Source organism: Juglans microcarpa x Juglans regia, unplaced genomic scaffold (assembly GCF_004785595.1).
Source record: "Juglans microcarpa x Juglans regia isolate MS1-56 unplaced genomic scaffold, Jm3101_v1.0 JmScfU0001, whole genome shotgun sequence".
In the NCBI taxonomy this organism is placed as follows: domain Eukaryota; kingdom Viridiplantae; phylum Streptophyta; class Magnoliopsida; order Fagales; family Juglandaceae; genus Juglans; species Juglans microcarpa x Juglans regia.
The window spans coordinates 849,386-921,474 of NW_024475745.1; the positions used below are offsets into that span (position 1 = coordinate 849,386).

The window sequence follows — 72,089 nt, forward strand, 5'->3', positions numbered from 1 at the left end:
GGAAATAGCCTCAGTTATTTGTTTGTCATTACTCATTGAACTCTGATGAAAGAGAAAGCATTTCTGTCATGACTGGTGTATACATGAGCTTATTTTTGACATTCTATTTCTGATTTATGCAAAAAGAGCGAATATAAAAATTTGTGCATAAATGTTGTAAATATGCTTTGGATCTGTTTTGATTATGAAGATAATATGATTTTGTTCAGTACTTTGTTTGGATAAGATGTGATTTCTGAAAACCATTGGCATGATGACTCTTTGATTCTGAATTTGATTATGTTTCCATTCTGTTCAGTTACGGCCCTGCCACGGGCTATAATAGTGGATACGGCCCAACCACGGGTAATAATAGTGGATACGGCCCAATTATGGGTTACAATAGCGAATACGACCCAACCACGGGTAATAATAGTGGATACGGCCCAACCCCGGGTTATAATAGTGGATACGACCCTGCCATAAGTTATAGTAGCGGTCTCTGTTTAGAGTGCACACCTTGGTGACAGAGTGATTTATGTTCTGCTTGGCTATCCACAGATGCACAACCCAACCACGGGGGTTATACATGGCTTCTGTTATGATATGATGTTCTAATGATGATAATGATCATTTATGCTATGCCAAAGGATATTTTTGAATGAAATTATTTCTAAATCTTCGCCCTGATATTTTGATAACATGTTTTGCTTCCGCACTCTGAAAATGAAAATGTTTTGTTTTGCATTCTGATATCTGTAATTGCTCATGTTTACACACTGCTATATGTTCTCTGCTTACTGAGTTGTTGATAACTCACCCCTTATCTCCAATAATTTTTCAGATAATCTTGATAGTTCTACTGGAGAGCAAGAGTAGGCAATATTATAGAGGTTTGATGTTTGCTAAGGAATAAGTACCCGAGGGTACAAGTTTTTATTTGAGAGTCTTAGTTAGTAATTTGGTTATTTTCAGTTACTTTGATTTGACGAGTTAAAGATATTTTTGAGTCTTTTGGAGAGTTTCAATTTATTTTATTAAGAATTTATGTATTGTCCTTATAAAGGAACATAGATATTTGGTTTGAGTTAATGAATATTTTTATGGAGTTTCTGGATTGTTTATAGTTGTGATTTTAAGTTGATATTTAGGTTACAAGAGCTAGAGGACACCATGCATGATCAACCTAGGGACTTTCTTTACCTATGTTAGTAAGTAAGGCCAATACGAAGATGATCCACCCCGATCATCACGTAAAATCCCTATGCTTGTATGAAACTAGTGGCAACGTGCCGTAGGAATGACATGGGGACTCCTCAACCCATCTATGGTGATTAGACACATGGTAAGACTCAACACTTGGAATTCACATAATCTCATTTCTCATTATTCAAAACTCATCATCTCAATAACGCAAAAATAGCCAATAAACATAATGAAGAAAAATGCACTTTTATGTAAGGAGATGGGTATAGAATATGTAAATCTTGATCTTACAACATATTCACAAACATTTACCCCACATTCCTAGTATGGTCGTAGGAGCTAACCTACCTGAACAATATTTCTAATACTATGATTGCACTAGTGTTGATCCTTCCATTGCAGGCTCTGAAGTCACTTGCTTTCTTGGTGACTCCGAACAGAAGAAAGGGTTACCACTTTAAAAATCTTAGAAGTGAGATTTTGACTCTCGTTCAAAGTTTTTTATATACGGTGGGACTATCAATCATAGTCTTGACATTCTTCTGATTCCTGGTATGCTTGAATGAGAGACATTCAATCTTGACCATCTATATGGCCTCTGAACTTGAAGAAACCGAATGACTAATAGGACAAGGTGTGCATGTTTCTGACATTCACCTTCTGTCCAATCCCGCAGTCCTTCCCTTAGTAACGGTCTCCCACGTAGCCCCGGTTTGGATTGGAAACTCACCTCAACTCATCTCAACTCATTTCATCTTATCATTACAACTTTTTTAAATTCTCGCACAAAATATAATAAACAATTCAATTTTTTCAAATCCCAAAACAATAATAATATTAAAAAATAATATTCTAACAATATTTTATTCAACTTATCTAAAACTATCTCAACTCATCTCTGAATTCAAACCAGACGATCTGGCCGACAGGTCCGTAATCTTTTTCTTAGAGGCTTACTCCAGATGTGATATTTCTAATGGAGTAAGGGCCTCTGTGTACAACACTGCCGCCCTTTGATGTGGTGCCCCAACCCCACTTGGGATTGGACAATGACTGAAATGCTGAGACATGTAATACGTGGCTACATACCCCTCGTACTGGACAGATAATATGTAATGCACCTAAGTACACTAGCAGTATGCAATAAAATCACAGCGGAATAATAAAAGTCAGATAATCTAAGCAATGCAATAAGCAATTGCAAAGCACATGGTACCGTTACTAAACAAAAATACACAACATTGTCATTTCCCAAAGCATGTATCATATATAGTTTTCCAAAAGCATAGAATATTTTATCTCCCAAAACACGAGACCTTTTCAAAATATTGCTCCACAAAAGTTAAGACCTAAAGTCATAATTTTTCCACAAAACATCTTCGGTTCCTGTTCTCTTCATCACTACTGACCCATTAGGAGTCAGACACCAAAAGACCTCGTGTGAGTGTTGATGCTTGGGTGGTAGCAGTCCTAAGTCTTTTGCTATAGCTTTTGCATCAGCCAAGGCCTTCAAGGCTTGCTCAATAAAAGTAGACATCTGGTCCATGTTCCACCAAAATTTCAAAATTTTGGATGGACGGGAGATCGTAGAATCAATCTCAGTCTCACTAATGCATGTGACATGAGACTTAAGACTTACATATTCTTGTACCTGACATATGACACATGAGATGTCATGCATGAAATAATCAAGTGTAACAAGGTCGAATCATGGCATAGTGATAGAATACATGAGATATCAAGACACATTCATGGAATCGTAGAAACTAGTCTTGGCCGAAACATCCAAGTACAAAATCATGAGAAAACATAACTTTAACATATTACAAACTTGAAGCATATTGAATAGGAATCATCGAATAATGAAACAAAGCATGAAATCATGGGGTTTGGCTAAGATCCAAAATGATGGGCACCAAGATGGACCTAGTCTTAAAGATCTTTTGCAAGTTCCATAGAGGCAATTACAAGGTCAAGAGCCAAGAAGATCAATGAGGCAATGCAAGGATTGATGCAATCCACTTCGGATGAAGCTAGCAAGATTCCAACACTCAAGATGGGCTTCAGAGAAGGAGATCCAGTTTTGATCCACTTGATACAAGCTATGGAAGACATGAGCTATTGTTTGGACCTTGTTTAATTTATGAAAAGAGCTTATTTTATTAGTTATAGGAATTAGTCTAGAATAATGGGGCTTGAGGATGTTTGGCCCACATATATGTTATGTTTTATGAACTAGGGTTTCAAGAGAAGTTTTTAAGGGTAGTTTAGGGATTGTTTTAATTTGCTGCCAGAGTTTTTTTTGGGAAGGCCTTGTATTTCACCCAAGGGTGTTTTAGGAAAGGATTTTATGTTAATCTAGGGTTTTGGGGGTATTTTTGAAAGATGGAGATTTATTTTGGCTAGGGTTATAATTAGGTTTTGGTTTTGATTTAAATACTTTTTGTAGCCTCATTTTTATTAGTTTATGAAATTTGATGAATTTATTCATTGTGAGTAGAGTTTATCTTCTCTTGTTCTTAAATGAACTTTTGAACTTATTAAAGGCAAATCACAACCTTTGTGGCATTCTTCCTTATAATTTAGGTTCTTGAGACAGGTTCTTCAATGGGTCTAGATTTTCATATAATCTAGGTTCTTGAAATGAGTTCCTCAACGGATCTAAATTTTCCATTGGCTTGATTTTGGCTTTATTGGGTGAGTTTTTAAATTGATTGTGGGTTCAAGGGATTTTATTCCCACGGGTTCATATCATTTGGTATCAGAGCCAGGTTTTCAATCACGTCTGATTCTATCTTTTAATTTTTACATCTTTAAATTTAATTCTAGAGCTTCATTGTTCTAGGGTTGCTTAAAAAAAAAAAAGTAGGCTACCGAAATTCTTAGGGTTTTTGGTTTGGCTGAAATTTGCATCACTGAGAGTTTCAAAATTCTAGGGTTTCTTGTATCTCTAAGTTTGTCAATTCTTGTGTGTTTGAATTCAATTGGTTGATTATCACAATTGAATATTGGCTGTTTGTGATTGAATTAGAGAAAAGAAAAGAAAAGAAAAGAAAGGAAAGGAAAAGAAAAGAAAAGGAAAGAAAATTCAAAAAGAAGAAGAAGAAGAAGAAAAAAAAGGTAGCGTATTCAAATGTTGCTACATAGTTACAACAAAGAGAAAGAAAGACATTTGTTTAAAGACATTTGTTGATTGAGCTTTATCATCAAAGGAGCTGAATACATCTTTCTAGTTGATAACTTGTTTTATAATTACTTTTTCCCTCGTATAAATTAATTAAGTCTCATGTCATTTTATTCATTCCTTGTTTCTTGAACCTATTGATGGTTGGAATAATATAAGGTTGAATTGTCTTGATTTATTTCAACTTGTTTTTAAAAAAATTGAGTAGGAAAACTATTGAGATACAAGGCAAGAGAGTGTGAGACTATTATCGGGAAAAAAAACCAATTGACAGTGAAACACGAGTGGAGTACCATTATTTGAGTGTAAATACTTAAGGGAGTGTGTGAGGTTTTCTACTAACATTCTTTTTGTGCGGTGCATTACGATGTCTCACAAGAGTGACTCATCACTAAAGGGGTGGCAGATAACTCATTCTTTCTGTTGCATGTTATGCAACAACAATTTGAACGATTGAATTTGGTGTTGGGGGAAGTGAGGGATAGGATGGATCAACGAGATGCAGTGTGTAGAAAAACTGCAACGTGGGAGAGATAGGAGGAGGCGTGAGCCTAGTATTGAACATAAGTGTAAGAATGAAGAGTATGGTGAGTCAAATGTGTTCTCAATACACAAATTAAGATGAATGATACAGAACAGCAGAGCGAGAATATTTTTCATACTAGATGTCACATCAACAACAAGGTATGTAGTATGATCATTAATGGGAGGAGTTGTATTAATTTGGTTAACACTACTTTAGTTGAGAAATTGAATTTACCTACCTTGAAATACCCTAGACCATACAAGTTGTAGTGGTTGAGTGATTGTGGGGAGGTTAGGGTAAATAAGTAAGTGCTAGTTTCTTTTTCAATTAGAAAATACCAGGATATGGTGCTTTGGGATGTAGTGCCTATGCATGCTGGCTATATTTTGTTGGGGAAGTAGTGTTAGTATGATAGGAAGGTGATCCATGATGGGTTAAGGAACATGTACAGTTTTGAAAAGGATGAGAAAATAATCAAACTTACTCCTTTAACTCCAACATAGGTCCATGGGGACTAGCTGAAACTAAAAAGTGAGGTTGCTCAAAAAAGAAAGAGTGAAAATGAGAGTGATAAAAAAAAAAAAGAAAAAGTGAAAAAGAGATTGAGCTAAAAAGCAAGAGTGAAAGTGAGATTGAGCTAAAAAGTAAGAGGGAATGTAAGATTGAGAAAAAAAGAAATAGTGAGTCCGAAAAGGATCGAGAGAGAAAAATGAGAGAGAAAAAAATATGGGGGTGAGGCTGAAACCTTAATAAAAAGAGAGAATGAGTTGAAAAACAATTGTGAGGCCGAGAGTTCAAAAAAAGAGGAGTGTGAAAGAAAAAAGGAGAGTGAAAAGGAAAAAGAGAGTGAAAGGAAAAAAGCGAATGAGGCCGAAACATCAAGAGACAGCAGAGAGTGAAAAAGAAAATAGAGAGGTGGTTGAGAGTAAAAAAAAAAAAAAGAGTGGAGCTACGAGAGGAAAAAGAAAGAGAGATTGCAGTGAGAAATAGAAAAATAAAAGTGAGTTTTTATACTAGGCAAGCTTTTATATTAACGAATTTAACGACTCTTTGTCTAGTATTGTTTCTTTGTTGCAGGGATATGAGGTCATGATTCCTAGCGGTGTGTTTAGTGGATTGCCACCTATTAGAGAGATAGAAAATTACATTGATTTTGTGCCAGGTGCGACAATCCCTATCTAACCTTCATTTGAAGAACATGAGTCCTTGATGCACTTGAAGGGACAAGGTAAGTTGAATAGAATGCATGCCAAGTGGGTGCAATTCATTGAGACTTTTCCTCATGTAATCAAGTACACACAAGGTAGGAAAATTTTGTGGTTGATGCTTTAGCAAGAATGTATGTTCTTGGCATCGTTTTAGATGCAAAGTTATTAAGACTTGAATATGATAAGAAATTGTATGTTAATGATGATGGCTTAGCTAGTGTGTATGAAGTATCTGAGAAAGGATCGTTTGGTTAGTTCTAAAGACTAGATTGGTATTTGTTAAAAGAGAATAGACTTTGTGAGCCTACTAGTCTTATGCGTGAGTTGCTTGTGCATGCATTTGGTTTGATGGATCATTTTAGTGTGAAGAAAATTTTAGACGTGTTACATGAACGTTTGTGGGAGTATCATTTGCCATTCATTGACTTGTTACAAGAACATTTGTAGGAGTATCATTTGTCTTTCATTGAGTTTGCATATAATTAGAGTGGTTATTTTGGTGTAAAGAAGATTTTAGATGTGTTGCATGAACGTTTGTGGGAGTATCATTTACCATTCATTGACTTGTTGCATGAACGTTTGCGGGAGTATCATTTGCCTTTCATTGGGTTTGCATATAATTGGAGTGGTCATTTTGGTGTAAGGAAGACTTTAGATGTGTTTGATGAATATTTGTGGGAGTATTGTTTGCCATTCATTGAGTTTACATATAATTGGAGTGCTCATGCTACAACTAAATTTTCAACTTTTGAAATTGTTTATAGACTTAATCCATTTAGTCATTTAGATTTAATGCCTTTACTTGTTGATGACAGGAGTAGCTTGGATGGACTTTTTCAAATTCTTGAACAAATTAATGATAATGCATATCAAGTGGACCTTCCAGTTAAGGATCATGTTTATGCTATTTTTAATGTTACTAACCTTTTTCCCATTGATGCAGGTGGAGATTCGAGGTCGAATCCTTTTGAGGAGAGCAGGAATAATGGGCACCAAGATGAACCTAGTCTTAAAGATCCTTTGCAAGTTCCAGACGGGCCAATTACAAGGTCAAGAGCTAAGAAGATCTAGGAGGCAATGCAAGGATTGATGCAATCCACTTGGGATGAAGCTAGCAAGACTCCAACACTCAAGATGGGCTTCAGAGAAGGAAATTCAGTTTTGATCCACATGATACAAGCTATGGAAGACATGAGTTAGAGTTATCAAAGGCAAATCACAACCTTTGTGGTGTTCTTCCTTATAATTTAGGTTTTTCAGACAGGTTCTTCAGCTGGTCTAGATTTTCATATAATCTAGGTTCTTGAAATGAGTTCCTTAACGGGTCTAAATTTTCCATTAGCTTGATTTTGGCTTTCTTGGGTGAGTTTTCAAATTAATTGTGGGTTCAAGGAATTCTACTCCCACTGGTTCTAGAAGGTCATGTTGTCATTTGTTTCTTCTAGAAGGTCTCTAGCATGCATGACAAGTGGCAAAACCCTCTAGGGTAGGCGTGCAAGCCATCCCTTAGCTTCCCTACACTTCTCTCTCCCCCTTAATCCATTATCATGACGAGATACATAGTGCCTCACATGTATGACACATGGCACTAGTAGCAAGGGTTTGGGTCATGGACTTTGGGCTTAGGTTTTCCTTATGGGGGCCGAAATTCACAAGGCTTTTTAGTGTTAGCTTCACTTGGGCTTAAGTTGCTCAATCCCTATCCTTCAAACTAGAAATTCTAAGGCCCTTGAATAACTATGGCAACTAAATAATTTACGGAAATGTCTTGTCAAGCTTGGGTCATCACATCCTCCACTCCTTAGAAAAAGATTTTGTCCTCGAAATCGGCACCGTAACCATCAACCAAAACATTCGTAGTAAGAAATACCGGGGTTACTACCTCTTCTATTTGCAGCTGTAGACTTTTCCGATGATGATGATGATGGCGGTACTTCATCTTCCTTTTCCGTTACTGAATCTTGCGAAAAGTAAAATATCGCATCCAGATCGTAGTCGAAGTACATGTTCACTATCATCTCATTCAGTTTATGCTCTATCTCAAGCTTCGTATCCTCGATAGGTTGGCCTTCCTCACAGAAACTAATATGATCCGTAGATGTATTCGTGGTCTCACAAGGCATAAACCTATTCGCGTGTTGTTCCGCTACATGACTCAATTATGCTTCTGGATTAAAACTACGCAAATATGATCTTTCTGCTTCCTTCCAGTTGCACCAAGGTTGTCGTTCCTCATGCGGTAACGCTCGTCGAAAATAACATTTCCTCGAGGATCTGCATCCATCACATATGTGTATGATGATGCTCAAACTTTTTGATATGAACCTGTGGGAATGGAATCCCTTGAATCCACAATCAATTTGAAAACTCACCCAAGAAAGTCAAAATCAAGCCAATGAAAAATTTAGACCCGTTGAGGAACTCATTTCAAGAACCTAGATTATATGAAAATCTAGACCCGTTGAAGAACTTGTCTCAAGAACCTAAATTATAAGCAAGAACGCCACAAAGGCTGTGATTTGCCTTTGATAAGTTCAAATGTTCTTTTAAGAATAAGAGAAGATACACTCAACTCACAATGAATAAATCCATCAAATTTCATAAATCCCCATCTTCCAAAAATACCCCTGAGTCAATAGTGCTGCAGCTACAGTACTCGGCTACCGTAACTTACATATCTCAATCCCTTAAAAACCCTAGGTTAACATAAAATCCTTTCCCAAAATACCCTTGGGCGAAATACAAGGCATTCCTAAAAGAAACCCTAGCTGCAAATTCAAACAACACCTAAACTACCCTTAAAAACTTTTCTTGAAACCCTAGTTCATAAAACATAAAACATATGTGGGCCAAACATCCTCAAGCCCCATTATTATAGACTATTTCCTATAACTAATAAAATAAACCCTTTTAATAAATTAAACAAGATCCAAACAATAACTCTAACTTATGTCTTCCATAGCTTGTATCAAGTGGATCAAAACTGGATCTCCTCATCTAAAGTCCATATTGATTGCTGGAGTCTTGCTAGCTTCATCCGAAGTGGATTGCACCAATCCTTGCATTGCCTCCTTTATCTTTTTGGCTCTTAACTTTGTAATTGGTCCATCTGGAACTTGCAAAGGATCTTTAAGACTAGGTCCATCTTGGTGCCCATCACTATTCCATCTGTCTTGATTGAGCTGTCATCATCTGCTGCCTTATCCTGAGGCAATCCACTAAACACACCGCTAGGAAACACGACCTCATATCCCTGCAACAAACAGACAACAACTTTAGGTAAAGATATGTCAAGTTCGTTAGTATTAAGACTCGCCTTAGCATAAAAACTCACTTTTCTTTGTTTTTCTCTCACTTTCTTTACTCTCTCTTTTCTTTCCTCTCTCTTTTTCTGTTTCACTCTCTTTTTTCCCTTTTATTCTCTTTTTTCTTTTCACTCTCTTTCTTTTAGTCACTCTCTTTTTCTTCATCTTTTTTTGAACTCTCGACCTCACAATTATTTTTCAATTCATTCTCTCTTTTTCTTGAGGTCTCAGCCCCATCCTCATCTTTTTTCTCTCTTTCTCCTTTTCGGCCTCACTATTTATTTTTTTCTCAATCTCACATTCACTCTTGCTTTTTAGCTCAATCTCACTTTCACTCCTGCTTTTTAGCTCAATCTATTTTTCACTTTTTCTTTTTTGATCACTCTCACTCTCACTCTTTCTTTTTTGGTCACTCTCATTTTTACTCTTTCTTTTTTGAGCAACCTCACTTTTCAGTTTCAGTTGGTCCCCATGGACTTGTGTTGGAGTTAAAGGAGCAAGTTTGATTATTTTTCTATCCCTTTAAAACTGTACATGCTCCTTAACCCATCATGGATCACTTTCATATTATATTGCCACGGCTCCCCCAACAAAATATGGCCAGCATGCATAGGCACTACATCACAAAGCACCACAACCTGATATTTCTCAATTGAAAAGAAACGAAAACTTGCTTATTTACCCAAACCTCCCCACAATCACTCAACCACTGCAACTTGTATGGTTTAGGGTGTTTCAAGGTAGATAAATTCAATTTCTCAACTAAAGCAGTGCTAGCCAAATTAATACAACTCCTCTCATCAATGATCATACTACATACCTTGTTGTTGATGTGGCATCTAGTATGAAAAATGTTCTCGCTCTGCTGCTCTGTATGATCCATCTTAATTTGTGTATTGAGAGCACGCCTGACAATAAGAGACTTACCATACTCTTCATTCTTACACTTATGTTCAATACTAGGCTCATGCCTCCTCCTATCACTCCCACCTTGCAGTTTTCTATACACTTGCATCTTGTTGATCCAACCTATCCCACACTTCCCTCAACAATTCAACCGTTCAAATTGTTGTTGCATGACATGCAACAGAAAGAATGAGTTATCTGACATCCCCTTTGGTGATGAGTCACTCCTATGAGACATCGTAATGTGCAGCACAAAAAGAATGTTAGAGGAAAATGTCACACTCCCTTACGTGTTTACACTCGAATAATGACACTTCACTCGTATTTCACTCTTAATTGGCTTTTTTTTTTTTCTGATAATAGTCTCACACTCTCTTGCCTTTTTATCTCAAGAGTTTTCCTGCTCAAGTTCCTTAAGAACTAGTTGAACTAAATCAAAACAATACAAGCTTGTATTATTCCAACCAGCAATAGGTTCAAGAAACAACAACAAGAAAAAAAGAAGGAATAAAATGACACGAGACTCAAGGAATCTATATGAGAGAAAGAGTAATTATAAAACAAGATACCAACTAGAAAGATGTATTATGCCCCTTTGATGATAAAACTCAATCAACAAATATCTTTCTTTTTCTTTGTTGTAACTATGTAGCAACCTTGAATATGCTACCTTCTCTTTTCTTTTTCCTTTTGTTTTTTTACAAATTTTCTTTTCTTTTCTTGTCCTTTCTTTTCATTTCTTTTCTTTTCTCTAATTCAATCAATCACAAACAACAAAATTCAATTGTGAAAATCAAGCAATTGAATTCAAACAAACAATAATTGACAGTAAAGTAGAAGATAATCAATAGAATGGCAGTCCAAGCAATTGACAAACTCAGAGATGCAAGAAACCCTAGGTAATACAAATTTCAACCAAACCAAAAGGTCTAAGAATTTCGGCAGCCAACTTTTTGTTTTATTTTTTTTTTTACTTTTTTTTTGCAACCCCAGAACAATAAAACCCTAGAACAATAAAACCCTAGAATTAAATTTAAAGATGCAAGAATTAAATGATAGAATCAGACTTAATTGAAAACCTTTCTCTGAATACCAAATGATATGAACTTGTGGGAATAGAATCCCTTGAACCCACAATCAATTTGAAAACTCGCCCAAGAAAGCCAAAATCAAGCCAATGAAAAATATAGACACGTTGAGGAACTCGTTTCAAGAACCTAGATTATTTAAAAATCTAGACCCGTTGAAGAACCTGTCTCGAGAACCTAAATTATATGAAAGAACGCCACAAAGGTTGTGATTTGCCTTTGATAAGTTCAAAAGTTCTTTTAAGAATAAGAGGAGATAAACTCAACTCACAGTGAAAAAATTCATCAAATTTCATAAACTAATAAAAATGAGGCTACAAAGAGTATTTCAACCAAAACCTAATTAAAACCCTAGCCAAAATAAATCTCCATCTTCCAAAAATTCCCTTGAGTGAATAGTATTGCAGCTACAATACTTGGCTACAGTAACTTACATATCTCAATCCCCCAAAAATCCTAGGTTAACATAAAATCCTTTCCCAAAATACCCTTGGGCGAAATAGAAGGCCTTCCCAAAAGAAACCCTATCTGCAAATTAAAACAACACCTAAACTACCCTTAAAAACTTCTCTTGAAACCCTTGTTCATAAAACATAAAACGTATGTGGGCCAAACATCCTCAAGCCCCATTATTCTAGACTAATTCCTATAACTAATAAAATAAGTCATTTTAATAACTTAAATAAGGCCCAAACAATAACTCTAGCTCATGTCTTTCATAGCTTATATCAAGTGGATCAAAACTGGATCTCCTTTTGTGAAGCCCATATTGAGTGTTGGAGTCTTGCTATCTTCATCCGAAGTGGATTGCACCAATCCTTGCATTGCCTCATTTAACTTCTTGGCTCTTGACCTTGTAATTGACCCATTTCGAACTTGCAAAGGATCTTTAAGACTAGGTCCATCTTGGTGCCCCTCACTTTTCCATTTGTCTTGATTGAGCTGCCATCATCTGCTGCCTTATCCTGAGGCGATTCCTACAACTGCATTCTCTACATTCTCTCAATTGTGCCACCGAAGACACAAACATATGTGGGGTGATATGAACTCGCAGGAATGGAATCCCTTGAACTCAAAATCAATTTGAAAACTCACCCAAGAAAGCCACAATCAAGTCAATGGATGGAGAATCTAGACGCGTTGAGAACTCATTTCAATAACTTAGATTATTTTAAAATCTAGACCCGTTGAAGAACCTGTCTCAAAAACCAAGATTACAAGGAGGAATGCCACAAATATTATGATTTACCTTTGATAAGTTTAAAAGTTCAATCAAGAATAAGAGGAATAAACTCAACTCACAATGAAAAATCAATATTGTCTAAAGGAACTTGTGTTGGATGGCTACAAGGTATTTAAATACCTAAACCCTAATTAACCCTAGGCCAAAAGATGGCCCTTTTACCCAAAATGCCCCTGGATGAATAGTAATGTGGCTCGATTATTCTAGACTAATTCCTACAACTAATAAAATAAATCCTTTAAATGATTTAAATAAATTGAAAGCCTTCAATAACAATAGGCCCAAACAATAACTCTAAGTCATGTCTTTCACAGCTTGTATCAAGTGTATCAAAACTGGTTCTCCTTCTTTCAAGCCCATATTGAGTGTTGGGCTCCTGCTAGCTTCATCCCAAGTGGATTGCACCAATCCTTGCATTGCTTCCTTGATCTTCTTCGCTCTTGATCTTGTAATTGGTTCATCTGGAACTTGCAAAGGATCTTTAAGACTATGCCCACCTTGGTTCCCATCATTCCCCCTCTCCTCAAAAGGATTCAACCTCGAATCTTCACCTACATCAAAAGGAGAAAGATTAGAACATTGAAAGTAGCAGAAACATTATACTCACCTGGAAGGTCCATTTTATATGCATTATCATTAATTTTCTCTAGAATTTGGAAAGGTTCATCTCCTCGAGAATGCAACTTAATCCTTCTATGGTCTGGGAATCTTTCTTTGCACATATGAACCCAAACCCAATCTCCTAGTTTAAAGATGACACGCCTTCGCACTTTGTTGGCTTGGGAAGCAACCATTTTATTCTTTTGGGTAATTTGAAGCCGTACCCTCTCATGAAGTGACTTCACCAATTCCGCATTCTTTTGTCCATCCAAGCTACTCCTGCTATCAACAGGTAAAGGCATCAAATCTAAAGGAGTAAGTGGATTAAAACCATAAACAATTTCAAAAGGAGAATATGAAGTAGTAGTATGCATGGTCCTATTATATGCAAACTCTATAAATGACAAACAATCCTCCCAAGTTTTTAAATTCTTATGAACAATAGTGCGTAAAAGCTGAGTTAAAGTCCTATTAACTACTTCAGTCTGACCATCAGTCTGCAGATGACAAGTAGTGGAAAATAAGACCTGAGTACCCAATTTCCCCCACAACACCTTCCAAAAGTAGCTAAGAAATTTAACATCCCTATTAGAAACAATACTCCTAGGTACACCATGGAGTTGCATTATCTCCCTGAAAAACAAGTCAGCTATGTTTGTGGCATCATCTATTTTATGGAATGAAATGAAATGCGCCATCTTACTAAATCTATCCACAATCACAAAAAATAGAATCTCTACCTCTTTTTGTCCTAGGCAGCCCCAAAATAAAGTCCATAGATATGTCTACCCATTGCTCACTAGGAACGGGTAAGAGTGTATACAACCCATGTTGCAAAACCTTAGATCTACATGTAATGCACTTGCCACAAATGCAATTGATATCTCTCTTCATCTTAGGCCAAAAGAAATGTTCATGCAAAATGTCTACAGTTTTCTTGACACCAAAGGGTCCCATTAATCCTCCACCATGTGCCTTACGCACCAATAACTCAAGCATAGAACAACTTAGCACACAAATTTTGATTTCTTTAAACAAATAACCATCATGCTTGTAAAACTTATCAAATGCCACCTTATCACATGCCATATACACATTAGAAAAGTCAGCGTCATTGGCATACATGTCTTTCACATATTCAAACCCAAGTATTTTAGCACTCATAGAAGTAAGAAGTACATACCTCTGGGATAGAGCATCAACAACGTGTTCTCCTTACCTTGCTTCTAACGGATGACATATGGAAAGGTCTCAATGTATTACATCAATCTAGCATACATTTTACTCAACTTACCTTGACCCTTGAGATGCTTCAATGATTCATGATCGACGTGGATCACAAATTCCCTAGGCCAAAGGTAGTGCTGCCAAGTCTCTAATGCACGAACAAAAGTATAAAACTCTTTGTCATAAGTAGGGTACTTTAGGGACGCCCCACTTAGCTTCTCACTGAAAAAGGCTATGGGCCGCCTATCCTGCATCAAAACTGCTCCAATCCCTATTCCTGAGGTATCATATTCAATCTCAAAAGTTTTGTTAAAATCAGGTAATGCTAACATAGGTGTAGAGCACAACCTTTCTTTAATAGTGGCAAAAGTATTCTCTTGATCAGCCCCCCAATGAAACTCAACATTCTTTTTAATTACCTCAGTGAGTGGTGCAGCAATGGTGCTAAAGTCTCTAACAAAACATCGATAAAAGCTAGCTAAATCATGAAAGCTTCTTACCTCAGTGATACTCTTTGGCGTTGGCCACTTCTTGATAGCCTTGACTTTCTCTTCATCCACCTCAATACCTTTTGTACTAACAACATAACCAATAAAAACAACTTTGTCCATGCAAAATGTACATTTCTTAAAATTAACATACAACTTTTTACATCTCAACACATCAAATACATATCTCAAATGCTCAATATGTTCATTTAAGTCCTTGTTGTACATTAGGATATCATTAAAGTACACAACCACAAACTTGCCTATGAACGCACGTAAGACATGGTTCATTAATCTCATGAAAGTACTAGGCACATTTGTAAGTCCAAATGGCATAACCAACCCTTCATAAAGCCCATACTTAGTCCTAAAAGCAGTTTTTCATTCATCACCCTCTTTCATTCTACTTTGATGGTACCCACTTTTATGATCAATTTTACTGAAAATACATGAGCCATGCGATTCATCAAGCATATCATCTAATCTAGGAATGGGATGGTGATACTTTACCGTGATATTGTTGACCGCTCTGCAATCAACACACATCCTCCACATCCCATCCTTCTTTGGCACTAGTAGCACTGGTACTGCACATGGGCTCATGCTCTCCCTCACGTACCCCTTACTCATCAAATCCTCAACTTACCTTTGACGCTCTTTTGTCTCCTCTAGAGTAACTCCTATAGGCTGGTCGGTTTGGAATAGTAAATCCAGGCACAAAATCAATCTGATGCTCAATGCCTCTAATGGGTGGCAACTCATTTGGCATCTCCTCTGAAAATACATCATCAAACTCTTGCAACAAAGAAGCATCCAAACTAGGAAGAGACTGGTTAGTTTCATCAAGATTAAGGTAAGACTTTTTATAGACAAGAAAAATCATAGGACGATCTGCTAAGAAATCCCTTTTAACCTCACTCTCTTTTGCATAGAAACTCACTTTTATCTTTCATTTTCTCTCTGCAGACTCTCCTTCTTTTTCACTCTTTTTTTTTTTGGCTCATTTTCACTCTCACTCTTTTTTTATTTATTTTTTGCTCAATCTCTTTTTCACTCTTTTTTTTTTTTTTTTTATCATGCTCATTTTCATTCTTTCTTTTTTGATCACTCTCATTTTCACTTTTTCTATTTTGAGCAACCTCACTTTTCAGTTTCAGTTGGCCCTCATGGACCTGTCTTGAAGTTAAAGGAGCAAGCTTGATTGTTTTGCCCTCCTTTTCAAAACTGTACATGTTCTTGAACCCATCATGGGTCACCCTCCTATCATACTGCCACGGCCTCCCTAACAAAATATGGCCAGCATGCATAGGCACAACATCACAAAGCACCTCATCCCGATACTTCCCAATGGAAAAAGTAACTAACACTTGTCTATCTACCCTAACCTCCATACAATTATTCGGCCACTGCAATTTGTATGGTTTAGAGTGTTTTGAGGTTGGTATATTCAATTTCTCAACCAAAGTAGTGCTAGCCACATTAGTACAACTCCACCATCAATGATCATACTACATATCTTGTTGTTGAGATGGCATCTAGTATGGAAAATATTCTCTCTTTGTTGCTCTGCATCATCTACCTTAATGTGTGTATTGAGAGCACACCTGGCAAGAAGAGACTCACTTGCCACGGGGTATTTCACTCCATCATCATCACTAGCATCAACCAGCTCGATCATCTCATCATTATCATCCTCACTTTCAGTCATCACTTCCCCATTGTCACGCATAATCATCACTCACTTGTTTGGACTTTGAGAAGCGATGTGCCCTAAACCCAAACACTTAAAGCATTTAATATCTCTACTCCTTGAAGGTTGAGATTCTACCTTGGGTTTGTTGCTAGTTCCCTCATCTTTTCCCTTAGGTGGTTCGGTCTTTCTCTTTGCTTCAATTGGATCATTCCTATCCCACTTTGATTTTCAAGTAGTGCTTGAAACCGAAGTGTACCTTGCTGTCCCCTTTCTTTTTAACTGCCTCTCTACCTTCATAGCCATGTGCACTATGTCCTCTATCTCCACATAATTCTGCAATTCAACTACATTGATTATTTCCCTATTCAAACCACTCAAAAATCTAGCCATGGTGGCCTCCCGATCCTCCTCTACATTTAGCCTGAATCATCGCCACCTCCATCTCCTTATGGTAATCCTCCACACTCCTAGACCCCTGTGTAAAATTTTATAATTTCTAGTAAAAGGTCTCTATAGTAATGACTAGGTACAAATCTCCGCCTCATGAAAGCTTTCAAATCTCCGCCTCATGAAAGCTTTCAACTCTCCCCATGTCTTTACAGGCCTTTCATAATTCCTCCTCCTATTAGTCACTAATTGATCCCACCAAATAATAGCATAATCAGTGAACTCAATTACCGCCAACTTCACTTTCTTCTCCTCAGAGTAATTATGACAATCAAACACCAACTCTATTTTGTTCTCTCACTCTAGATAAACCTCAGGGTCAGTTCTACCTTGGAAAGATGATATTTTCATTTTGATGCTCCCAAGATCTCTATCTACACCATCTCGACCCCCTAGGTTCCCCTCAAGTCCTCTTTCACGCCTAACTCTTCTATGTCTACCTGACACAACTTCAGATGTTAGGTCTTCCTCATCCTCATCATCTCCTTCATTCTCATACTCATTTTCAACCCTAGGCTCACGTTGCCTCCTATCTCTCCCACCTTGCAGATTTCTAATCGCTGCTTCTTGATGATCCATCGTATCCCTCACTTCACCCAACACAAAGTTCAACCGTACAAACTGTTGTTGCATAGCTTGCAACACAAAGGATGAATTATCTGTCATCCCCCTTGGTGATGAGCCACTCCGGTGAGATATTGTAATGTGCTGCACAAAAGAATGTTAGTGGTAAAAAAAAAAAAAAAAAAACCCTTACGTGTTTACACTCAAATAATGACACTCCACTCGTGTTTCACTCTTAATTATCTTTTTCCCAATAATAGTCTCACACTCTTGCCTTTTACCTCAAGAGGTTTCCCACTCAAGTTCTTTAAGAACTAATTGAACTCAATCAAGACAATGCAACCTTGTTTTATCCCAACTAGTAATTAGGTCCAAGAAACAAGAACAAGATAAACATGGAAGAAATAAAATGACACGAGAATCAAGAAAATTATACGAATGAAACAAGATACCAACTATAATGAAGTATGCAGCCCCTTCGATGATAAGGCACAAGAAAAAAAAATTCGGATTTCTATTTTTTTTTTACGATTTTTTTTCCTTTCTTTTCTTTTCACCAACTGATTTGATTACAATCAAAAGAATAAGTAATTGACAAAACCCTAACAATAACTCAAAACCCTAGAATAAGTGATATATGGCAGCCTCTCTCTCTTTTTGGCAACCCTAATCAAAGAACAAGGCAACCCTAATCAAAGAACAAGGTAACCACAATCAAAGAATAAGGAAACCCTAGAAAACAATGAGAAATTCGACAACCCTAGGATGAAGGAAATTTTTGCACTTTTTTTTTATTAGTAATGCAAAAATTAAAAGATAGAATCAGACCTGATTGGAAACCAACCTCTGAATACCAAATGATATGAACCCGCAGAAATGGAATCCCTTGAACCCAAAATTAATTTGAAAACTCACCCAATAAAGCCAAAATCAAGTCAATGGATGGAGAGTCTAGACTCGTTGAGAACTTGTTTCAAGAACCTAGATTATATTAAAATGCCACACAAAGGTTGTGATTTACCTTTAATAAGTTCAAAAGTTCAATCAAGAATAAGAGGAGTAAACTCAACTCACAATAAAAATTCAATATTATCTAAAGGAACTTGTGTTGGACGGCTACAAGGTATTTAAATACCTAAATCTCAATTAACCATAGGCCAAAAGAAGGCCCCTTTTACCCAAAATGCCCCTGGATGAATAGTGTTGCGGCTACAGTAACGCGGCTACAGTAACTTCTTGAAACCCTAGTTCAACAAAATAAAACATATGTGGGCTAAGGTTCCTCAAGCCTAATTATTCTAGACTAATTCCTATAACTAATAAAATAAATCATTTAAATGATTTAAAGAAATTGAAAGCCTTCAATATAACAATAGGCCCAAACAATAACTCTAAGTCATGTCTTCCACAGCTTGTATTAAGTGGATCAAAACTGGTTCTCTTTCTTTCAAGCCCATCTTAAGTGTTGGGCTCTTGTTAGCTTCATCCCAAGTGGATTGCACCAATCCTTGTATTGCTTCCTTGATCTTCTTAGCTTTTGATCTTGTAATTAGCCCATCTGGAACTTGCAAAGGACCTTTAAGACTAGGCCCACCTTGGTTCCCATCATGGTGTCTTCCGAGATCGTGTCATTCCCTGTTTTAAGGGTATGGTAGGTGCACACAGTGTTACCACACCTAAACTAACAATCAACGAACATATAAGATTTCATACCAGCTTAAACATACATATTTCAAACAAATTCATGCATACATCAAAAGTTTTCGGATTCTAAGATACAAATAAATGAGGGTATTTATTCCTCAATGAATTCTCCCGTTCCCAAGTTACTTCTTGAAAATCTAGGTTATTCCAGAGCACTTTCACTAAAGATATCTTCTGGTTCCTTAACTCTTGTTCCTTGCGATCTACAATCTGCATTGGCCATTCTTTGTATGACAAATTTGGTTGGAGCCAAATATTGCAGGGCTCCATTACCGCTGGCCGTCTTTCTCTGAAGCTGTTCTTTAAGGTTGACATATGAAATACATTATGTATTATGTATTCCCTGCATCTCTGCTGGCAAATCCAATCTGTATGCTACTGGACCAACTCTTTCCATTATTTTATAGGGTCCTACGTATCGGGCATTCAACTTTCCTTTTCTACCGAAACGTATGACTCCTTTCATGGGCAATACCTTGATGTATACCGTCAATTGTCGGCATAGCTCTTTTGCCGATTCTGGGTTGCCTTCATTCTTTCTTGGATCATGGTTACTTACTTCCAGACTTCTTGTAAGTACTCAGGTCCTAATATCTTCTTTTCTCCCATTTCATCCCAGTACAACGGGGATCTGCACTTCCTTCCATATAATGTCTCGTAAGGTGCCATTTGTATGGTAGCCTGAAAACTATTGTTGCAGGCAAACTCCACTAACGGTTGGTGACTTTTCCAATCACCACTTAGTTCCAATATGCTTGCTTGTAGCATGTATTTCAAAGGTTGGATCGTACGTTCAGTCTGTCTATCAGTCTATGGATGATATGCACTGCTAAATCTCAAATGAGTGCCCAACATCTTTTGCAAATTCTGCCAAAAGCGTGAAGTAAAATGGGTGTCTCAGTTTGACACTATGATCTTGGGTACTCCGTGCAGTCGGACAATTTCTTTAACATAAATTCGAGAGAGCTTTATCCATAGAGTCTGTATTAGCTATGGGTAGAAAATGCACACTCTTTGTCAGTCTATCGACTATGACCCATATAGAATTCTTACCTGACGACGTCCTTGGCAGACCTATTACAAAGTCCATTGACATGTCTTCCCACTTCCACTCTGGGATAGGCAATGGTTGTAGTTCGCCTGCTGGCCTTTGATGTTTAGCTTTCACCAATTGACAAACAGAGCATTTTGCCATGATACATTTTTGTACTGCCAGGATGTGCTATGTAAGGGGTGCAACGTGCTTCCCTTAGGATCTTCTCCTTCAGATCAACGATGTTAGGAATCACTTTCCTCTCTTTATAATACAACTTCTCATTCTTCCCAATGGTGAAATGTTGTGGTCCTTCGAATTTCAAAATCCTCTGTTGAAGCTTTTCTAATTTGTCATCCTTGTGTTGACCTTCCAAAATTTCTTCTTCAGTCATGGGTATAATCTCTTGTACCACTGCTAATTTGGCATCTCAAGGCAGATCTCCAATCAACAAACTCCTTAACTTAGCTAATATGGATGGCAAGTCGGTCTACGTCTTGCAACTAAGAGCGTTAGCCACAACATTGGCCTTGCCAGGATGATACTTAATCTCACACTAGTAATCACTAATGGTTCAACCCATCTTCGCTGCCTCATATTCAGATTTTTCTGACTAAACAAATATTTGAGGCTTTTGTAGTCTGTATACACTTCACATTTCTTTCTGTATAGATAATGTCTCCAAATCTTTAGCGCAAAAACTACCGCAGCCAACTCCAAATCATGGGTAGGGTAATTCTGTTCATGGTCCTTGAGCTGTTGTGAAGCATAAGTGACGACCATTCCTTCTTGCATTAGTACACACCCTAATCCCATCTTAGAGGTGTCATTGTAGACTACATAAGGCTTATGGGGTTCTGGTAAAGCCAACATAGGTGCTGAGGTTAGTTTCTTCTTCAGCTCCTGAAAACTCTTCTCACATTCCTCAGTCCAAACATACTTGGCATTCTTCCTTGTAAGTGTCTTCAAAGGGTTAGAAAGTTTAGAAAATCCTTTTTCAAACCTTATGTAGTATCTTGCTAACCCGAGGAAACTACGTACTTCATGGGCATTAGTTGGCCTTTGTCACTCTTCTTAGAGCCCGAACTCACACTTGCTAAGTTGGCATATAGTTGATGTTCTTGCAATGTCTCCAACACAATGCTTAGGTGCCTCTTATGTTCCTCTTTATTACGGGAATATATCAGTATGTCTTCTATAAACACCACTATGAAATTGTCTACGTATCACCTGAAAATCTGATTCAGTAGTTCCATAAATGCTGCCCGGGCATTTGTTAATCCGAAAGGCATAACCAAGAACTCAAAATGTAACACCCCGATCCTGAAGGTCCGCAGAGTTAGCTCTTAATACTAATATCAACTTCAATAACACAACTATAAAATCCAGAAAACTTCATAAAATGTTAATCCATTTAATCAATCCAAGTATCTAAGTTCCTCCATGGGGACAACAAAGAAATTCTCAATAACATAAATTAGAAATTCTCCAAAAACTCAAAAATATTCTTAACTCATCAAATCAAAATACCTAAAAAACATAAATCAGTTTACTAACTACGACTCTCAAATAAGCACTTGTACCCTCAGGCACTTATTCCACTACAATCATCACACCTTGCTAACACTGTCTACTCTTGTTCTCCAACTGAACCATCAAAATTATCTGAAAAATAATTAGAGATAAGGGGTGAGTTATCAACAACTAAGTAAGTAGATGACATATATTGGTGTGTAAACATGATCATTTACAGAGTTCAGAATGCAGAACAAAATATTTTCTTTCAGAATGCAGAATCAGAATATTGTTTTCAAAATGCAGCGTCAGAACACGTTATCAAAAATTTCAGAGTGAAAATCCGAAAATATTCATAATCAAAATCCCTTTGGCATAGCATAAACTGAAACATCACATATTATATTATCATACTAGAATAAATACCATGTTTAATCCCCGTGATAGGGTTTTGCAAACCCCGGTAGCTAACCGAGCAGAAACAGAATGTGAATTTTCCCTTTGTTCATTCTCGGAGCCCCGAGTGTGCACATAGGAAAGACTACGCAGAAATCACTTTGTTTTCAAAGTGGGTGCACCAGAAACAGAAAAGTTGGTACCAACCCAAACAGAGGCCACAGTTTTACACCCGTGGTAAAGTCAGAACGGAACAAAAACATAAATAGAATGTTATGCCAGAGGTTTTCAGAAATCACATCAGATCATATCAGAGTACAGAAAATCTTCAGAACAAAACAAAATCATATCACAACATAATTTATGCTCAAAATTTCATATTCGCTCTCTTTTACAAAGTTTGGAACAGAATGTCAAAGATAAGCACATGTCTATACCAACCATGACAGAAAATACTTTCTCCATGAACAGAATCTCATGAGTAATGCAGAAGAAATAACTGAGGTAGGTCAAATTTATTTTCATAACAAAATATGTATATTTTTCCAAAAATCAACCTCCGCTCATTTTATTTTAATGCAAAGTCTAGCATAGGAACCCCGTTTACCTGGACTTATTAGCTTTTTCGAAATTTTCCTCAAAATGTCGACCAATAATTAAGCGTCACCTATAAAATAATCACATAATTCTCATAAATTTCCAATCCACCACGTATTTCGATATTTAAACCTAAAATGCTAAAAGAAACTATTTTAAATCCTCAAAACCTAAAATTCTCATAATTCCTAAAATACCATCATTTTCTAAGACCATCAATATCCACTTAATTGAATTCGTACCGAATAAGAAATTTAATCGAACAAGTATTAAGATAATTAGGAACTCAATAAAAAAAATTATTTAAAATATCTAAAACACCAACGTATTATAAATTAATAGAATACTTTGATTACTTTAAAAATATTATAAAATACGTCATGAAAAACTCCTATCTTAAAAATAGGTTTACTTCCTTTAGTTAACAATATTATTAAAATATTATTTACACAAAAATAATATTTTATGAGTCTTAAGAAAAAAGCCATTCAAAGATAAACCCCAAAAGACCACTCATCTGAAAACATACATCTGAAACATACACCGGTAATAGTACTCAAATATTAGGTTAACAATTTACACATATATATATATATATACACTTATAAAAAACAAAACAATTTACATATATATATATATATATATACACTCCTTAAGACAAAACTAGCAGTGAACAAAAACAAAAACACAGAAATAACTAAGTAGCGACGGCAGGGACTTACACCAGGAGAAGTTAGGGCCGCGTGCGACGGCTGGGCTAGAAAAACTTGGTGGCGCGACTGTCGAGCTGGGGAGGGAGTGCGGCGGCAAAGCTGCCTACGCTAGGTGGTGAGAGCGAGAGAGGCAGAGAGAGATGAACGGGAGGGAGAGCGAGGGAGGCAGAGAGAGAGAGATGATGGCTTGCGGTGGCGACGGGGCTACGTGCAGTCGCTTCCGTCATGTAACATGGCTAAAAAAACCAAAGGGCACGGGGAGAGTGATAGGCCGGCGGAGGGGAGCTCAGTGGAGGACTTGAGCAAGAACTTGCTCTGTTTTTGGATGGATAAAAAAGAGTATGGGCTTGTGGGGTTGGTTGGATGGTGGCATCCGATGGGGCTTGGGCTTTGGTGTTGCTCATTTACGGTGGAGGGAGGGCTATAGAACAGTACACTAGGCCTTGGGTAGGCGGTTTCCGTGAGGTGGAGGTGGTGGTGCTACGGGACGATAAAAACTAGGCGGTGGCTGGCGGTGGCTACGTGGAGGTGTAGTACTGGGTAGGTGGACGGGTTTGAAAGAGGCTAAGTCGTAGTGTAAGCATGTTGCGATTGTATGTGCGTGGTGGACGCATTGGGCTGATTTTAGGACGGTGTGCAGAAACTGAGTCATGGTGTTGCGGATTGGTGTTTTGCAAAAAGTATGTATATATATGTAAAGGTGATTGAACGTAAAAAGAAAACCCTAGAGCCATAGGAGACGTGCAAGTGCAAGGGAGTGATTAAATACCTTAGATACGTGCATGCTTATGACTAACAGAAAGAGGCGTGTAGAGGTGGGAAGTTTTAAAAATCAAATGGAGAGAAAATCGGGAGAAATATATATGGTTGTTTGATCAAAGTAATGATATATCTACCGCTGCTGAAAGCCCTAGTGGGAAGCTCAAGTACGTGCATGGGATGTGGGGTCAAGAGAAAAATCTCATGGAGTTGGGCTTTATGGTCCATTTTAAAAATAATATAGAAGAATGAATAAATAATAAAAATAAATAAATAGGCTCTTCCTTAAATTTTCTCGGCCCATAAAATAGTACTTGAAAAATTTTAACTGGATTTTTCACATACTTAACCCAAAATATGTAAAAAATAGGCTTGGCGCTAGGCCCGGGTGTTACACAAAATGTCCATAACGAGTTCGAAAGGCAATCTTAGATACATCCTGATCTCTGATCCTAAGTTGGTGATATCCGGATCATATATCAATCTTTGAGAATACCACAGCTCCTTGCAATTGATCTAACAGATCGTCTATCCTTAGTAAGGGATATTTGTTCTTGACAGTCACTTTGTTCAAATCTATATAATCGATACACATCCTCAAAGTCTCATCCTTCTTCTTGACAAACAAGATCGGTGCTCCCCGTGGCGATGAGCTAGGTCGGATAAAACCCTTCTCTAACAGTTCTTCGATTTGAACCTTAAGCTCCTTTAATTCTGTTGGGGCCATTCGATAAGGTGCCTTATGCGCTGGAGCTGTGGCCGGTTCAAGCTCAATCACAAATTATGTTTCTCGATACGGGGGTAATCCAGGCAAATCATCGGCAAAAACTCTAGGAAAATCCTCAACCACAGGGATTCCTTGGATTCCCTTAGGTTCCTCTATTATGATCACCATCATCACGAGATAAGCGACATCCCCACTCATTAAACCCTTCCTGACTTGTTCAATCGTTACCATTGATGGGTCCAGCCGAACAGTCTCACCCATATAACAGATTCTTTCTTTAGCAGGTAGATCAATACTACTTCCCGCCTTCGACAGTCTATCTTGGTATAGTGCCTTAACAACCAGTCCATTCCTAAGATCAGATCAAATTCCATTAGATGAAACACAATCAGATTCGCGGTCAAAACCAAGTTTGTGATCTCCAACGGGCAATTCTTAACTACAATTGTGCATCCGCTCACCTCCCGTCTGGAATAGCTACTAATACTTTTTGAGACATTAGCTCTACCCCAAGTTCACATCGTTGCACACAACTACCAGAGATAAAGGATCTTGATGCTCCGGAATCAAACAAAGCACACACCTGTATTGCTTCAATTTAACCTTACCAGCAATTACTCCTGCATTTGCCATCTCGTCAGTCTCCAGGTCTACCTCTCCTAGCGTAATAGCATAGACCTTGGCTTTTGTAGAGGTCTTTGGTCTACCACTTGGTGTTGAGGCTCCTTTAGGCTTAATCTGTGGACAATCCAAGGTCATATGGCTGGCCTGACCACATTTGAAACATGCTCCTGTAGCTAATCGACATTCTCCACTGTGCCTTTTCCCACACTGTCGACATAGTGGAGGAGTGAATGGTGTTGCGTTCCCGACTACCATGCCCTTTCCTTTGTTTGGGTTTGCAGGGGCCTTCCATTTTCCCGCACTACCTCCTGGTGAGTAAGGCAATCCTCTCTTCCTATTGGCTTGGGCTTGTGCAATTAGTCTCCTTTGCTTCGCCTCTGCTATCGAAGCTACGTTGACCAATTCTTGAGAATTTTCTATTCTTAGACAGGCTACTTGGTTTCGGATACAGGGTTGCAAACCATCCTAGAACTTCCTCGCTTGCATTTTCTTTGTACTAATCAGATGAGGTACGAATCTCCCCATCTCCATAAAACGAGCAGCATATTGATCAACTGTCATGTTTCCTTGGGTCAAGTTCACAAAATCTAAAGCCTTTTGCTGCTTAGCCATTACTAGAAAGAAATGATTATCGAACTCCGTCATAAATTGATCCCATGTGAGTGCAGTCAAATTTCCCAATTCTTAAGCTAACAACTGTCGTTTGGTATCCCACCATACTCCAGCTTGTCCTTAAAGCATATGCCCCACATATTGGACCTTTTGCTCCTTTGTGCATCCATTGATATCAAAAGTTCTTTCCAAGTCCCTGAGCCACTTATTGGCCCTTAATGGTCCTTCTGTTCCCATAAAGTTTGGATATCTATACACCAAAAATTTCTCGTAAGAACATCCTTGTTCTCCTTTTGGCGGTCCGTGTCTTGCATTCTGCTCTTATTCCTTCTGATTCCATACCACCTCGATCATTTGGCGAAGTATCTCCATGCCGATTTCATAAAATAGTTCCTTCTTTTTCCTGAAATGTACAAAGCCAACGCAGATCAATCTTCTTCTATGAGAAATGCTAACTTCCATTACTCAGCGTTAACGATGTCGTGCGTATGTTTCCTTTTCTCATTTTCTTTCCTTCCAAGAGTCAAGCCTATAGCTATAAGATTATAGCCTATAACTACAGATCTCGAACCTAGTTAGAGGTACCATGCATTCCTAGGACAATGAATGGGTTTACCCAGAGACGTAATTGCTCTGATACCATGCTCTGTGGCGCCCCCAGCCCTGGCTTGGGATTGGATGGTGACTGAAACACCGGGACATATAATACATGGCTATATACCTCTCGTACATGACATATAATATACAATGCACCTAAATATACTAACAATATGTAATAAAATCGTAGTGGAATAATAAAAGTCAAATAATCTAAACAATGTGATAAGCAATTGCAAAGCACATGGTACTGTTACTAATTAAAAATACCCAACATTGTATTTTCCCAAAACTTGCATCATATATAGTTTTCCAAAAGCATAGAGTATTTTTTATCTCCCAAAACACAGGACCTTTTCTAAATATTGCTCCACAAAAGTTAAGACGTCAAGTCATAGTTTTTCCACAAAATATCTTAGGTTCCCGTTCTCTTCATCACTACTGATTCATCAGGACTTAGACACCAAAAGACCCTATGTGATTGTTGATGCTCGGGTGGTAGCAGTCCTAAGTCCTTTGCTATATAGCTTTTGTGTTATCCAAGGCTTTCGAGGCTCGCTCAAGAAAAGTAGACATCTGGTCCATGTTCCACCAAAATTTCAAATTTCTATATGGACGGGAGATCGTAGCATCAATCTCAGTCTCACTAATGCTAGCTAGAATTTTCTTGAGAAGCAAGGCTGTGTGCTTCAATATTTCTGCAGTAAAGTCGTAACGAGCCTACACAATATACTCATCCTCTATCTTGGAACCGTCTAGATTCATGGTTCTCGTGGATTTGGGGTACCTATCACAACTTCTACCATTCCGGTTGGGGAATGGTAGTGGAAACTACCCCAATGAGATTTTGAGAAATCTCAACAAGTAAACACGCAACATACAATAGTTAACACAATCATAGAAGAGGTATATCATGAAATGCGTGCATAAACATGAACTTGACATATGGCTTGACTGGAACTTGATTTATGCACTTAACTATTTTCAAAAGACTTGTAACAAAGACAACATTGACATTTTCAGAAAAATATCTTTGACTTTCTTTTTCACATTGATCTTAATCAGAACTTGCATTTTCATAACATATCACAAGATTTTCATCGAGTGATCCTTATCATATCATGAGATTTTCATCAAATGATCCATAACATATGAGCTCTTGTTTTTGTTTAGAGGGTAGACATAACACAGTTCCCCTTTTGCACCTCGCGTTCTTGTTAGTTACCACACCATCATCGGTTCATACACCGTGATGAATACGTCATAAACAAAGTCATTTCAAATTAACTCGATAGTACTTTGTTGGGTTACAAGCCTTATGCACCCACTAGCGTTTTGACACTTCCTCGCTCTGGAATTTTTAGAAAGAATCCATTCAAGGATCGTCGACAGTTCTTTGTCAACTCAGGGGTTACCACTCCATTCTTAAGCACTCCATAGTGGACAAAGGAGTTCCACTAGGACATTCCTCTATCCTAGCATTTGGAGTCATGATAAAAACATTTAGACTCTTTCCTTTGATAACAATTTTCTTTGAAACCACTTCTCCCAAATGCATGTGGCATGAGACTTAAGACTTACACATTCTTGTACTCGAAATATGACACATGAGATATCGTGCATGAAATAATCAAGCGTAACATGGTCGCATAGTGACATAGAAAACATGAGATATCAAGACGCATTCATGGAATTGTAGAAACTAGTCTTGGCCGAAACATCCAGATTCAAAATCATGAGAAAACATCACTTTAACATATTACAAACTTGAAGCATATTGCATAGGAATCATAGAATCATGAAACAAAGTATGAAATCATGGTGTTTGGCTAAGATCTGAAACTTCTAAAACATGTTATACCTAAATCATCAAGTTTCACAAATCATCAACATTATTCTTAGCAAAACCGAAACATATAGAGGTTGCTCTTGTTATTTTCATCACAATTGAAGCATATAATTCCTTTCATAGACATGTTCACAATCACATTGGCATACTCAAACAAAGAAACTAGAAATAACAAACAAAACAATGATAACATGAGATGGATCTACACAAACATATACGAGCCTTAACAAAGAGTAAGTTGAGTGTATACTTACAAAGGTCCACGAAATGAAATAAAAGCAAACTGTAAATCGAAATATACCTCATTAGAATGAGTGTTTCAAAACCCTACTCTGTGTTCTTGAGTGTGTGAGGGTTTCTAGGGTTACCACTAAGTTTAGACTATTCAGCCTCTAGGGTTTTTAGGTCAAGAAACTAGTCATTTCACTTGTGTTTTCGTCCAGAGCATGAAATAGAGTAAGAACATGTGAAGTTGGCTGAAATCATGGAGGATTAGCACCTCCTGCCATTTAGCTTCAATGGTTTTTTAGGAAACTCTAATTTGTTTTTTTTATAAAATCGTGTATAGAAAATGTGTGTTTCGCCATTTTTAAACTCCTTTGAATTCAAATCTTGAGTTAGAAAGGTGACACGTGTGTGTAAAAACTAAGAGAAACCGAGTCCTCACCTTGATTTTCTCCTTGAGAATGCCGAAATCCTCTCTTGAAACGAATCTTCCTTGTTTGGTTGGTAAGAAAGTGTGAGAAATTGTGGAAATCTTTAAGTGAGAGTGTGAGAATTGTGTGGAGAAGAGGAGGACACATGCAAATTTCAAAAATAGTCAAGAGAAAAGCCCATAGGCGTGTGGCTCTTCCCTTTTACAGAACTCTCCTCTCCTTCCTATTGGTTGCCTCAAAACCCTAGTATGAGTGACAAATGGCAAGTGTTTCTTCTTCCTTTCTCTCCTTTGCCGAAAAAGACTCTTAGAATTCCATCACTGGATTGCATTGGGAAGGGATATGCATGGGTGGCATGTAGGGCTTCCTCTCCTTTGGCCGAAACCCTCATTTTTCCCTTTATGCCTTTCCTTTTCTTAAGCAAGTGAATATCCTCCAAGGGTACTTGTGTAATACACTTCATGCCTCTTCCTTTTCCCAACAAGCAAACCTTTGCACGAGTGACAAGTGGCATAGGCGTGTGCCTTGCCCATTGCCACCCACTCCTTTCCACTTCTTCCCACTTTGTCGCTTCATCTTCCTCTTGCTTCTTCCCAAGGTGACTTTTCATGTACCATTGGTTCGTTTGGTAACCTAAGTGACAAGTGGTAAGTGATGGTTATGCTTGGAATAGTGGTGGCCAAAATTATAGGGGTAGATTTGTCCTTTATGCAAAAGTCTTTTTATCTTTTCTTCTAGAAGCTCATTGCATGATCGACACATGGAAAAAACTGAAGATATCTTAAGTGTAGGTTAGATTTTCGAAATCCCCTTGTGTCCCTTCGATTTCCCCATGCAAATCACTTGGAAAATCCTCTTTTGTCTTCCCTAAACTCCCTTTTCCATGAGCATGTACCTTGAAACTCGGATTTTAGCTAAAAGATGAGGTGTAAGCATGTGGGGAAGGGGCTTGGCCAAAAATCTCTTAGTCTCCCTAGGTCATATTGTCATTTGTTTCTTCTAGCAGGTCCCTAGAATGCATGACAAGTGGCAAAACCCTCTAGGGTAGGCGTGCAAGCCATCCCTTGGCTTTCCTACACTTCTCTCTCCCCCTCTTAGTCCACTATCATGACTAGATACATAGTGCCTCACATGTATGACACATGGCACTGGTATCAAGGGTTTGGGTCATGGACTTTGGGCCATTGGGCTTAGGTTTTCCTTATAGGGGCTAAAATTCACAAGCCTTTCTAGGTTAGCTTCACTTGGGCTCAAGTTGCTCAGTCCAAAAATCTAAGGCCTCTCCTTCAAACTAGAAATTCTAAGGCCTCTTATTGGGCTTGGGTCATCACATATAAGCTCCTCCATGTTATCTTTGAGAGCTCCCATGTAACACTCCACTTAAAAATACTTTAGGCCTTGACCATAGTAATCATAACTCTAGCTAAGTACACGTGATTCTTAAGAAGAGGAAATTTTGGAGTTTGAGTTGGCAAAGAAGCTTACTTTATCAATTTTGTTAGTATCTTTAGAAAATCCTAATGTAATATTGATCTTGAGGAAAGAACTAAGAAGCCAAGTGGCCAATGGAAGAATGACAAGTGGCATTGATAGGCTAAGTGATTTGGTTAATATATTAAATGGATTTGGAAAAGGCCCAAGAATAGTTCAATAAGGGCCCTAGTTTACTAAGATGAGATGGGCTAAAGATGGACACCAAGAAATCTTCACTATAGACCGAGGGGGTGGGAGCTTTGGCTCCCTTCCCCCTCCCTCCCTCTCTCACCACTACCTTCCCCTTTGTGTAGTGCTCTGGTTTTTGTGTTTTTTGTATTTTTTAGGCTAAATAAGGGAGAATCGCAGATCTGAAACTTCCGGCGACCATAGACCAGCACGCGCCCCTCCATGGCGTTGCTCAGCCGCCGATCTTCAAGACCACTGAATGCGGTGCCAAACAGAGTGGTGAGTAGCTCGTAGGTGCGGCCTAAAGTTCTCAGAGACGTATGGTGAGTGGCTCCCACGCGCCACCAGGAGGCCCTCTACCGACGCCACACACGTCGCCTTTGGGGTTTGTGAGTTTGGAACCTCCAAGATCGTCCGACGGTGTCACAACCCTATCCCAAGAAGGACGGGATCCTGACTTACATGCTTTTTCTTTCTTTTCTTTCTTTTTCATCATTTTCTTTTTCTAATAACATGCGATCGGCATGGACATGACACTCGTGCATTCTAAATTTTTCATTTAATAAAAGGAAACACCTAATGGACATTCTATTTGAACATTCATCCATAAGGGACTCTCAGAGTCCATCCCAAAATATACATAACATAACCTTTCATTCGTAACATAATTGTCCTTGTTAGGGAAGGTCCTAATCGTCTGCCTCTCCCTCTGCGGTAATGCCTTGCTCCCTAGCCTTTTCATGATTGCCTGGATGTTTAAAACATTTAACACAAGATGAGTCGAATACTCAGTAAGTAGTACACCATGCAGTGAACATACTAGGCATCTATTCTTTTCTTTTGAAACATGCATATATAAACATTTTCGCTAATTCTTGACAATGCTTTCATGCATAACAGTTTAAGGAATAAGCCATACTTTCATGGATATAAACATTTCTTAGCTTTCATGCATAAACATTTCTTAGAAATAACTTTACTTTATGTTTCACTTTCTTTGGCCAGTACACACTATTACGCCCCGTGTGTTGGGGTTAGCGGTCTTCCTTTGGACCTGGATTCTGCCCGTGGCTACAGGTTGGGAATCCCTTTTTAGTTAGGGGCAGCACTGGGTGCACTACCAGTACTACTTACCCGGCATTGCAATCTGCCCATTCATTTGGTACCCTTTTCATTCATATGGTCGTTACGTAGTTTCATACATTAAAGCATTCATTCATTCAGTCATTTCTTTCTTTCATTCATGTCAGTCCTTTCAGTCCATTTCATCATTTAACAGTTCATTCATGGAAAACGTAATTTAAAAGCATGAACTTAATATCATCTTTTCATTTAACAGTGCATTCATGAAGGAACATCATTTTCAAAACATGAGCTTAAACATCATTATTCATGGCATCCATAAAGCATCAATTCATAGGGACAATTTAACATTAGTTCGTAGGGACATCTTAAAATGCTTTTCTTTGCATTATTTAAAACATGAGTTCATATGGGCATTTTAAAACGTTTTCTTCGCATCATTTAGAGCATCTCATAAAGCATAAGGCATGAGACGTTCATCTCCTTCCCTTTTTGCAATCAAAACATTTTCGTCATCTTTCTTACTCTAATACACATGCATTTTTATGGAAATGATACATTTTCATGCTATACTACATATAGGAATAGTCAATAAGTTTATTGAGAGCATGTATGGAAATCTCATGACTTAGAACTTACATGCATGCATTACCGTATACACATACACACAATTATAATCAATAGGGTGCTTAACAGGGTCTATCAAGGAAGGGCTTGTACATACTATATTCATTTACTCTTTTCTTTAGAAGAACATTTACAATAAGAGAGAGACATTTTTTCATAAAGAGAACTTGGTGTAAGAAGCATGGTCATAGCTACTTACCTCTATGCTTCTCCATACTTCCATGATCAATATAGGTCCTATTCCAAATAAATACCATAAGCATATTAATACTCATACAATATTCTTTAGCCCTCCCTTTAAAAAGAGAAAGCCACGATATTACAATCTAACGTCCCTTCTATGCTTAACATTAACCCAAATGACGACTCCTCACCTCGACTTACAAAAAAAATAACTTAAATATTAAGACATGCTAGCTGTCCATAGAAAGGTTATTTTAAAAGCTTATATGAAAAATAGCTAAGAATTCATAGGCTTCAAGCAAGGTCTCTTTGGTTCAAGCTCACTTTGAGTTATGGACACTAGGAGATAAAATTTGGAATTCTCGACAATGGGATTTAAAATAGATTTAGGCATCTCAAGTAGGCTAACAAGCTTAGAAAACATGCCTTTTAATCAACTTGTAGTCCCTCATTATAAAAAAGTTAGCTTATCAACATTTTGGACTCTCGGGTTAGGTAGAATTTAACCAACGAGGGACAACATAAGTGGGCTATTTTTACATCAAGACATGGCATGACATGGGTTAGAGGTACTTGGACAGCTTTGCATATCATAATATAACAAGTACAATTAATCTCTTATATCTAAACTAACTAAGCAATAACTTATTCATATAAGCAATATATTAATTAGTTTAGATAAAACCTTCTATTAAAAGTAAAGTAGCATAAAGTATGGCAAAGTCACCCATTAAGAAACTTTAAAACTTTTAAATACTTAACTTATGATTTACTCACTTAATACCTTTCAAAAGTAAGATATAAAATTATAGGACCAAGTAAAACCTTTAAACCAAACCTCTAGCTTCCTAAAAATAGATTACCAACCAATCTCAACACAAGGCACATAATACCAACATATATAATTTAAAATCATTTTAATCATCACTTATGATTAAACCAAGTTTAATAACAACATAGTATTTTCGAAATATAGGAATATACATAGCAAACAACAACTATAATACTATTCGGTTTGGGCTAAAAACAGGGCATACATATTTATTTGCAATATAGGAATTTAACTACACCAAAACACAAGCTAAAACAACTTAATGAGCTTCCAAAATCACATTAAAATAAATAAGTCAAATTAGGATTTTTTTTACCTTAAACTCTTAGCCTCTTTCAAGAGGTAAGATAGATGACCAAATAGTGGTAAACCCGTGTGGATGAAGAGCAACAATATCACTGTTTTAAACCCCAAAACCGAAACATCATGGGTAAGAAAATAGTGAAATTCGAAACCCACAAGTAAATCACACTAGGGAATAAACCAAAAGTTTATTACCATCAATATTTCACCACTTGGAAGATGAAATCAAGCTTTATTTCCAAGCTTTGAGGCAAATCCGAAAATGAATATGGAGAGAGTATACTCGTATGGCTTGGAGAGGATGAGAGAAAAATTTTTTTTTTTCCCTTGCTATGGAGTCACAAGACTTGAAGGTGATGAGATGAACTTGCTTTCTTAAAAATGGAAAGAGAAGAGGAAGGAAATAGGTTAAGGTTAGCTATGGCTTGCTTGGAGAGGAAGATGAAGTTTTCCATTTTCCTTGGGTGTAGATCGACGGGTAAGTGGGAAGAAAGGAAATTGATTTTCAACTCTTACCTTTTTGTGTTGCTTTGGACAATAGGTGTGAGGTGAAGTCAATTCAATAGCTTCCTTGGGAAGCTTACGGGTCAAAGGCTTAATGGCTTTCCTTAGAAGCGTAATACGGGTGAAAGGGTGGGGGAAACTTTTGCCTTGGTCAAAGCTTATCATACAAGCTTGGGAGGAGAACATGAAGACTTTTCTTTGTCTTTATTTGTTGCTTCCTACTGGTGAAATGGATGAAGGGCTTTAGTTGCTTGGTCAAAGCTTATTATCTAAGCTTGGAAGATGGATGGTGGAGATCAATCCATCTCAAGAATGTTTTTTTACCTACCAATCCAATGGTAGAGATTAATTAGGCCATTTTCTAAATAATTAAAATTAAAGGACTTAAGAGAAATATTTCAAAGTCTTAAAAATAATACCCTTGATTTATTTTAATAAACCATATTTTAAAATAAAACATACTCATTTTAAAATAAAATAATTAGAAGTAATAAAAATATCTTTATCTCAAAATATTTAACTTAAAGAATTAATAAAAATGAGGTAAGGACCTACGTAGTAGGACTCGGGTATTACAGACGGTATTCCTCCTAGAGTGACGCGTGTACTGTATAGGCCACAATAGCCTCTTGGAGCACTATTTTTTCGGTTTTCATAGTGGTTTCCCATTGCATTTTATTTCGTGTCCTGTCTTTACTTTTTAGAAAAATAAAAATCCAAAAAAATTTATGCCTTCAGACCTTGCTCTGAATGGAGTGATCCCCCCTCTCTACTTAGGCGGTGTATGGGGTTGGTGCACCCTACTCCGCTTAGTCAGGGTATGGGTTTTGTCACCCGGTTACTGTTAACTCTGTCGGGGACAGAGCTGTGCACGATAGATCTCTTAGACTTAGGTCTTCAGAGATCTGTCGTCTAGACTAGATCATGTCAATCACGGAAGTGTGCTGGGAAGCTATTAATGTTTGTAACTTACTTGTTTTTAAGTCAAATTTGTATGTCTTCTATTATGAATGGAAGATGGTCCGTTATTATAAAAAAGAAAAAAAAAAGAAGATAAACATAAGAAATTTTCTTACAGAGAACACTTGTTCAGAGAAACAGAGTTTTTCATTTCTTTTCTTTTCTTTCGCTTTTGTTTTTAAAAGCATCTTGATTAACATATGGTAACATCACAACTCTCCATTTTGCATTGTTAGTACCTATTGGATTTATATCATCATATCTGCGTAATTAAAATTTCATACTTTCATTTATAGGTGTACCCACCAGCCCTAGGAACCATTTACATATGACAATGACCTTGGAATCCTTTAAAGATGATCCAACCATTGCCTGTTGACTGCTCTTCATCAACTCAGGGGTTACCATTCCATTTTTACTCACTCTAGAGTTGACAGAGGAGTTCCACTAGGATACTTCCCCATCCTAGCATACAAACATATTGAATGGCATGTGTTTTTTCTCTAGAAATCAAACTTTGCATGAATCATCATAACTTTGAACATGTCGATTTGTAAGAATGCTTGGATATGTAGAAGTTTATAAAACATCACATGCCTTATAGAATCTGAATATTCATGAGATAAATGCAAGGTAATTCATGCTCAAAATCAACATTTATACATGAATACTCTGTTTATACATCATCATATAGATATTATCTAAGAGTAGGTTAGAGACCAACTTACAAAGTTCTTGAGTGATTGAAGTGGCTAAAATTAAGAAATATTTTTCACGGATTAGAACTTGATAAAATTTCTTAATCAATCCTATGTACTGTGGCATGCTTAGCCATGCATGTTGGTGTTCATGTTAGTGATGTTTATCTACATGGGTGCAAGTGAGTCGCTAAAACCCCAACATTAGCCTCATTGAGGTTTGCTAAAACTTTCTTGAGTCGCTAAGCTAAAACCTTAAGCAATTCTAGGGTGGATTGATGGTGAGCCTCTACTGTAAACTCGTCCTCCACTATCTCACAAATCATGTCCATATCAAAGGGTCTTGCATGCCTAGCACAACTTCTACCATTCTGAGTAGGGGAATGATAGTGGAAAATACAACAATGAGATTTCGAGAAATCTCATTAAGTAATCAAATAATATGTAACAGATATCGTAAGCATATGAAACCAAACTTAATAATGCATGCATGGACATGAGACTTTATTTATGCACTTGACATTTCAAAAAAGACATCGTGTAAATCATGACTTTCATAACCTTTTCTTTCATAAAGCATTCTCTTCTTCATTTCATACTTGTTCATTTAACATACTTTGAGATCAAGGCCTTAATTGACTTGTTCATTACCGCATCAACCATTGGCCACTTTGACCAAGGTGACTATGTCTTACTTTTAAACTTTCATATACGGTAGTTCATTTTTCTCCTTCATCATAGGGCACCCATTAGCTTTAGGTGCGATCCCGCTCCGGTATCCTATTCTTTTAGGAACCATTCAAGATCCGTTGACAGTACTTCACCGACCTAGAGGTTATTCCTCCATTTTAAACAATCCTGAGAGGACAGAGGAGTTCCACTAGAACATTCCCCCATCCTAACCTTAGGGGTTGTGATAAAAACTTAAAAGAAAGACTTTTTTGCTTTTTCAAAAGATTTTCACAATAACAATGCATGTGACATGACAATAAAACTTAGAACTTTCATGAGACACATGAAATTTCGAATGCTTCATCATAACTATATAACATTCAAACATGCAATTCCAATACATGTTCCCTTATAACAATTCTAAGTCATTGAGTATCAATCAAGAAGCAAACATTCAACTGTTTCCATGTAGAGGCAGAAACATGTAAACTCAAGTATATCCAAGACTTGGTCCTAGTTCATTAAACCTTAAATCACCAAATGATCATACCTCATCCATAGTATTGGCCGAAACTTCTTATTTCGAAAATATGCATTCCAATCAATTTTCATGAACTTAGAATCTTCTAATGTGTTAAGCAAAACCTTTTAACAATGTATACTCATGGGTGGCCGAAACACTCTAGTGATCATAGACAAATATTTTCTTGAACTTAGTCCCATACTAGATTTAGTCAAGTAACAAACATTCACATACAACAAATGTTGTGCAATCCGAACCCTAGCATGGCTTCTTATTCCATTTTCATAACATGATTACATTCCATAGACCATTCTACTCATACATGAGATAGTCATGCTAAGAAAAGATCATAACACATGGAAAAACATCAATGTCACAAATAATCACATAAAACTGAACAGCCAACAAGTTCACATGTCATATACATAAAATATCCAAGTACAAGTTAGAAGTTTACTTACAAAAAAATCTGTAATAGATAGCAAGCAAGCTGAAAATACATATAGTATAGTACTAGTTAGGTTCATTATTCAAGAAAAACCCTAACCCGTGTGTTTAAGTGTTGTGCTCTAGACATCATTTTTCAAGAAAAAGACTCCTAACATTCGAACCTTCCTTCATTGAGTCTGAAACTTACCTCCAACAAAAACCCTAGCTCATAGAGATATTAGAGCTGTGGCCTTCATCCTCAAAGCATCATGCTTATATAAGCTTTAAGCAAGTAGGGCTGTATCTATCTTTCTTGAAGAAAAACCCTAATCTAACCATGTGCATAAAAATGTAGGTTCATATGGAAAAACCTTTCAAAACATGAGCTAACTCCTTCTAGCTCAAAAGTGTGTGTGTGAGCATGAGTTCTAGATGAACTCACTAAAAACCGAAACTCCACCCCCTTGAAACCGTTCGTGTGTGTGTTGGAAGGGTGATGTTGGCTTCATACCTTCTATGACTCTCCTCTTGGAAGTATCCTCTTACTTTGCTTATCCTCGAACGAATGTTTGGGCAAGAAGATAATATTGTGGAGAGTGTTTAGATGGTGAGAAAATGATAGAAAGTTAGAGAGAAAGGGTGATGGATGAACACCTCAAGAGCAATTCTCAAAATGACTAAAGGACTTAGGGTTTTCGGCTCCTCCCCCTTTTATAGACACTAAAAGCTTCTTGCATGAGCCAAGCTCATTTGCATGGTTGCCAAGTGGCGTGCCATCCTAAGGCTCCTTCCCTATCTCATCATTTGATTGTGTTGGAAACACAATAGGACCCATTTTGGACAAGTGGCGCCTCCTTCCTCAAAACTGAAGCCTCTTTCCAATTTTGCCCCTTCATTTCATGTCTTGGTTTAATGAACCTTGTGGCTAAAATGTCATTGTCAAGCTAGCAATCTTCCTCAATCTATGTGTGCATGTGTGCCAAGTGGCATGTGAGGAGTGTGTGTATCTGCGCATAGGCTGTTGAAACTTCCCTCCCTTCCCTAGAAGGTCTTCTTTCACCAAACTTTTGGACAAGCATGTGATTGGTCCAAAATTGCACAAACTCCCTTGCCCTAGCCGTCAATCTCAAAGTGTCTTACACAAGATTCTTCTAGAAATCCTCCTAGGCGTGTAACCTCCTCTTCCCAAGCTTTATTTTGCCCTTTTCCCAAGATAAAGCTTTTCACCTACCTTTTTGCATGTGTGACAAATGGCAAAAAGCAAATCTTCCTTCTCCCATGGTTGCCCTGCAAGACCTCTTGGCCTTTCCTAGGTTCCACTTTTCCATAACCTCATCATTCTCCTTCTAGAATCTTTCTCCCATTGTGACAAGTGTCACAAAGCTTCTTCCTACAAGTAAACCTTCTTGCATGCATGACACATGGCAAGAAGATAGTTGATCTCCTATGGTAGGCGTGTGTGTAAGACCAAACCCTAGATCCTTCTCACCTCTCTTCCCTCATTTCTGTCTAGATTCATCAAGTCCTAAACGTAGCTCAATTGGATAACAAGTGGCATGTAAAAACTTGAGTTGGGCGTAAGCCCTAATTCCATTGGGCTTCAAATCCTAATTTCCTATGAAGGTCGAAACTCTCAAGGGCTGATGTTGAAAATATTTACATAAAAAGCCTAAAAAGTCTTGGTCGTCACACCTATAGTCTCTCTTGCCCCCTCTCTCTCTTTCCTATGGTTCTTCTCTCATACCCTCTCTCCCTCTCGTTGCGGCCGCGTCCTCTTCTCGTCCTCCTCCTCGGCTCTTCCACTTTTTTGTCTCCTCCTTCTTGAAGCACTCATGGTCATGGGTTTGCGAATGATTTTTACTAGTGAGGATTTTTTTGTTGTATCAATTTGTTGTGTATTTATATGTTGTTGTAGATTTTGCATTTTGTTGTTGATTTTCAGTTGTTTTATTTTTTTTTTCTGTTGGAGTGCCCTGCCCTTCAAGCTTTGTAGCATTAGCAAGCCCGCCCCCACACCGGCACCCCGGCCCTCTCTCTTGAGCCCAACCTAGATAGTCCCTCTTCTCCCCTCTCTCTCTTTCCTTTAGTTCTTCTCTCAGATCCTCTCTCCCTCATGCCACGGTCACGTCCTCTTCTTCTCCTCTTCTCATCCTACTCCTTGCTTTTTCTTCTCCTCCTTCTTGAAGCACTTGTGGTCATGGGTTTGCAAAGAATTTTCACTATTTACGGTTTTTTTTTTCTTGTTTCGGATTTGTTGTGTACTTTGTTATGGATTTGTATTTTGTCGTTGATTTTTGGTTGTTTTTAATTTTAATTTTAATTATTTTCCGATTGTCTACGACATGGGTGGGCGGTGGACGAGGGGCTATGCCTGGAGGACAAACCCCTCCCTACCACTCGCCCATGTGTGGGTAGGGTGCGGAAAGGGGCACCCCTGCCTCGAGAGTGTGGGTAGCACCCCTAAGAGAGAGATGTCACGTACCATTATATAAAAGATGATGTTATATAGTTTATAAATTTGCCATGAATATTTTTTTAGTACTGCTACATTCACAAAAAAATTATACAAAAATAATTACATAAACTGATGTAATTTTATTTGATCCGTTAGATCTACTTTACAATAAAAATAACTTTATAATTTGACGAACCACATCAAGCCATATCAGTTTGTGAAATTATTTTTTTGTAATCTCTTTATGGTTAGAGTATTACCCATATTTTTTTTGTATATATCATTCTTTAACTAGATCATTCAATTCATACACAGCTAGAAAAGCATGCAGACATATTTATCATTATTTATTGAATTAAATAATTGAAAGATGGTACAAGATAACAGTTAAGTTTTTAATAATTGACATTATTTAAAAAAAAAAAAAGATGATAAAAAAAGCGACAGATAAAAAATATTTTTCAAGATTAATATATATTTTGAAAAATGCTATTTTTATCCTATATTTTGTAATATAAAATCACTCATGTGTGACATTTTAGATATTATTTATATAAATTGTAAATATACGAAAATACTGTGCGGAATCAGCACGGCAGATCACGTGTAACATGCGATTTAACATTTCTCACATGTATAATATCTACCTAAAGTGATTACATATATAAATTAATGCAGTTTTAAAAACTTCGTTAATTTATTTTATAATAAAAATAATTTTATAAATTAACGTAACATATCAATTTATACTGATTTATAATTTTATTTCTATGATCTTATATTTTCTATATAATAAATATTTGTTTTTATATGTCCGAGAGAGAAAAAAAAAATTCAATAAGTTCACTACGCTGTGCCATTGTCTGCAAAATGTCTGCCAAATAGCATTCAGTTCAATTCAATTCACAACTCAATTCGACTAGGTGGAGGCTTCCATAGCCAAATGTCTGCGACTCCCCACCTTCTTAATAAGTTCACTACGGCTGCTGCCATTGCTAATACACCCATACCCAGGCTAGCCTTCTCGCTCGTTTCTTCCTCTCCTAAATTCCATCTTTTCTCTTCAGCTTTTGCCTCTCGTCTCCTCCCCCACCCCCCAACGCTCTCTTCTTCTCTCATCTTCCCGAGGGTGCTCTCCACTTTTAATTTCGCCATGGGGGATGCTCCTGACGCTGGCATGGACGCCGTCCAGAGACGACTCATGTTTGATGACGAGTACAATTTCCCCCCTCTTTTCCTCTCCTCTCTGCGTGTGTGCGCGCGCCTTTTTTTTACGCCTCGATTTCGTTTCTATTGTTCTTTGATTTGCTCGGTACGATAGGCATAGCTGGGGAAAGGGGACGTAAAACGAACTCTCTTTTTTCTTTTTATTTTTTGTTTACAGTTTATTTTTATTTCATGTTGATTTATTTATTTATTTTTGTTTTGTTTTCCTTTTGTGTTCTGTTTCGTTGCGGATGAAATGTATATAGATGAAAATATTCTGTTTGGTTTCGGATGAAATGCTGGAGATTAAAATTAATAGGTTTGTTTTAGATATAGAAACGATGATGAATTGTGGCTCAGCTTATTGAAACCTTTTTGTTGAGTATTGGTTCAGCTAAGATTTATGTTTTTTAATTTTTCTGACTACCAAACAGAATTCTCGCTGCTTTGTGGATGTTTGGACTTCTTCTTGTCATTTTCATTTAAATTTTCCTCTAAACGTGATTGAAACTTCAATTCATCACGTGCTTATATTATGTTTTTCATAGTTTGATACGTAAAGATTAAAATGAATTCGGACTCGGCTGTTACTAGTACGTTTATCCATTGGAGTTTAGGAAATCTCTCAGTTTATTTTGCTTCTGATTGGCACTAAAAGTATGAGATTCATAGTATTTTTTTATTCATTGATTTTAATTTTTTAGCTCCTTAAACTAATAAACAAAAAACCAAGATTTCTTTTACTCGCTTGTATTTTTTTCCTGAACAATTCGGGCATTGAAATCCTCTAATTTACTTCTGTAAATTTGTGATAGTATTTTGTTTTTTTATTACTTGTTTAGATTTAATAGGTGCCAGTAAGGTAATAATTTTATTATGAGAAACTAATTGAAACGATTATTTGTCCATGGTTGTCCTTCGTTCATGCCTGGCTGAGTTAATTTATGATGATAATAATTAGTGGTCATACATTGGATAAGTTCAATGCATATTATTGTCCAAGGTTCTCAGCCCTTTTCTTGCGCGGTGAGTTTATAATCCCAAAGTACTCCAAAGACTCAAATATAGTAAATCAAGAAGGTGGTAAGACCCTTGCAGAGTTCTCCAACTACTAGCTCAGGCACAGGAAGAGGTTTGGAACCCTCTATCCGTCTCTCTCAAGCTTTATGAGTGATGCACACTTGAACAGGGATTGAGAAAGCTGTGGGCCATGTAGTACCCACATATGACAGCTTTGCGGCACAGCTTGTTTGCCACCACACCGGCTGGCTGGTGCATTGGCCTTACTGTAATAGAGCCGAGAAGTATGACCCTTTGATTAGAACGCCCAATATCCCCTTTCAGCTAGTCTTCAATCATGAGGAAAGCTGACCCCAGAAGTTGGGCATTCCTGCTGACACCGTCCCAGTTATCTGGATCCAAAACTGACTTACCCAATTTTTGAGTTTTTAATTTGCCTCTTAGTATCTAGGGTTTGTCAAATGATCAAAGCTTAGAAAGCAAGCAGAGTGCCAAGGAAGGTGGTAGCTTGTGAAGAGGTTTTCATAGTGACAATGCTGTATAGCATTGGTGAAGGCGGTGTTGGCTTAAACATTATTTTTTTCCCTTTGAGGAAGTGGTTATGTGATTGTAGTTGGAGAATTAGATTACAGAGGTCTCTTGGTGTCTTGAAAATATGTTGGGTTGGAAAGGACGCAAATAAACTTTGCTCCCATTAGTTGGTTATCTGAATGTATATTCATTTTGCTGTAAATTTTAACAATGATATGCATTGCAGTTCGTTATGGTTAAAAAATGAAAAGGGTTATGGTTCAAACTAAAAAAGGAAAGTATGACAAACCATGCTTGAGGTGTCAGTCTGAAGCCTCTTGCATATAGAGGGAAATAAATGACCGAAGTTTTGGGGACAACACTAAGGCCACTGAAAATATCAAAGCTTTCTTTTCCAATGCAATTTTACCACTAGATGAAATGCTGGGTGATGCCTAAATGAGTGGTAGATCTGTAACATGCTAGAAGGGGCGGTTGGATAGACATCATAGTTAGCCCTTGTAGAAAATAATCCTGCTTTGTTTGACGGGCTATGCATATGGAGGGAAAGCAATGACCAATGTTTTGGAGACAACACAGAGACCACTGAAGATGTCGAGGCTTTCTTCTTTTTCAATACACTTACCATTGGATAGGGCTGTAAATGAACCAGTCTGTTCGATAGTCTGCTCGGTTAAACTCGAATCGAACTCGACTTGTGAAAAAAAAAAACTCGTTCGTGAAAGCAAATACCTACTCGATTTGTAAATGACACATACCCAATAAAACTTGACTCAACTCAGTTAAGACTCGTTAAGGCTCACTCGTTTATGCTTGAGTTGACTCATTAGCTCGACTCAATTAAAACTCATTCATATATTGATAAATATATACATACACCTATGTATATATACATATATATATGTATTAGCTAATAATATAAGCATACCACTTTTATAATTAAATATATAATATGTAATCTAATTACTTATGCCTATATAGTGAATATACTTCATAGGTATATTTTATAATTTGTATAATAATTAGTCGTTAAAATTTAATAATTTTATATACTAGTATGTGGGAACTATATATGAAATAGATATATGCTATCATATTAAGTGTATGTATTAATAATATATGTAGGCATATAATATATTATTGTTTTGGATAAATATCAACTAGTTAGATATTAATTATTTATAATTTTTTTAAAATTTTATAATTCAATAGAGGTTTTACTTTTTAGTTGTATAAATTCAATATTAGATCTTTTATTTTTTTATTTAATTTATTAATTATTAAATCTTATTCAAAAAATAAAAAAATAAACAATTCGAGCTCGAGCTCGGCTCGACTTGAACTCGTTGTGGGACGAGTTCGAGCTCGAGTATTTTGAGTCGATCCAAGTTCGGCAAGCCAAAGACTTGCTCAGCTCGGCTCGATTACAGCCCTACCATTGGATGACAGCCAGTCTACGTCTCTCTAGCTTTAGTTTTCAGGATTTCCTTTGTCTATTTTCTCTCGCTAACTATGTATATCTGATGTACACCATGGTATATTCTGATTCTCTCACTTTTTCTTGATTATTAATAACACTTATATAATTCTTTTTTTTTGGCTTGTTCTGGGGAAGGGATTTTGCACTTTGCTCCCAAAACTGCTAACTAAACTGACACATTGTTCCCTATAACTACCAAAACCTGATACTTTGCATGCTCAGTCAATTCTAGTTATTAAGAAGGATGAAAATAGGCAACATGGCATAATTTTTGTGATACCCCATATGATAAAGATAAGGATGGGTGGTGAATGGGACCCACATTGCTTGAGAATGAAAAGTTCTTGCTCTTTATAAGGTTTTAATAGGGCTCCATTTGTATCATTGACTAGTCCTTTTGGAGTATAGGTTGGTTTGGACCTTCCATTAGGGTGTTATGGTCAGATTTTTTATGGAGGGTGCAAACTTCAAATTGTCAACTGTGCAAAGGATCAATTTTGGTAGTTTGGGATGAAAAATGTAAAACCCTTGGAAACTTGAGAGTACAAAGTGTATATATCCCCTTTTATGTTGGTCTATATGAATTTGTTGCTTAGATTTGTCTGTTATTATCTTTCATGTCCTTTTTGATATTATTTTGTGAATAATGTTTTAGCATTAAAGCTTCGTGTGTAATCTTATCATTCAAATTACTTGTTCCTGATCAGCTGATGTGCTGATGATGTTGTAAAATTCACAATTTCTACAGATGCATTTTGGTGGATGAGAATGATCGTGTTGTTGGTCATGATACCAAATACAATTGTATGTAAATTTTTGCACTGCTACCTTCTTTGTAATTAACCATGTAAATCTCCCCCCTTTTTGGTTCCTGGTGTGTGCTTGTGTGTATCTGGTCTTGGAGAGGGCACATTTTGACAATATATAATGAATATTTTCTTTCTACCTAGTATATTTTTTCGTTGGTAAGGCTCATGGCAGCATTTGATATATTTTAGTGACTTAAATGTTTAATATGATCTGGTGATTACCATTACATCTTACTTTTTCTTTCTTCAAGTTACTTATAAAATGAAATAAAATTTCTTCCTTCAAGTTTGGATATCACTGCTTGGAAGAAGACTCCTCTAGTGGTTCAAAGAAGTGAACTTTTTCATGATTCTTCCTGTCATACATTTAGAATTTCAGAAAACTGTGTTGCAACAAATCCATACATATGCATCACTTGGGCTGGAGGCAAACTAGGATGCTTCTTAATGTCATCTGCAATTAAAAGCATTCTAAAAAAGACAATCTAGTTTACAAGGTGTAGATGAAAAAGCAAGAAACAAATCTATTTTCTGAAGAAGTGATTATTTCGATTGCGAGTTAGAAGAATCTCTGCTTTGTTGGGTTTGATAATTAAGTTTTCCGTTTACCAGTACAATTTTGGATTAGAAATGTGATATCATATTTTAAATATAAATACCAGTATATGCTCAAATTATGGTCTAGTTTGCTCAAAAGTATACACTATCTTTGTCATAAATGATGATTTTGTGGCTATGCAATCGACGTACTTAGGTTCTTATTAAAGGACAAATTACTAATGCTACATGTCTTATACCCGTATTGTTAACACAAAATTTTGTAATGAGACACCCCCATAGTTTTTCACTTCAGGTTAGCTTTTTGTTTTTGTTTTTCCCAAGGAATTGACCTTTATTATAGACAGAATTTGGTGAAATTATGAAAAGGAGAGGAAGCAGAAGCTGAATGGTGTGATATTATGAGTTTTCTTTCTTTGCCAGTGTAGTTTGTGGTATTAAAGGAAGTTATAATTATTAGGATCCTTTATGAGTATAACTGTTGTCTTTTTTCTTCTTTTGATCAAATAGCTTGATGTATTAAGTGTTGTGTGTTCTGCAAATCTGCAGGTCACTTGTGGGAAAAAATTGAATCTGGAAATATGCTACATAGAGCTTTCAGTGTATTTCTGTTTAACTCAAAATATGAGTTGCTTCTTCAGGTATATTTTATATCAGGTGCTTTTTGATCTGGTCTGTGTATGCTATGGGTAAAACATGGCTTCACAAATCATCATTTCCTCTCTTTGATATCTACTCATCTTCAGTAACAAACCTCAATTATAAATAAAAGAAAAGACAGACGACTTCATACTTCTCAGATCTTTTAGTATGATAAGACTAGGAACATGTTTAGGATGGAAAACTATTAATAACGATAAAAAAATATATAATTGCTAGTTTATGTGCTGATTTGTGAAATATGGGACCATGGCACATGTAGGTAGCAGTATACCTGAAGTGTAGAATGAATGTTAAAAATCAAGCATGTAACAGATGTATGCTATGAATATTTTGCAGTAACTATGCCTTATATGGTGCATTACTGTAATCCTTTTATCTGTATATGGTACATCTTTTTATGTCTAAGCATGGAGATGATGTTGGAATATGTTACACAGTAAAAGGAAAGGACATAAAACTGAAGAAAAAAAAAATTGAAGAAGGCATTAAAGGGTGGTTTTTATGCACCCAGGCCTTTTCCGACCAAAAAAAAAAAAAAGGAATTCTAAAGCCCTTTTAAATGCATGGTTGCCATGCCAGTGGACAATTTCATGAACAAATTGTTGAATAATGTGGCCATTGTTATTTCAGTCATGGTTCTTTGATCTTAGCCTTTGTTGTTTGTACATGCATTCATCTCCATTAATTCTGTATGCCTATTATGAAATTCCTTTGGATGTTTCATGCAACATAACTATATTTAAATTATTGCTATTATTTCTTTTCTTGCATTCATTTTTGCTTCTTTTCTACACTCTTTTGTCTGGAAATTGGTTGAAAGTTTTGGGTGTACAGTGCATGGCCATGACTTATTATTATTGTAGATGTTGATAGCATATAGCCTGGTAAAATGCTGGTGAAATGCTTTGCACTATTTCTTGTCTTCACAGCAACGATCTGCAACAAAGGTAACATTTCCTCTTGTGTGGACAAATACCTGCTGCAGCCATCCACTATACCGTGAAACTGAGCTTATTGAGGAGAATGCCCTTGGTACATATTTTGTTTCATATCCATTGGATGCCTTTTGTTTCCTGTCATTTTAACTTTTACACGGATTTTTTAAACCCATTCGGTGTGCCAGGTGTAAGGAATGCTGCACAAAGAAAGCTCTTGGATGAACTGGGTATTCCTGCTGAAGATGTGCCGGTTGATCAGTTCATCCCGCTGGGCCGCATGCTGTACAAGGAACCTTCTGATGGCAAGTGGGGGGAGCATGAACGTAATGATTCCAACTAGATTTCTGTTATACCTTATTTCTTCAGTGTGCTATCCTTTTTTAATCCTTGGTGACCATGCTTTGGGGATTCCAGTGTCGGAAGAATGTAAGCAACAAAGTTTCAATTCCTGCAGTTTGGGAAAAACTAAAATATAAAAATTTTTGGTTGACCATGGTAATAAGCTCTTGGAATCTTGGAAGAAATTGTAGCTAAGCTAGCTGAAAATTTACCAGATTTTGTCGTCTTAACCATTTTGTATTGCATTTTATTTGCAGTTGATTACCTCCTATTCATTGTGCGAGATGTTACTGTTAATCCAAACCCTGATGAAGTAGCCGATGTGAAATATGTGAATCGAGATCAATTGAAAGAGCTGTTGAGGAAAGCAGATGCTGGTGAGGAAGGTTTGAAGCTGTCCCCTTGGTTCCGGCTAGTCGTCGACAATTTCTTGTTCGGGTGGTGGGACCATGTTGAGAAAGAGACTGTCAAGGAAGCTGTTGACATGGAAACCATTCACAAGTTGACTTAAAATTTCAGGCTAATGCAATAAATTTGGACCCAAAAAGTCACTGTTGTATTGTAGAACTGGCCGATCATCATAATTTGCCATCAGATGAACTCAATAAGAAACTGTGATGTGTCTGCTGTTAGGTCGAATTGCTTTGTTTATACATGTTTTTGAGGTTTCTCCAAGAATTGAAACTGAGTAGATTTTTAGTAGCCTATATTACAATTCACCAGACGAATGCTCAAAACCAAGCAGAGGATCTTCCGTAGAGCGTGGTGCATGTATGTTGGTCATCATAACGTTTTTTAGGTTCGCATAATGAATGAAGCCCCTACATCTCCCTACTTTCATGAGCCATGCCAGCACAAACGTGCAATTAAGTCTATCCAGCGCATTATTTGGGCAAATGTCTCTCGAAAGAATTTGCCCTGTTTTGCCAAATTTAGGAGTAATTAACGATGAATAAAAAGAAGGAAAAGGATGGGATTTGTATTGTATTATTTAACTTGGAAATTATGTACAACATGGACTTGTATTTATGATAGAAGGAGACTCGCAATAATGTTAGAGGAGAGTGTAGTCGAAGTCTATATAATGTAATAGGGGAGGGCAGTGGGGTCTCGCACCCCGCTACCCTGCCCCGCCCTACCTCTGCCACGGCGGGGTGGTGGGTCCGCCAGATGCGAGTGGTGGGGTAATCTACTCGCGTCCAACCACCCATGTGAGGGTGGGGGACGAAGTCGGCCTGGCCCCACCTTGAATATCCCTCACACAACGTGTGTGTGTGTATATATATATATATATACAAGGATATACAGTAAACAAAGTGACGCCGTTTTGGATATTCCCAAAATGCCTTCATGTTGTTTAATGCGTAATATCTCCCCCCCTCCCCCCCCCCAAAACGTGCCGGGGGGAATCCCCCTCACTCTCAAACTCCCTCACTCAGCTCTCTCTCTCTCTCTCTCTCTCTCTCTCTCTCTCTCTCTCTCTCTCTCTCTCTCTCTCTCTCTCTCTCGTCATGACCTAGTCTGCCAAACTGCCTGTACCCACCCACAGTTCGCTACTCTCAGTCCCTCTCACTCATCTTCGTCACTCTTGCTGAGTCTGTTTCTCTCCCTTACGACCTAAACAGATTGTAAGTATCTTGAAACCCCCAAACTTTTAGATCTTGGATTGGAATATGGAGGATGGGATTCATGAATGGATTTGGAGAATGGAGTTGTGATTTGTGTTTTGTAGAAATGTTTGTGTGATTTGGATGATGATTTTTGTGTATGGAATTTTTGTATAATTATTGTAAATCTAGGGTTTCTGAAACCCTAAATTAGTTTAGGGGTTCGGATTGAACCACTAGATTGAAACCCCCAAATTTAATTTAGGGGTTTCAATATTGAAACCCCAATTTGTTTTAGATCTATTCCAGAGTTCATTGTCTCCTAACGATGTTGGAGCATTGATTTGCATTCAAAATTAGATCAAAGGGAAACCAATTCATATTTTGGATGTGGTAGACTTTGTGGAGACCGAGGAGACGAGTGATTCACAACTTGCATCCAGTAAGAGCCTCTTACCTTTGATATTGCTATAATATTGATTTTGCTTATAATATATTGTATTAATAATGAAATCTAATTGTTGTAGGGACAACTTCGACAAATGCCCCTACATCTACATTGGCCGCAATATGACTTCCATTCGATCCACCATTACTATTGGTTTCTAACTGTGTATATTGATTCTCTTATTTATTCTTAGTAATTAGTATGTAATGTTTATTATTTGTAATTCTAATTGGTTTTCTTATACCTTTTTTTTTCTAGCTTTTATCATTGTCACATGCCCAATCTCAATGATCTCATCTTCAATCTCAATCTCATCTTGGTTTGTAATTTTAATTTTGTAACTTTATCACATATCCATATAATGTTTATTTATGATTTTATTTTATTTTATTTTATTTTTATGTTTTATAGTCTCACACCCTCACTCACTTGCCCAAGTTCCAACCCTAATCCCAAATTCCCAATGATCTCATTTGCAATCCTTGATAGTCTCACTTGGTTTGTATTTGTAGTTTTAAGTGTTTAACTTTTTTACATATGTATATATTGTTTGTAATTTTAATTTGTTTTCCTATTAATGTTTTAGGTTCTATAATCTCATAGTCTAACTTGCCCACTACCCCCAAATTCCAATCTCAAGACTCAAATTCAAAGTTATCTTGTTTGTAAAATTGTTAGATACAATTTCTTATTTTGTAATATTATTTGACAATTTGTAATATTTTTAAATTAATTTGTAATAGTTTTAGATTAATTTTTATTATTATAATAGCTTAGAATAGTTAGATTTTTATGTTTTAAGCTTTAGACAACCTTTGTTTTAATTTTATGTTATATATGTAAATTGTAAAATATAATTTTACCATTATTTTAAGATTTATTCTGGGCCATTTTTGGGCCCAAAAAGACGTTCTAGCCCTTCAGGGACCAATGGGCCCTAGGCCCATTTACCTTGGATGGGGGGGTGGATGGACCAGGGGTCTAGATCCACCCCCCATCACCTGGACAGGGTACCTCGCCCCCTTGGGGCAAACCCTAAACCCCCTCCCTTTACCAGGGCGGGTAGCACCCCTATAATGTACGTGAGACTACTCAATGTATTTTAAGCTATATACAAGCATTTTGCGGAAGCTATGAAACACACACACACGTAGATTGTCCAGTTGAAATGACAAATGAATATATGTTTGTTAACAAGTGAATGAAACTCTCATTGTAATTGTACAACATGAGAACTCAATTATGTTTATGGAATAACTATTACATCCAAAGGAACTTTGAACTTGTCTCATCTAGTGTTGCGTTTATTTTACTGCATCCTTTTTGAGTCTTTGGATTAGTACTCCTTCTGTTCTTCCCTTCTTCTTCACTCAGTTGCCGAAGCGTGTGACAGAGCCCTCCCTTTAGAGCACCTTGCCCACAAGGTGAGGGAGGAGTCCTTGAGCCAATCGTACTGCTCCCAAGTAGCATCATCTTCTTGCTGGCCCTGCCATTGAATCAACAGTTCGAGGAGGAGCTGATTCTGAGAATTATGAACCCTTCATGAGAGGACTTTCTTGGGCTCAAGCTTTAAGATTCCCTCAGCATCGACCAGTGGCAAGGTGGGAAGGGTTGTGATCTGGTGGCCCAACCTTTGCTTCAGCTATGAGACATGGAAGACAGGGTGAATCATTGTTGTGGGTGCAAGCTACAATTGGTAGGCCACAGATCTGACATGGTGGGTGATCTAAAAGGTAGAACCTTGATGCTAACTTGCCACTTCGGTTGTGAGCCATCGACAGCTGGCGGAAGGGCTGTAGACGAAGGTAAACCCATTCACCCTTTTGAAACACAATTTCTTTCTACTTGAGATCTACGCATTTCTCCATTCTTTCATGTGATCTATGTAAATTATGTTTGACGTTTTGTAAAATCTATTCCCATGTCCTCAGGGTTTGTTCAATTACTTCTACTTTAGTTAATTCCAGTACATAGGTCAGTAACTGTTGGGGTGGGTAGCCATATAAAATCCAAGTATATGAGTGTTGGTTTGTATTATACCACCACTTAGCCAAAGGAATCCGTAGGGCCCAATCTTTCGGCCTTTCGCTAGAAAAACACTTGAGAAATTTTCAACACACTTATTAACATCTTTAGATTGACCATCTAATTGGGGGTGATATGTTGTGCTGAAAGCTAGTTGAACCCCTTGGATTTTAAACACTTGCCAGAAATTACTGGTGAAGGTCCTGTCCCGATCTGAAACTATAGAACTAGGCATTCCATGTAACTTTAGGACATGCTTAGTGAAGACTTGGGCCATTGTTTTGGCAATGTAAGGAATACCAAGGGAATAAAATGCCCATACTTGGTGAGTCTGTCCACCACTACCCATAGGTTGTTAAAACCTTGTGACAAAGGCAGGCCCTCAATAAAATCCATAGTGATCTTGTTCCAAAGTTGTGAAGGGATGGGTAAGGGTTGGAGAAGTCCATTGGACCTGGTCTGGTCAGCTTTGACACTTTGACAAGTGCCACGAATCACACTCCCTAATAAACTCAACCCAAAAAAAAAAAAAATGCCCCCTTACTCAATGCAAGGTTTTGTCATACCCCAAATGACCACCCATGGGGCTGGTGTGTAACAACTTAAGTGCTTTCTGCTTGAAGGCACTGTCATCCCCAATTAATAGCCTCTAATTGTTGAACACCAAGCCATCTCTAATGGAGTAAGAAGAAGGTAACTCCCCTTGCTGAAATTTCAACAGTAGTTCTTGGACCTTAGGATCCTCTTGATAACCCCATTTTACCTCTTCTAGCCATTCCACAATAGGAAAAGAAATCACTGCTAGAGTTGCCTCCACCCTATCCATTTCTCTCTCTAACTTCTTGGACAAGGCATCTACTGCCTTATTGTCTTGCCCCTTCTTCTATTCCACCAACATGTCGTACCCCATCAATTTAGAGACCCATTTATGCTGCTGCATAGGTGTCCCTATTTTTTGCTCCAGAAAATACTTAAGACTTTGGTGGTTAGTTCTGACCACAAAGGGGTGCCCAAGTAGGGCCTCCATTTCTGCACAACCATCACTAATGCATATAGCTCATTCTCATAGGTTGATAGGGCCATCACTCTACACTTTAAAGCTGGACTAAAAGGTGCTATAGTTTTCCCCTTTTGCATTAGGACAACCACAATAGCACTTCCTAATGCATCACACTCAATAATAAAAGGAAAGGAAAAATCCAGGAGGGCTAACAAAGGTGGATGTGTTACAGCTTCCTTCAGCCTTACAAAAGCTTCCCGAGCTTCTTCATTCCACACAAACTAGTCTTTTTTTAAAAATTGAGTCAATGTGGCTGCAATCCAATTCTTTGGTAAAGGGTCGAGGTGGAATTCTATATCCCCTTGTAAGCCTCATGTAGCACCCAGTCAGCCCCAATAAACCTCTCAAGGCTTTTAAGGAGGTTGAAAATGGCCACTCATTCATGGCTTGCACCTTGTTAGGGTGGGCTCTAACCCCTTCAAATGAAATTAAATGCCCCAGGTATGAAACCTCCTTAGTAGAAAACCTACACTAAGAGTTTAGTCAACAAACAGTGTTGTTTAAGTACTTCCAGGGTCACTTTTAGGTCTTGTACATGCTCCTTCATAGACTTGTTGTACACCAAATTGTAACACCCCACTTAAAAACATCTTAGGCCTTGACCCTAGTAGCCATGACCCTCGCTAAGTAGAGGTATTGATACTTGAGAAAAAGGAAATTTTTGGAGCTTGAGTTGGCAAAAGAGCTTACACCTTTGGTTTAGTTAGGATTATTAGAAAATTTTAGCGCTTTATTAAATTTGAGGAAATGTGTTGTAATATCCGAATCCTACTACGTAAGTCCTTACGTTATCTATTAATATTTTAAGTTAAATATTTTGAGATAAAGACTTCTATTATTTTATTGTTTATTATTTTATTTTAAGATGGGTGTGCTTTTATTTTTTAAAGTGGGTTACTAAATAATTCAAGAGTGTGATTTTATGACCTTGCAATTTTTCTTTTCAATCCCTTTAATTTTATTTACCCAAGAAAGGGTCCAAACTCTTTAATCTCCACTGTCCAACTCATAGGACAAGTTGAGTTGAAAATATTGACTTTTCTACTCTCTAGCCGAAGCTTCCTCAAGAAGCTAATCAGATATTTTTCTCTTTTCACTAGTCGGCTTCTTCTACAAGCTGCCTAGACTCTTCTTTCTTCTCCTACACGCTGGTTCCAAGGGACAAGATAAACAAATCCTCTCCTTCTCCTTTACCCCATCGACGGCTTCCAAGGTAAGACAAGTGAATTCCCTTTCTCTTCTCTATTCACCCGTCGGTTCTAAGGCACAAAAGAGAGAAAATTCCCTCAAGTCCCCTCCCTTCACACGAGAGCCTCTCAGTTTCCCTAGCCGTGTGATACCTCTCTTCTCCTCAAGCCGATCTCTCTCATTTCGTGAGCTTAAGATTCCGCCGTAAACCTTCAAGAAAATTGACCTGGTAAGTGAATTTTATGGCTCTAATCTCTAGTCAAAGCCTTGGATTTATGGGTTTAACCTAGGGTTTCTTTTTGAAATTTTCTACCATGTATCAGCTTTGGGTCTTTCGGATTCCTTTTTTTTGCTCATCTACTATGTTCCGTGGCTTGAAAAGGGGATCAAAACAGGTGATGTTCCTTCCGTAATATTTTTGTTGCGATTGAGATTTTGCTAAGCAATTTGTGTCTTGTGATTTGGGAGTTTCAAATTTTGGTTCCAGCCGTGTGTGTGTGTTTTGTTTTATGGTTCCAACCGTGTGTGTGTGCAATCTGTTTTGAGGTTGTTTTGCTATGGGTCATGTTCTGTTTTGGTGTAACTCCTTGTTTAACTGGGTTAGTCACAAGTGATGACAAATCGGTTGTGGTGTATATATGTATTTGAAGAAAACGTGTGTTGGTTGCTCTGTTTTGGGTGTTTTGCTGTGTGTTTCCTATTATTTGAAATGGTATATTTCTTAAGTTAACTTTGTTATCCTCAAGTGTTGATTAATTGGTATGTTGATGTATAGATATATGTATGTGGACAAGAAGCCGTGTGTGTGTGTCTAGGTTCTGTTTTAGTGTCCTACCGTGTGTTGCACAAAGCAAACTTGTAGTCCACCCTTGTGTTTTATCAAGTTTAAGCCATGTTTTAACCTTGTTAAAGTCATGTATTTATGTGTTAAATTAGTGGAGTTAAAGTTTATAGTTTAAGCATGTTTCCCTAAGATTTATGGCCTAAGTAAGCCACCAAGACTTTTAAATTAATTTAGTAAGCTTACTTTAGGAATTTGTAAATTACCAAGAGTTGTATCTCTTTATTGGGACTGTTTTCAGAATATGTATACATATATAAGGCTTTCTTGAGTTTTTACCACTCTTTTATTGTTTAATTGTATAGATTAGGGCTGAAAAACCGACCGGTCGGTTCGGTTTTGGGCCCAAACCGAGACCGACCGGTCGGTTTGTTAGAGCCTCAAAACCGGCCGAAACCGACCGAATGAGGGTATGAAAACCGACCGGTTCGGTTACCGGCCGGTTCACGGTCGGTTTGTCGGGTTTGGGCCGGTTTGGGCCACTGTGTTTGGGCCGGTTTTGGCACTGTTTGGGCCATTTTAAGACCCAATTCAACCTCTTTTTCAGCTCATTTTGTTATTCAAAATCATCTACTACAAAGACTTTTTTTTTTCCAAAATTTTTAAAATTAATTAATTAAATCAATTTCTTTTTAATTTTAATCATGCCATGCATATATTATTAGTAACTAATAACTATTAACTAGTAACTACTACATATATACTACTTATATTTTATAGTCTTATTATCTTATATACTAAATTATTAATTACTAGATAAATAAAAAAAACTCCACTAGATGTTTAATACACATTACAAACAAAATTAAATTGTCTTAAGCAACAAATAACAATTGTTTTTGAATAAAACTAAAAAAATCTTCATTCTTCAGTCTGCAGTCTTCGACTCTTCAATCATCAATAGTTGTGATGTATGATGCTCCTAACTCTATAAGAAAACACCAAATAATCAAATTATCAATATTAATAAATTAGGATAATGAAAACAAATTAAATTAAATAATAAAAATAAATGAATATGGAATTGAATGAGAAAAAGTTAAAAACACATTACCAGATTCTACTACAAAGCTCTCAACATTATCCATGGAGTCTCGAATATCAATTGGTGTTGACGGATGTCGCAACCAATTCTGAGTACAAATAAGTGCCTCAACAGTTCTTGGAGCAAGGGAACTCCGAAAAGGATCAAGTACCCGACCTCCCGTACTAAATGCGGACTCTGATGCAACCGTGGAAACAGGCATGGCTAACACGTCTCGTGCAATTCTCGCAAGTATAGGATAGTTAGGCTCATTCACTTTCCACCAATTCAACAAATCAAAAGATTGACTGAATGCCTCACAACCATTTGATAAATACCGATCAATCTCTGTTTTGGTAGATGTAGATCCAGAGGCAGTCGATGCTTGCAACCACTCATAAAAAAGTTGTGACTCAAGATTGTCTTCAACATCATCTGGAGGTGCAGATGATGGAGGGGAAACATGTTCTCTGCTACTCGAGGAAGAACCGAACGTAGCATTATACTCCTCATACATGTCTGATAATAATTGTCTCACCCTCGACAATAAATCTTCAACCCAATTATGATCATAAATTTTTTTCAAGTGAAAAGTAAGAAGCCCCAACTTACTACGTGGATCAAGGAGAACTGCAATCAACAACAACAAATTCAGTCTATCCAATGAACCCCAATACTTATCAAATTTCATTCTCATGCTTATGGCCATGCTCATCAAACAAGTATTCTGACTCTCACACAGTCTAACCAACTCTTTTTGGAGCCTACAAATCTCCAAAAAACTTGTGTTTGTCGTGACATGTAAAGAACCAGAAAATCGACAAGTGGCATCATAAAACATTTTCAAAAATTTTACAAAAACCCGCACTGTCTCCCACTCGTCAGCTCTAGGAGGCCCAATGTTTCCATCCTTAAAGTAAGAAAGAAAATTGTAGTCCTCACTCTCCATTCTCCTAAAAGCCTTTTCAAATTTCTCAGCAGCCTCCAACATCATGTAAGTTGAATTCCATCGGGTTTGTACATGAAGGCACAACATTTTTTTACAATCAATTTTTTCCTTTTCTGCACATCTCTTAAACTTGTCTAATCTTGCAGGGGAGGAGCGCACATATCTAACAGCATTTCTAACCATTGTAATGGCATCATCACACTCCTTAAGACCCTCATTCACGACAAGATTTAGAATATGAGCACAACATCTCATGTGCATATACTTCCCTTCCAACATATTCTCCGTCAAAAAATGTCTCAAATATGCAATTGCAGTATCATTTGAGCTAGCATTATCAACAGTAACAGTAAATATCTTATCAATGCCCCAATGAAGGAGGCACGATTCAACATATTTTCCAATGGTATCCCCTCGATGATTAGGGATTAAACAAAAATTTATAATTTTCTTCTGTAATTTCCAATCACTATCAATGAAATGGGCAGTTAAACACATATAATTAAGATTTTGTACCGATGTCCACGTATCGGTAGTTAATGAAATCCTCATTCCCCCATCTTTGAATAACTTTTTAAGTTTGGCTTTTTCAGATGCAAATAGTTTCATACAATCTCTTGCAACCGTCACTCGACATGGCACTTTAAATCTAGGTTCAAGCAACCAAACCATCTTCTTAAATCCTTGCCCTTCAACAATTCTAAATGGTAATTCATCGAGAATTACCATCTCCGCAAGCGCCATCCTCACAGCCTCCTCACTATATTTATGAGTTACAAGATTTCTTAAAGAATTATCACTCTCTCCAAACCCCTCCGAGGATACCTCACCTGCCAATGTTGTTTGGTATTTATCTAAAGGCCCACGCTTATGAGGATTTTTGAGACATGAAGGTAGATGGTTTTGCATAGTTGAAGTTCCGTTCCTCTTCGAGTGGCAAGCGTATATCTTGCCACAATAATTGCACTTGGCCTTAGGATCATCTACGGAACAACCCTCAACTTTTGTAAAATGATCCCAAACAATTGACGGATCCTTCCCCTTCCGTTTCTTAGGAAGTGGACAATTACTACTATTAGGGGCACTTGAAGTCGAGAGTTTTGGTATTTGGGAGTTCGAATCAAGATCAATTGGACTTGACGAAGAATCCATCTAACATGTAAAAACAAGAAAGAACAAAAAATCACCCCAATTGTTAATTACACAGCAGCTAGTTTGCAACGTGGCAAACATCACAAATCTAAGATTCTAATCTACATTTTAGATCACTCATAAATCTCACAAATTATTTTACTTTCAATAAACATCACAAATTATTTATAACATAAAATTCATAAATTTTACTTTCAATAAACATCAAAAATTATTTATAACATAAACATTCATAAATTTTACTTTCAATAAACATCACAAATTATTTTTTTTCAACAAAATTACATCCAAATTCCAATCCGTGAATGGCAATGCACACTGCGAAAATCAATCAAAATTCTTCATCAAAATGATATTCACTATTTCAATCATCTCAAACAAAGCAAACACAATCCCTAACCCTAGATTGAAATACCAAATCAGAAAACAAAAACCCTAATCCAAAAATTGATCCTCGGATTCTAAATAAAAAAATAAAAAATACTTATAAATAAATAAATATGAAAATCATACCTAAAATGCTAAAAACAACAATGGAGAGTCAGTTTGCCGGAGGAAGTCTCGCCGCTGCTGGACGGTGGACTGCTGGGCGACGTGGGCGTCGGTGAGCTGTGAGTGGCTGGAGTCGTGGATAGCGTCGTGGCGATGCGGCGTCACGGCTCGAACTCGAAGTCGTTGAAACCGAAGGTCCGAAACGGCGAAGCCGCGAAATCGTTAGCTGAGAGAGAGAGAGAGAGAGAGAGAGAGAGAGAGAGAGAGGGAGGCGGAAAGAGAGTGAGCTGTGAGAGTGAGTCTGTGAGCTGGGGGTTGGGGGCGAAGCCGCGAAGGGACAAAATATGCCCTAGGGCTGAACGGCGCCGTTCCGTATAATTTTTTTTTCTAACTTTAAGAATTAAACGACGTCGTTTCACTTATTTAAGTAAAACGGCGTCGTTTAATAAATTAATATATTTAAAAATATATATATATACGGCGTCGGCCGGTTTTTCGGTTTTTGGTTGGTTCAAACCGCAACAGAACCGGCCGACGCCGGTTTTGATGATTTATCACCGACGGCCGATCGGTTCCCTACCGGTTTCGGCCGGTTCCGAGCTCCGGCGGTCGGTCTGAGTCGGTCTCGGCCGGTTTTACAATTTTCTGTACAGCCCTAGTATAGATAGGATTTTAGTTAAGTGAAGGATGTTTGAGCCATGAAAATACTAGAACTTGCTAGCTGCCCATGCCTTGTAAAATTCTGAAATTATGTTCCATCATGGAAGCCTAAACCAGCCCTTTTACCCCTTTTGCTCAACCTCACTCCTTGGCTAACCAAAGATAAACCTTAGTAGGAAGAACCCTTGAAGAACAAGTGACAAAAACCAACCTCATGCAAGCATTGTCTTTTGTTAGATTTATTTCCATATGAGGTTGCAAAGCTGTCAAAATGCTCCCTTTGACGAAAATTCCAGATTTTGCAATAAATTCTTATTCCTTTCCATTTTCAAATAAATCCCTATCCTCCATACATTTTAACTTATGACTCCTACCCATCCCTTGTATAGAAAATAGTAGCCTTTAAAGAGGGATAACAAGCAAGCTTTATATTTTCATGGGTTTCTTAAATGTCGGAATGAGGATACTAAGAGTTGACTTAGTGCCATGTATGTAGCTAAATGGGTTAAGGAAGGTACTTAAATTCGTGAGCGCAAAAGAGTGTCAGATAGTAAGGCTTAATGTGGAATGGATTTTAATGTGTTCATTTCATTTCATTGAATATGAGTGTATTTCAAGATTCAAGGAACCTATTTGTAAAGCATCGAGGTAAGTAGTTATGACCATGCTCCTTACACACAAAGCACTCTTATGAAAAAGTCTCTCTCTCTCCTTCCAAATGTTTCTCTTATGAAGGGATAGATGCATGTATAGTAAGTATAAGCCCTTCTTGGTAACCCCTGTTAAGTACCCTATTAATTACCATTGTGTGTATGTAAGGAATGTATCATGAGATTTTATGCATGCTCTCTCTTAAATAATTATGCCTTACTTATATGTAGCATGACATGAATCATTCTTTTTAAAGAAACGCATACACATTGGCACTAAATGAAGAAAATGAAAACGTTAATTTTTCTAAAGAAAGGAAAGGAAAAGGAATGAAAGCATGAATGTACGTAACGGCCACATGTATAAAAAGGGTACCAAAGGAATGGGCAGATTGCAATGCCGAGTAAGTAGTACTGGTAGTGCACCCAGTGCTGCCCCTTATGAAAAGGGATTCCCAACCTGCTGCCGCGGGCGGGATCCGGGTCCAAAAGACCGCTAACCCCAACACACGGGGCGTAATAGTGTGTATTGGCCCAAGAAAGTGAAATGTAAAGTAAAGTCATTTCTAAGAAATGTTATGCATGAAAGCAAGTAATGTTTATGCATGAAAGCAAAGAAATGTTTATGCATGAAAGTATAGTCATTCCTTAATTGTTTATGCATGAAAGTAAGGTTATGTAATAGAAATGTGACGCCTGAAAGTATAGCTATTCCTTAAACTGTTTATGCATGAAAGCCTTGTCAAGAAGAACTTGCAATTGTCTATGTATGCATGTTTTCAAAAGAAAGATTATGTGATTAATAAGTTAACGGCATGGTGTACTGCTTACTGAGTATTAGACTCACTTTGTGTTTATGTTTTAAACGTCCAGGTATGAACGATGAGGCTGGGGAGCTAGGCACTGCTGAGGAGGGAAGGGCTGATGCTTAGAATTCCCTGTCGGTTCAATTTTAATGATAATGGTTATGTCTTTATGTTTTTATGATGGGTCTCGTGTTGGGACGTTTTGATGGTTTGACTTTAATACAATATGTCCTTGGGTATGATGTAAGTACTATGGTGGGGTGATGGTAATGGTGTAACTTCTATAGTGGGGTGACTGTAACCCCACATAAAAAGGTTAAATGCCTTTTCGTATGTGTTGTGGGGATGGAGTCCCCTTTTTATTGGAACTAGTGATGTTTTAAATGAATGAATGATGGACTCTGAGAGTCCTTTGGGTAATATGTTGAACAGATTGTCTATCAAGTGCTTGCTTTTAAATTAGGAATGTAGTGTACATGCATGTCTTGTTCGCACTTATCCCTTTTCAAAATAATAATAATAATAATAACACTAATATTAATAAGGAAAGAACAAGTCACAAGTCGCGATCCCGTCCTAGTAATGGGACGGGGTTGGGACAGGTGCCAAGAGGCCAATGGAAGAATGACACATGGCGTAGTGGAGACTTGCCACCTTGGTGGGTTAAGTGACTTAGTTAAAATATTAGATGGATTTAGAGAAGGCCCAAGAGTGGTTTAATAAGGGCCCTAGCTTACTAAGATGAGATGGGCTAAGGATAGACACAAAGACTTTAGGCCCAACTTGATGGACACAAGACATTAGGCCCAACTTAGAAGACATAAGACTATTGGGCCCAACTTAGTAAGATCCAAGGCTATTGGCCCAATTTAGGAAATACCCAAAGTTAGGACCCAACCTAGTGGACTATTGAGGCCAAGGAAATGCCCAACAAATCTAAACATGAGGCCCATGGATAAGTCCACTTCTAGGCCCACAACAAAGGCTTGTTCATAGGGCCCAATAAAAACCTAACACTTGAAGCCCAAGCCTTGTATTTCATATCACTCTTCCAAATGGGACCCAATACACCATATCATTGGTTTTCATAGGGCCCTATGAACAAACGCTTGTTCATAGGGCCCAATACACTATACCATTGGTTTCCATTCCACCCAAGCTCAACCCACATGCCCCTAGGGCTCCCTTTCAACCATGGTAAGGCTTCTAACTTGAGCTAAGGTTACTATTCATCACACCCATGAATAGTAACTCAAGCATCATGATTTCCATAGTTTTCTTCAAGCTCTTTTCTCCATAATTTTAGATATGAAATTTGTCTTTTGTACTTGTTTTGAATCACTCTTAGAAAACCCTTGAAGGTTATAATTAACCCAACCCTTGTCACTTGAGGCAAAGGCATATCACTACCACAACAACCCACCAATCGGCACCCTTGGTGCAAAACCATGCAACCCTTCAACAAACTACCAAAGCCACACCTCTTCCACAAGTTTTTCAAGAGATTTTCTACACCACTCAACCCTCATTATATCACCTAAGACCAGACCTAAGAGGAGGCCAAAAACAATTCCATTAGCCAAGCCAAAATCACCACTATTCACCTAGGAAATGTGGTTTTGTCCAAAATCGAGTACCCTTGTTTCTTCAAGGATTTTCTGCACTTAAACTACCCACCTCCACATGCCACCACCTTTGCCCATTTCACCCTAAGAAAGTGCTTCAAAGCACTCTATTACAAGCTTGGCCAATCCCCTTCTATGAACCTCAAACCGGATTGGCAAATGGGAAGGTGAAGCACATCATGTTGACCGAAACCCATGCACTTCCAAATCCCTTACTTCATTTTTTGCTCAAAACCAATTGTAACAACTGTCTAGAAATTCAATGGTGGAACTTCTATAGGTTTTAGGAATCTCATGTCTGTAAGTTTTCATGAATCAACTAATCACGTAGGTTTTAGTTTGTCAGCATAGTTAGTGTTACCATTCATTATGGTGACAGAAGTGCGACTTTATTTATTTTAGATAGTTAGAAGTGTTAGAATGTGATATGGTCTGCACCATTAGACTCAAAGGAATAATTAGGATTTTATGATGCAATAAACCCATTTTCAGTTTTTGGACGAAGTGTCCATTCGAAAATGCATTTTGATTATTTCAAGGCACTTCAGAGTTAAATTTCGATAAACGAATTGTACAGTTAGGTAAGTTTTTACAGTGCAAAGTTTATTTTCATTTTTCTCGGAGTGAATAGTAACCTCAATAGTAGCACCAAGTGCAATGTTTTCAAAATCAGTGTGGAATGACTAAATTAGGTTAGAGAAGTTTTGTTTTGACGCTTGGCAAGATCTTAGCCACACTTGGTGAATAATATTGGATACTTGGCACCAAGAGGAAACAAGAGATGGAAATGTGAAGGAAATCAAGGTGTGAGATCATGCTACCTAAGTAAAAACCCTATTCCATCCAACCAACCAAATTGTGCCAAACCAAAGAGGGTTTCAACTTTAGTGAAACCCTAAATATTTGGAATCCAATTAAAACCCAAAAGCTTGGTTGAAATTGAAACCCTAAACGTTTTCCACAAACCCTATAGTTTGCCTCTAACCCTATTTGATTCAATTTTTAGCATTGTGTTTAATCACTCAATTAAATCACTTCCAAATGCTATTAATCCATCAAATTTATGTTATGACATCATTATCAAACCCTTTAAACCTTGGAAATTTTTTTGGGCTAACAAAAATTAGATTTGGGCTTGATAGAATCTTAAACCCTAACCAAACCTTCTTTAAACCCCAAAATGAAGCCCACTTGTTTAACATTAAGGTCCACGAATTTTGATCACCTTGGCAAAACTTCTTGAGGAAGTTTCAACCCACCATGGGGAAGTTTGCACCCACCCATGGCAAGCCAACCTCTACCCATGATAGCTCCAAATAGTCACTTGATGTGAGAGGAAAAGGCCACATCACCACCACTCTTCTCTTGGAAGTTTTCTTGGATGAAAATTACTCACTATTTGCACCTTTTTGGGACCTAATTACAACCCATCAAGGTGTCACTCAAGCCCATACTTCACTTTTCAGAAGTGTATTAGGCGTGCAAGTCATCCTTTCACTCACTTCACTCATTTTCATTTCTGTTCTTGGAGAGAACACTTAGAAGCTCTCTCAGGCAGTTGTCTGAGTCTTTTTTCCTGCCAGTTTTGAAACCCTTATAAGTATTTTCTCATAATAATTCTTCATAAAGGTTGTTCTTCTTTGAGTCTAGTTTTTGTTGGTACCTTTTGTGTTTGATTTCATGGTCAATTGTGTAGTCAAAAGTTATTTTAACCATAGAAAGGTTAATCTGGGTGATAAACTGGATAATATGTTGTATCTCGGAGTTTTTGACCAAGCTAATGGACAAATCTTAATATGAGAATCTTATGGAGTGTTGTCAACATGTTTATATTAATTTTTTTTTTTAGGATTAGTTTCATGATTAAAGCTTTTGATGAAATATTTTTTCAGATATAGAAAACTTAGAATCTGGAAGGAGAAAAATAGTTTCTGTTTTAAGAAAGTTTGGATCTTTTGTGGTTTGATCTTACTCCAATGACTTTGATATTTTTATTTGATGATCCTAAGCCTTTGATCTACTATTAGGATGTTGGTTTGAGGATTTTAGGAGCTGATTTGTAAAGATGTGCTTCTTATGCAAGAAAATACTCGGTTGGGTCAAAAGTTTGATGATTTCGGCTAGATCCATGTTTTGGTTTATTTTTAGCCATGTGATTTTAAGTTTAATGCTTGGATCTACTGTAGGACATATTTTTAAACCATATAATGTTGATGGTTTGAAGATCTCAACATAGCATGCCTCGGATCAAGTGTTTGATCAAATCAAAGTTGTGAACAAATTATGTTTTCGACAAAGTGTTGAAGCCGAGTACTTCAAGTGAGATTTTGTGATTTGTAATGACTTTTATGTATTGATTCAAGGTATGTTAGTTCTTAGAAATGTTTTATGAACATGTTAGAAGAAGGTTTTAGATTTTTGGAAGTTCTTGGAGATGTTTTGAAAAAGGTCAAAACCTTGGGATTCAAGGGTTTGTGTTGTGGTTAAAAGTTTGGATCTTTTGCTTAAAAATTTTTGTGTTGATGAGGAGTAGATTTTTTTTGGATGTTTTAAGCATGTTTTTAAGCTTAGGATATGAGGATATTTGTTGCAATATTTTGGTTTGATCAAGAGTTTTGGAGTTGGATGAAATTGCAATATGGCCTTTGGAAGTTTCGCGGCCTTATGGTGTTTTTCATAGTTGTGATTGGTTTAAATTTTTTCTAAATTGATATTTGAGCTTAGGACAAAATTTACATGAGGAATGTAAATTTTGGTATTTTTGGAATTAGGATTGTTAAGGGTAAAATGGTCATTTTACTCTAAGTTAGCATTTTTCATATTTCTAAGTCATTAGTGATAAAGTTTCTAACATTTAGAACTCCTACTTACAGTTTCTTATGTTTTGTACTTTGCCTCGTAAAATGCGACAATCATTGTAAGTTAGTTTTTAATTTACTGTCAGATTACTGTGTATATATGTTGGTAAGAGAACTATTGGTTATGTATTTATGTTATCATATATGGCCATGTCACTACATGTTTATCAGTTACACATATTATATTGTCATGAAATATTTATTTGTTACACATTATATTTTGTCATGAAATAGTTATCTGTTACACATTACATCATGTCACGTAATATTATCTATTACACGTTATGCCATGTCATGTAATGTTGTCTGTTACATGTTATGCCATGTTATGTACTGCTTATTTATTTCATGTTAAGCCAAGTCATTCATCTCACCTACATGTCATGTTACGTTACTTCAGTCTATATGTCCTTTTGTTTCATGTTACGTCATGTCTCGAGTTTAGAGTATTTTTCAAGTCTAGTCATGTTACGTGCACGTATAGTTTAAGTTATTGTTTAGTTTATTGTTATTCCAAAACATTGTGGTAAAACCATGAGACAAGACGACTTTATTATTATGGTAACCCCATAAGACAATAACATCATGGTATCCCCATGAGATAAGAATACATTTCAAATTCATATTATTTCACGTTAAGTTCATGTCCAAGTCAATTCACGTTAGTTCATGTCATGTCAAGTCAAGTCATAGTCCAGCTAATGTCAAGTTTCATGTTCAGTTTCAAGCTTAGTTTCAAGTCACGTTTATTTCACGTTCAATTCAAGTTCAATTCATGTTCAGTTCACGTTCAGTTTTATGTCATCTCAAGTTCACATAAGTTCAGTTCTTCTCATGTCAGTTCATGCCATGTTATATGTCAAGTTACGTCATGCTTATTTATAATTATAATTATGCGTTCATGCCTTCACTGTCATGCCTGCATTTGTAAACTGTATGTTAAGTTATCTATTAACTTGTTGAGATTTGATTACAAATCTCACCGTAATAGTCCCAACTACCATTCCTCTTGGAATGGTAGATCATGTGACATGATTAGGAGATGTGGTAGAAGATCATTTGAAGGAGGTTGACCAGATAGTGACGGCACAACGGAGCCCATCGCTTCGATGCTCCGTTTCATAGATAGTATTATGGTATTCTTGACCAAGTTGCGCGAGCTACTCAATGGATTAGCCCAGTAGTTACCTTAGTTTTACATGTACTTAGGGCTATCTCCAGTACTCTTTATGTTACGGACCTGTTGAACAAGTACTGTAACCTTTGGATACTAGCTATATCACGTGAATTTTATGAAGCATGTTTATGTTTTGGGATATATTACTTCTAGTACATAGTATTGCTCAAAGAAAAAAATTATCCATTGCGAATATTGCATATTGCTTGATGCATGGTAGGTACATTACATCCTTAATTGTCATGAACGGGGGCAGGTAACCTTGTATTGCATGTCCCGATGCTTTAAAGTCAGTTCGATCTCGAGTAGAATCTAGGGGCGTCACACCAATCAAATGACCACCACTCATACTTCTTTACCCACCTGGGAAATACACTCAATGGTGGAAATTATGTCCACAAATCAAAAGAGGATGGGACAAGAGAGGGATCAAAACTGGACAGTTTTGGATGAAACCAAAACCGTCGGCCATAACTTGCTTTCCTTGTCAATTTTGTTTCAAATTTTTGGAACAACTTAGCCCCTGCACCTATGGCCATCTTCTAGCACTTGACCATGAGGTAATCATGAAGCTTTAGGCCACTATTCAACTGACCAAGCTATGACACAATTGAAATTTCACTCAACACCCTTCATCGCCCACCGTCCACATCCACCACTCACAACCCTCACCCTTCAGCCAAGCAGTGCATCTTGCCTCTTGCCCCTCCATTGAGTCCTATAAATACCCCCTTCACCCCTCACTTCCTCACAGAACTTCCTCAAGCTTTCTCCTAGCATTCTTGAGAGCCAAATACTCTTAGTGTGAGAGAAGGGTGAAACCGAGTGTTTGAGAGTGAGTTCTTGGAGTGAGTTGATTTTGGAGCATCAAAGCCACAGTTTATAACTCCCTGTCCCTATGGGTCCGGAGAGTTGGCTCCTGTCACGTAAAATCATCTCCCATTACACATTTAAAATAACCTAGGGTCTCCATAAAATATTAAAGAAGTACCTTAATAACATACATAAAAATTTTCACAAAAACTCAGAAATATCCATGGCTTAAAATACCGAAGCAACATAAAATATCAACACTACCAAAAAGACTCAAAAAAGTCCTTGTACCCTAAGACACTTAATCTTCTACGATCATCAAAACTTTCTAGTACTCCCTATTCCTGACTTACAGCTGATACATCAAAATTATCTGAAAAATATTATGGAGATAAGGGGTGAGTTATCAACAATTCAGTAAGTAAAGAACATATACTAATATGTAAATATGAGCATTTACTGAGTTCGGAATGCATAACAAAATATTTATATTTTCAGAATGTAAAATCAAAACATGTTATCAAAAATATCAGAGTGAAAGTTCAGAAATATTTTCATTAAAAAAAAAAAAAATCCTTTGGCATAGCATAACTGATAACTACTGCTCATCATCATATTAAAACATTTTATCAGAACAAAGGCCACGTATAACCCCTGTGGTAGGGTTGTGCATCTACAGATAGCCAAACAGAACATAAATCACTCTATCACCCAAAATGTGTGCACTCAAACAATGACCACTATTATAACCTGTGGTAGGGCCGTATACACTATTATCACCCGTGGTTGGGTCATAATAGAACAGAAACAAAATACCACTATTATCACCCATGGCAAGCCATAACTGAATAGAGCATAAACAGAATCAGATATAGAATCAGAAAATTATGCCAAAAGTTTTTCAAATGCCACATCTTATCAAAATAGATTACTTAACATAATTGCATGTTTAACCCCCGTGTAGGGTTGTACAAACCCTAGCGGCCAATCGAGCAGAAACAGAATGTGAATCTTCTCCTTATTATTCTCGGAGTCTCGAGTGTGCACATAGGAAAGACCACGCAGAAAATCACTTTCTTTCCAAAGTGGGTGCACCAGAACATAAAAGTTGGTACCAACCCGAATAGAGGCCACAATTTTACACCCGTGGTAAGGTCAGAATGGAATAGAAACAAGATGTCATACCAGAGGTTTAAGAAATCACATCATATCATATCATAGTACAGAACATTTTCAGAACAGAACAAAATCAAATCACAAAAATATAATTTATGCACAAATTTTCATATTCGCTCTCTTTTGCACAGTTCAGAAACAAAATGCCAAAATAGCTCATGTCTACACCAGTCATGCCAGAAAATACTTTATTCTTATACAAAATCTCATGAGTGATGCTGAACAAATAACTAAAGTTGTTTCAAATTTCTTTTCGTAACAAAACATGCATATTTTCCAAAATTGACCTCAATTCATTTATTTGATGCAAAGTCTAGAATAGGAATACTGTTTACTTCAACTTCTTAGCTTTTCAGAAATTTTCCTCAACAATGTCGAACAACTAAAAATCGTCACCTATAAAATAATCATGAAAATTTCATACTTTTCCAATCAAACATGTTTCTCGATATTTAAACTTGAAATGCTAAAAATTAACTTATTTTAATTCCTCAAAACCTAAAATTCTCATAACCCTAAAATATCATTACTCCCAAATACTTTGATTCCCACATAGTTCTTCAAAACAATTGCACTGTTAGATCATGTTGCTTAAAAAATTAGTCTTATAATATTGTCCATGAAAAAACTTGAACTTGACACCATAATTATTAAACCCAAATCACATAAATGTTATAAAGGTATAAAAAAAATTACCAGGCCCAAAATGATTTTGGACCGAATCCAAAACACACCAGCTAAACCAAGAATATCCATCCTTGTGCGATCAAGGATGGCCCACTAAAAGAAAAATAAGTCCAATTTAAGATCAAATCCACCATTAGTAAAAGGCCCACCCCAAGTCAATAACATTATATCTGCCATGAGTTGCCTAAGGGCATGGCCGTAAATTACTAATACTAGAATGTAAAACCTAAAAGTGACTCAAAGCAGCACAAAGTGTAGAACTATAAGTATTCGAGCGGCAGCTTACCAACAAAAATAAAGGCCACCGTGTGAGAGAAGCAGGTCATGTGACTGCCGCTCCAGGCAGTCAAACTAAGATCCGTGACGGTAGCATCATCCGCGTAGTGAAGCCAAGATAGAGATAGAGTGAAAGAGGGAGAGAGAACGAAGAGAGAAAGAGAGAGAGTGATGAGCAAGAGAGACACAACGTGAGAGGAAGAGAGACGGAGAGGTGGCAGTGGCTTACCGAGAAAGTTATGGGGAGCCTTTCATCGGCGACATGTAGGAGCAGCATTGGCAGCTGGGTAAATTGGGTGGCACTCGGAGGGGTTGAACGTGGGGGGGGGGGGGGGGGGGGGTCACGGTGGCTGAGAGGGCGTTGGTCTGTGGGTATTCCGACAAGGTCGATACTCTGTTTTTTTCTTTGAGAGGGAAATAGGGGCCTTTTGGTTCGGTTTATAGTGGGTGGCGCACATGTTTCGTGGTGCAGGAGGGTAGCGGTTGATGGTTGCTTGTAGTGGTTCATGGTGGAGAGTGTGCTTGAAATTGGACACTTTAATGGGCTTGGACTCGATAAATAAATTGGGCCATAATCCTCATGTCCAGAATAAATCTCTCGTCCGACAATATCTTCGGCATTTAGAAAAATTTTATTAGGCCAAGTTCTAATTATTTCGGCCCCTTGGTCTGTGAATTATTATTTGGGCTTTTGTCCAATCATTGAGTTCAATGAAATTCATACTCTGCTAAAATAAATTTTGGGCCTGTAAGCTGCTCTGAAATTACTTGTTAAAACTCAAATGAACTTTTTTATACATAAGCCCAAAAATATTTAACAGACTCGGGCTGGGCCTAGGTGTTACACAGTTGGTGAGTAATCCTGCCCTATCATTTGTTGGGTGATATTATGACATGTTAGTCTTTGAATTATGACATGAGAATGAAGATTTGATTGAGTCATATTAGGTTTAACTTGAAGAGATGCATTTTGGTTCAGATTTGGAGTTTTGATGGAATAAATTATTTTGGGATGAAATTTTAACCATGACATGTCTTAATATGATCTTATATGTTTTACTAACGTCTTGAAAGATTTATTGAAGGTTTAAATTTGAGGAAAATAGCATGTCATGATAGGCTTATAAATCAATAATATCTTGTGTTGATTATCGAGCATGTTTCAGTTTCCCCTTGGTTGAAGTTTATTTTGTGAAATCTTGGCTAAGTTTCCAAAACATGAGTGATAAGCATCTAGAAATGCTTTGTTATCAAGATGAGAGCTAGAATGCATGATTCATTTAGGCTTTAAAAATCACATTGACAAACAAAAGCTAGAAACATCATGCATGCACACAGTTTGAAGGTTTTATGATGATTTGGTGTTAACCAATGCATAAGTGTTGGGATAAACTTGTGTGTCCTGAACCTAAGTTATAAACATGTCTCCAAGATCATATTTATGTGACGCCCCCAGATTTTACTTGGGATCGGACGGACTCTGAAGCATCGGGACATGCAACACAAGGTTACCTGCCCCCGCTCATGACAAATAAAGAAGCAATGTACCTAGTATGAACTAACAATATGCAATATTTGTAGCGGATAATTTTTTCTTTGAGCAATAATATGTACCAAAAGTAATGTATCCCAAAAACATAAACATACTTTATGAAATTCACATGATAACTGATACACAAAACGTTACAACACTTTTCCAACAGGTCTGTAATAGAAATAGTACTGTAGACAGAGCTCCCTAAGTACATCCAAAACTAAGGTAGCTACTACGCTAATGCATGAGTAGCTCACGCAACTCGGACAAGAACGCCATAATACTATCGATGAAATGGAGCATTGAAGTGATGAGCTCTGCGTCGTGCTGCTGCTGTCTAGTCGACTGCCTCAAGTTGATCATCTGTCGCGTCATCTGATCCTGGCACATGATCTACCATTCCAGGGAAATTATCCTAGTGAACTCCTGTGTCCACTCCGGAGTGAGTAAAACGGGCTTCGAATGAATTCTTTTTAAAGATTGCCGAAGCGAAGTCGTATATGACACCTAATGCTGGTGGGTGCATACATTATGATGATATGTTATGATGATGATATGTTATGATGAGGATATGATATGATGATATGTTATGATACCAATGCATTGGGTTATGATGTCTACAGACAAAGATGTAGTGTCAACATGAGTTGTACTAAAGTCGCCTGCAGGTATTCACAATGCATATAGGGGAGCTGTGACGATACCATATGTTATGTTAATGATGGCTCTAGTATAAATAAGAAATGTTATGTTTCTTTTTTAAAGATGAAGTGAAAAATGTTCTCTAAAAGAAAAATGTGCATTAAAGTTTTTATGAAAAATGTTGAGGAATGAAGATGGGAGATGAATATGGATTTTTCTGCATGCATCTCATGTTTATTATTAATCATGCATATCTTATCTCTATGCAAATTGATTGCTTAACTTACTGAGATTTCAAGGAATCTCACTGTCGTAGTCTCACTATCATTTCCCCTGGAATGGTAGAAGTTATGTTAGGACTGACATTGATGGGAATCGAACTGGGCCAAGACTTAAAAATCATTTGCATGTTCCAGATGAGCTAATTACAAGATCAAGAGCTAAGAAGATAAAGGAAACAATGTAAGGATTGGTGCAA

At 37.3% G+C, this 72,089-nt stretch overlaps 2 protein-coding genes and 1 long non-coding RNA gene across 4 annotated transcripts; 1 reads left to right on the forward strand and 2 right to left on the reverse strand.

Annotated features, from left to right (window-relative positions):
- Nucleotides 1–25,162: 25,162 nt before the first annotated feature.
- On the reverse strand, nucleotides 25,163–26,344 carry LOC121245216. The gene is made up of 4 exons (XM_041143491.1): nucleotides 26,230–26,344; nucleotides 25,692–26,121; nucleotides 25,570–25,641; nucleotides 25,163–25,460 (listed from the first exon to the last, which is right to left on the reverse strand). Exons 1-4 carry the CDS (start codon nucleotides 26,342–26,344, stop codon nucleotides 25,163–25,165), a joined length of 915 nt encoding a protein of 304 aa, XP_040999425.1.
- Nucleotides 26,345–31,767: 5,423 nt separating this feature from the next.
- On the reverse strand, nucleotides 31,768–34,229 carry LOC121245203. Its single transcript, XR_005936587.1, has 3 exons — nucleotides 34,150–34,229; nucleotides 33,018–33,055; nucleotides 31,768–31,856 (listed from the first exon to the last, which is right to left on the reverse strand). It is a non-coding gene; the product is annotated as an uncharacterized LOC121245203 (long non-coding RNA).
- Nucleotides 34,230–41,207: 6,978 nt separating this feature from the next.
- On the forward strand, nucleotides 41,208–48,596 carry LOC121245200 (isopentenyl-diphosphate Delta-isomerase I-like). 2 transcript variants are annotated; one of them, XM_041143473.1, is made up of 6 exons: nucleotides 41,208–41,592; nucleotides 45,363–45,418; nucleotides 46,531–46,622; nucleotides 47,574–47,676; nucleotides 47,768–47,905; nucleotides 48,179–48,596. In XM_041143473.1, the coding sequence occupies exons 1-6, from the start codon at nucleotides 41,321–41,323 to the stop codon at nucleotides 48,430–48,432; spliced, it is 915 nt and encodes a 304-aa protein (XP_040999407.1). In that variant the 5' UTR covers nucleotides 41,208–41,320; the 3' UTR covers nucleotides 48,433–48,596. The 2 variants fall into 2 exon arrangements, with proteins under 2 accessions (XP_040999407.1, XP_040999408.1); XM_041143474.1 differs by having other exon boundaries at nucleotides 41,399–41,629.
- Nucleotides 48,597–72,089: the final 23,493 nt, after the last annotated feature.

Excerpts from the sequence above, each read along its gene's own strand:
- LOC121245216 (XM_041143491.1), bottom strand. The coding sequence starts at position 26,344 with ATGGCTAAGCAGCAAAAGGCTTTAGATTTTGTGAACTTGACCCAAGGA. Across the intron at positions 26,122-26,229 it reads ATTCGTACCTCATCTGATTA|CTTCGATAGCAGAGGCGAAG; the intron begins GTACAAAGAAAA and ends TGGTCAACGTAG. Across the intron at positions 25,461-25,569 it reads GTAGCTATTCCAGACGGGAG|GAATGGACTGGTTGTTAAGG; the intron begins GTGAGCGGATGC and ends ATCTGATCTTAG.
- LOC121245200 (XM_041143473.1), top strand. The coding sequence starts at position 41,321 with ATGTCTGCGACTCCCCACCTTCTTAATAAGTTCACTACGGCTGCTGCC. Across the intron at positions 47,677-47,767 it reads TATTGAGGAGAATGCCCTTG|GTGTAAGGAATGCTGCACAA; the intron begins GTACATATTTTG and ends TCGGTGTGCCAG. Across the intron at positions 47,906-48,178 it reads CAAGTGGGGGGAGCATGAAC|TTGATTACCTCCTATTCATT; the intron begins GTAATGATTCCA and ends TTTTATTTGCAG.